This window comes from Salarias fasciatus, chromosome 15 (assembly GCF_902148845.1).
Source record: "Salarias fasciatus chromosome 15, fSalaFa1.1, whole genome shotgun sequence".
NCBI lineage: Eukaryota > Metazoa > Chordata > Actinopteri > Blenniiformes > Blenniidae > Salarias > Salarias fasciatus.
Window position 1 is genome coordinate 27278850 of NC_043759.1, and position 70968 is coordinate 27349817.

Consider the following 70968-nt stretch of genomic DNA (forward strand, 5'->3'; position numbering starts at 1 on the left):
TCCCGTTTGAATGATTGTATGATTCACATGGTTTGATTAAAATACCCGAATCTCATCCTATGAAGTGCGTGTAGTGGTCTATGTTGTACTTGCATAGGAACGACAGATCATATTGAAGGCATATTAAAATATACATAAATATACTGTTCAGGCTTGCCAAGGTTTTTTTCATGGGGAAAAAATCTATATACAATTTCAATTATATTACATATTTTTAATTACTGTTATTTTTTTGCATTTGAGAGTAACTTTTACGGATGAGATGAACCCTGCAACCTGACACCTGCAGGCTAGTGGGTGTGGCAAAATATTTGTATATAGTAGCAATTGCCTTTTAGTCGCTCGTTAGCGGTTGGTGAGGATGGACGCTCAACTGTACAGTGAGATATTAAACTACAAAACTCATCCAAAAAAAATCTCATCCAAATCGGTTGCTCCGTTTTTAAGTAACGTTTCATAGAGATTCGTGTACGCAGATCGTCATATAACCCCACCGTTCCTTAACAGAGTAATGGTGCATTCACACCGGACGCGTCGCAAGCGTCGTGAGCGGTGCTTTTCTATGCAAAGTCTATGGTGGACGAGCGTCGTGGAGCGGCGGGCGGCGGGGCGGCGCATCAGGAGCGTCATGAGCGTCGCTTTTCCAGCGTTTCGAGCGTCGACGCCCACGACGCTCGTCCCCGGCGTCAGGAGCGTCGTGAGCGTCGCTTTTTGAGAGTTGGGAAAACTGAACTTTCGACGCGCTGCCGCTGAGCGTCAACCAATCAGAGACGATCCCTCCGGTGCTACGTCACTACGAGTGATCCGAGCACCGATGCGGGCCAACCAGCCAGTGTTGCTAACTTGACGACTTTCTCGCTAAATCTGGCGACTTTCCAAAGCCTCTTGGCGACGTTTTTTTGTCAAAAGCAACTAGCGACAAATCTAGCAACCTTCTCTGGTGCTCTGGAGACGTGACAGGACGTCTCGTTGCTGTCGTCAATGAGCAGCGGGTGCTGCGTGAGCCCCTCCCCCGTCCCAAAGCGCTCACAAGCGGTCAGTCTCAGCAGCGCTCCCCGCTGCAGTCAGAGCAGAGAGGAGCAGAGCAGCCAATAGCGACTTTTCCGACGACGACGCGGTCTAGCTTTATTTAACAAATAAAGCCAAGCCGCTCTCCTGATGCGATCCGCCATAGCTGGAAACAGAAATCAGCCTCCAGCGCGCCAATTAACTGACGTGCATCAAGAGCGTCGCGAGCGTCGCGAGCTTTGTGACCACCCGGTGTCAAGCGTCGTGTTTAAAGCGTCACAAGCGTCAGCTTCGAGGCGTCCCGAGCGTCGACGACGCCCGCGACGCATCCGGTGTGAATGCCCCATAATAATGAAAGAACTCACAACAAATCATGTATGTAATAAGCTGTGGCTTGGAGAGAATGAGGGAAACATTTTTCTGGTAGGTTTTAATTTCTGGGTGTTTAGCGTGGCTGTTTACTGTTCTGCTTGTTGTTCTATCTTCATCTTGCTGTTCAGTCATCAGCATGCTTTCAGGAGTGAAGGTGCAGCTCCTTCTTTGACTCTACTGAGTGAAGCAGGACACTGAAGTCATTAGGAGTTTGTTCACTTTTTTAAACCAGGAAATTTCTGACATCATTGTTTTAACGTTCAAGCTTGGATAGTTGTTTAAATTTGAATAAAAACATCTTTCATTATGTGCGTGCGCACACCCCGCCCCTCCCCCCATTCAAATGCCCCACGTCAAATCCCTGATCCGACCCCTGATCTATAATATGGACATGGTTTGGCTTCAAAGTAACTTGACTTATGTTATTTAATAGTTTAAAAACTATTTCCTGCTTCCACGCTTTTACCATGTGCTATGGTCACTATTAAAAGCCCTAGGCTATTTTTACAATCTCTGAAATGTTTGCTGTCAGGCCCCCAATTGGGGGGCGCTTGGGCTTAAAGGGTTAAGAAACTGTTATGCCGTAATTTATATATCAAATTATTATATATAGTCTGCACTGTGTTTGTAACGGCTCAAGGAAATAAAGTGCATGGTACTAGTGTCCTGGCCCATGACATGAGGTGACACAACTGTTGTGCAAGGATCCTCTTTTAGTTTGAAAAATATTCATATCAATAGGTTTAAATCATTGTGAGGCTAGTTAACATCACTGATGGATCGCACATCAGTTCAGCATACTTTTTAAGAATATTGCCTTTTATTAAAAAAAAACCTCAGGGTTTGGCATGTAAGATGATTCATGTTATCATTTATCCTGTAGGTGGTGCACTGTATTACATCAAGGGATCCTCCAGTCAGGTGATTCTGACCATTAACCTGACCCCACATCTGGAGATGGGTCCCCGGGCGCTCCCCGCAGCTGCCCACTGCTCCATACGGAATGCCTCAGTGGCATCGATGGATGGGTTAAATGCAGAGAAACAAATTTCGTTGTACATTCACTGTATAATGACCAATAAAGTACCTTACCTTACCGTACCTTACTGGCAAAGAAATCAAAACAAAAGTGGTTTGTGGTGCAGAAGAAGCAAACACCATTTTTGTTGATTTTCACGCCAGCCCAACAGGAGCCCATTGTGGGCAGAAAATGACAAGGGATGCTATTTGCAAATGCTTTTTCTGGCCTGGGATGACCCGAGACATAGATAAATGGGTAAGAACAAGAAAGTTTATATTTGTGTTTTTGTAGTGTTTGGCCTCACAACCATATTCAGTTTGGCTTTGTGTTGAACATAGTGTTAGGTAAAATTAATTCAAGCATGTTTATTCAGTTTTAAGCAGAAAATTGCCCCATGTTTTCACTTTTAAAATGGTTAAAATATGTAATTTCTGTGTCTATTCTATTGATATTTTTTGTTCTGACTTGGTCTTTAATCCTACGTTTTTTTTTAATTTATTTGTTATATTGTATATAGTTTAAACAGGTTTTCACCACTAAGCAAATTTCTGCTTATGTTATTGATATATATTTTTCATGAAGAATAAAATTTGATGAAAACGGATGATTGCATTTTGGAGGAATGTATGTATATAACCAAACCATGTAAATTATATAAACATGGAACTTAAGAAACAAAACAGGGGATTCAAATCTCGGCAGTACTGAAACGCAGAACTTCCACTGTGCTACAGTGAAGAAATACATCGCTGAGCTGTATCTCGTAATAACGTTAGGTTACTCACGTAACCCCGGTTCTCTGATAACCGAGTGAGGTATCTCACTATGGGAAACGCCCCCTGGCGTGACCGATCATGGAAGCTCCAATGACACCACGTCTGTCATGTGACAGACCAATCATCTCAAGATGCATGGGGCAGCCTGCCCCCTTTATAAGCGGTCCCCGCGCTGCACCCACCATTCTCAAGCGTAATTCTTCCACCCCACTGATGCAAGTAGGGCAGTGTTGTGAGATACCTCACTCGGTTATCAGAGAACCGGGGTTACGTGAGTAACCTAACGTTCTCTTTCAAACCTCCCTCGGTATCTCACTATGGGAGATATAGCCCACTCCCGGATTTGCATGCTCCGAAGCCCACAAAGCCGCGACCCGCGATGGATTGACACCCTCAACCTTCCCCTAGGGCTAGCACGCATTTAAGATGTACCCACACTCAGGACTGAATGAGCCAGAGATGTCTCGGTCACGTCCAGCCTGTAATATCGGATGAATGTGTGTGGGGACGCCCAGCTGGCAGCGGCACAAATGTCCCTCACAGATGTGCCCTTAAAAAGGGCCCATGAGGTGGCCATGCCCCTGGTGGAGTGGGCCCGCAGCCTCTCCGGGGGCTGCAAACCACGACTTTCATATGCCAAGAATATAGCCTCCACCACCCAATGTGACAGGCGCTGGCGCGTCAGGGCCCTCCCCTTATGGGAGGGAGCCCACGATATGAAGAGCTGGTTGCTCCTCCGAAATCCCTTAGTCCTGTCCATGTAGATGCGTAACGCTCTCACAGGACAAAGGAAATTGAGCCGCCGCTCATCCTCCCCTGCAAACGGCGGTGGGTGAAAAGCGAGCAGCTCAAGCGTGGAACAGCTGTATGCAGAATCACTAACCTTAGGCACAAACGCCGGGTTAGGACGTAATGTAACCTTCCCATAATCTGGGGAGAATTGAAGGCAGGAGGCATGCACAGACAAAGCCTGTCACTCACCTATCCGTCTAGCTGACATTAAAGACAGCAGCAGGATAGTTTTAAGAGAGAGCACTCTTAAATCTGCACATTCTAACGGCTCAAAGGGCAATCCTGTGAGCGCCTCCAGAACCGTGGGTAAATCCCATGACGGGACCGGGAGTTTACGCACGGGACGTAGCCGACGCGCCCCCTTCATAAACCTCTTAATTAGAGGATGCTGCCCGACAGGTGCACCTCCAAAGCCCACGTGACACGCTGAAATAGCGGCCAAAGAGACCTTAATGGTGGAAAAAGCTTTATTACCGTCCAATAAGTCCTGCAGGAAGCACAACACATCCGGGACAGAACACTGAAACGGAATGATAACTTTATTCTCACACCATTTTTCAAACACGCGCCATTTAATGTCATATAATGATCGCGTGGCAGGTGCTCGTGCGCACTGAATAGTCTCAATCACCCTCGACGGGAGACCGGACTCCTGTAAATTCACCCTCTCACGAACCAAGCCCAGAGAGCCAGACGTTCGGGGTTCGGATGAAAAATCTGCCCGCACGCTTGCGACACCAAGTCCGTGCGTAACGGTAACGGCCATGGCTGGCCGTGTACGAGCTGTATCAGCTCCGCCATCCACGGCCTGCTGGGCCAGTAAGGAGCTATCAGGATTAATGAAAGCTGCTGCTCCTTCACTCTGACCAGCGTAGGAGTGATGAGATAGAGAGGGGGAAAAGCATACAGCAGCGCGTTTGGCCACGGGTGCGCAAACGCGTCCGCCCCCAGCGGCGCGTCCCTGTCTCGAAATGAGAAGAATAGGGGACACTGCGCGTTTTCGTGCGATGCGAAGAGATCTACAGACGCTCGGCCGAATCTCTCCCACACCCGGAGAAGCACCTCGGGGTTCAGTCTCCACTCTCCGTACAAGGGATTTCCCCTGGAGAGTAAATCTGCCCCGCTGTTCAGTGCACTCGGAAGATGCGCTGCGCGCAGCGATAACAGGTGTTCGCTGCTCCATAATAACAGACTCTGAGCCAGTCTGTGTAATTTTACGGAGCGAGTGCCTCCTTCCCTGTTTATGTAGGCCACTGCTGTCGTGTTGTCCGCTCTGACCAGCACATGACACTTTCCCAGGAGGGGCAGAAAATGTCTGAGGGCTAGGAACACAGCCAACAGCTCCAAATAGTTTATATGAGCCTGACGGAGCGTCGGGGGCCAGGTCCCGTTCACTGACCTCCCCCCGAAAACCGCTCCCCACCCCGTTAACGAGGCATCGGTTGTAACTGTCTTCCTCATCACAACCGCTCCCAATGGGACGCCGGTTAAGAATATCTCCGGGTCCCTCCAGTGACGGAGAGCCAGGAGGCATTCCGGGGAAACCCTCACCATACGCCTAAGGTGACGTCGTGCGTCCAGACGCAGGGAAGATATCCAGCGCTGAAAATCCTTCATTTTCAGCAGCCCGTGCGGAATGACAGATATTGATGACGCCATCAGCCCTGACAGCTGGAGACAGTCCCGCAACGACACTGAACGTCCTCTCCGAAATAAAGCCAGTTGTTGGCGAAATTTCTCCACTCGAGCATGGGACAGAAAACCCCGAAATGAAACAGAGTCTATTTCGAGGCCCAAATACTCGATCCTCTGAGTGGGAGACAAACAGCTCTTTACGGGGTTTATATTGAACCCCAAGCTGTACAGCCTGTCCATCAGCTTCCGCGTATCCCTCTCCGATTTCCCTTTGCTGGATGCACAGAGGAGAAAATCGTCCAGATACGCGAACACTCTGAGGCCCGATGCTCGCATAGGGTTCAGGGCTGCTTCCACACACTTGCTGAAAACTCTCGGGGCGAGTGACAGCCCAAAAGGCAGGGTCTGATACTCGTAAGCTGTTCCCTTGAACGCAAACCTGAGATATTTCCTGTGTGCGGGATATATGCTTATATGAAAATAAGCGTCCTGCAGATCCACTGAAGTGAACCAGTCGCCTGGACGAATGGATCGAAACAGAACCTTGTGCGTGAGCATTTTGAATTTGTACTTTCGGAGGTGTAGATTGAGGAACCGTAGATCCAGGATCGGACGCAATGAACCTCCTTTCTTTGGAATGAGGAAATACCGGGAATAAAACCCCTGATTTCTCTCTCCCTCCGGTACAAGGCGAATTGCCCCGCGGCTTAATAGAGAAGATATTTCGCTCTCTAAAGCCTCCGCGGCTTCCCCTGCAGCTTCTGACGTCAGCACACCGTTGAAGCGGGGCGGCCTCACAGCGAACTGCAGCCTGTAACCCCTGGCAACTGTTGTAAACACCCACGGGTTCACTGCGCATGCGCGCCACTCCTCTGCTTTGACAGCCAGAGGGCCCGGTGGCCTGAAGCTCAACAATGGAGCAGCTGCGCCCTCTGGGGGAGACAGACTGTCCTGCACTTCTTGATTTTTCTTTTTGTTTTGTGTTCGCTGCGCCCTCGGCTTTATGACTGAGCCTGGCTGCGACAGCTTGTTTTTTATTGAAAAACCAGGAGAAGTGCTTGGTGTGAACATTGCGCTTCTTTCCACTTCCCTTAGAACTGTCCCCATGGGGTGATGAAGGGGGGAAACGAAACTGTGCACTGGGGGAACGAGTGCATAATTCAGTCTGTGAACGGGAAGACCAAACGGGGCCGTTACACAGCGCTGAGCGGAACATTGGTCCAGAACATCCATCCTCCGTTTCTTGGGAGGAGAGGGAAACATGTGACCTGTTCTGGAGGGGCTCAGAGCAGGGATCTCTGCAAGTGCTGACTGCTGAGCCTCTGTGTCTGCGAACCACGACACCTAGGCCGACCGTTTTTTCTTCCCGTCCGGGGGGGCGGGACGGGCGGGTCGGACCGGTGCCTGGAGCGGCAGCTGCAGCGGCAAAGGACTTCCTGGGCCAGTGTTTCTGCTGCTGAGCGTCGCGCTGGTGAGACGCTGGCTGCTCAGACGTGCGCGGTCGGGGTTCCTTATAGCCGCTGCTGTGTGCTCTCGCCGCAGCCGCGAATCCCTGGCAGGGTGGTGGGGTGGGGCGAGAGGCAACCTTGCGAGGAAGGCAGAGATCAAAGGCTTCTCCCTGCTTCTTCCTCAGGTCACTGGTCTGCTGCATGGCCGTGACAGCCTCGCCAAACAAGCCCTTAGCCCTTGACGGGTCGAAGGGAGCATCAATAATGACCTGTTTTTCCTGGTCCGACAGGCTGGAGAGATTCAGCCAGAGCGCTCTCTCTCCTGCCACTGCGAGCCCCATAACACGGCCGCAGCCCTGGACCGCACCCCTGGAGACACGGAGGATGAGGTCCGTGACCACACACATCTCCTCCCATATTTTGGGACTTGGGGAGCCTTTATCCAGGAGGACCCCCATCTCCTGGAAAAGTTCAGCCTGGTAGGCTGTCAGCAGGGTGACAACATTTAAGTTGTTCACTGATTGGGCTGCTGATTTGTACATCTTTTGAAACATGGAGGCGGAGAAGCGCTCCATTTTCCCGGGGAGGGTGGGGCCCGCCGCGGTGAGCGCGGACCGGTGGCTGGGGTGGAGGTGAGAAGCCACCGCCTGCTCCACTACCGGGGGATCTCCGAAGCCCCACTCCCCGCTGTTAGCCACTTCCAGGCCGGAGTAACCCTTGACGGGGACTCTGTGGCGAAACGGTTTATCCCAAAACCGCTTCAACTCCTTCATGCACGCTGGGATGACGGGCATGACCTGCTTCTTCGACACCGGGCGAGACGGCAGAATTTTGCCGTCGTATAAATCCCTCTCCCCGCCCTTGTCATCCTGTGACGTGGGCTAGTCTATACCCAGCCGTGATGCCACTTGTTTACACACCTCATGCAGGTCGACCTCCGAGGGTGAAGAGGGGGGTTGGATTCCTCCGCTAACGGAGCTGCTGGGTCGGGATGCCGGAGTCGGCGGGAGGATTGCGTCCTCGTCATCCTCCTCGTTGTCGTCGTTAAGGAGGTCCAGGTTATCGTCCTCCTCTTCGTGCCCCCCTCCGTGTTCGTCCTCCGAGTCGAGGAGCTGGTCGAACAGCGGAGGGAAGTCCTCAACCGGGGGGTTAGCCCAGTCTAAGTTAGCAATAGCCCGCTTCGGCTTGGCGGCGCTTTCGGAGAGGCTGGGGTCGGCCTTTGAACTGGCCGAGACCCTGAGGCGCCTCTCCAGGATCCTGGTCGGCATAGTGCTGCAATGCTGGCAGCACTCGGAGTCCGCGAGTGAAGCCTGGGCATGCTGCACTCCCATACAGGTGATGCAGAGAGGATGTGGATCTCTCCCTGAAATGGCGAAACCGCAAGAGGCCGGGCAGGGACAGGACTCGACGTCCTTTCCCATGCCGCTAGCCGAGGAAGCGGTAGCCATAGCCGACCTCGACGGTCAAACTAATGACACCGAAACGCACACTCTCGCGCGACGAAAGTAGTGAAGCGAATCCTGAGTCGGAAATTTCACGCTCGGTGACTACCTTGACGGCGCGTCGGAAGAGCAGTTAAATGAAAATCCAAAATCAGGACCGCTGAGGAGCCAAGTGATGATCTTCACGTCGAAGAAAGCGAGAATGGTGGGTGCAGCGCGGGGACCGCTTATAAAGGGGGCGGGCTGCCCCATGCATCTCGAGATGATTGGTCTGTCACATGACAGACGTGGTGTCATTGGAGCTTCCATGATCGGTCACACCAGGGGGCGTTTCCCATAGTGAGATACCGAGGGAGGTTTGAAAGAGAACGAGGTAGTTTAGAGAAATAAATTTCTCTGGAATCTTTCGGTGTCTTTAGAATTATAAAAAGCCTCAGCATGGATCCAGCTTCTCAGAGCAGCAGCGGTGCATTCCTCCGCAGGCTGGAGAGCAGGGTGAGAGTTAGAGTTAGCGATTTGGGTATTTTAATCAAACCATGTGAATCATACAAACGGGACTTATTTGGTAAAAAAAAAACAAAACAAAAAAAAAAAACAGAGACTTAACGTGTCCTGCCAAATAATTATCTTTTAATCAAACCATGTGAATGATATAAACGTGAAATAAAGTATCCAAGCTTTCATTTAGCATCTTTTTTTTATTATTATCAAGAAGTACTGTGCCGTAGAAAACAGATTGGCGTCTCATAGTTTCCGCGTTAGCGCAGCGGGCGCCGGGCGCGCTCCCGCGACCAGGGGATGCAGATCTCGGCAGGCATGCATAACTCGGCACGACACCGGTCGGGAAGGAAGCCGCGCTCGCACCCCGATCTGGTACCAAGTAAGTGGTTTCATGTGATAAATATGCATTCTCCAAAGTAAATATTAGCCAACAGAGTAAGCCTGTATGTGTTAGTATTCTCTGTATAGCGCTATAAGAAGTTAGACTGGTGTTTTTTGTTGTTTGTGAGAGAAAAAAAAAAAGTAACTCGTGTTCAGATACTGCATTTTTACCCTGAGTGCGCCAAAGTTGCAAGCCTGTTTACTTTCTTTTGTACTGCATTAGAAATATTTTTTATGTTTTTGCACAGGTAGTAACAAAAGCTATATAGAGCTGGGCAACTGCTGGATCCATGTTTTTAGCTTTGCAGATAATGAATCAAATATTTTTCAATGGAGCTTTGAGAATAAGGCTTTGGTCACTTTTTCCCCCAATGCTAATGTAGCAGGAGGAGGCCCTCTCCTGGCTTGTAATAATTAACCAATCCCGCCAGGGGGAGCTGTGTATAAAAGAGGGCCATTCTCACTGGTGCAGCCTCTGCCGCTGAGTCTGGAGTAGACCCCGCCCCTGGGCTTTCTCACTTCCTGGTGTGAGCCGTGCGAGCTGTGCTTACCTGTTGGGCCGCGTTTGGGGATCAATTCCCCCTTCATCTGGGTGTCAACTTGCTGCTAGATGAGTGAGTACAGCTCTCCCTCTGGAGACACAGCCCTACTGTCATGATCAGCTGGCAGTAATCAGCTGTTTGTGTTTAGGTGGCTGTAGGGAGGTCGCAGACTCCCCACCTCTCCTACTGGGCGTGTCAGTTAAATGTTTGTTTGCCAGGTACGCAGTCTAGACACCCTCATATTCTTAGCTGGTTCATGCAGGTGTATGACTGCCCTTTTTATTGCTTGTTAGGAGCGGCTAATCTGCCGTGGAGCCCGCCAGCTGTTTTGTCCTTCCGTGTGGCTTCGAAGTCCAGTGTTGGCACCCATAAATACGCCTGGACTGCCTCTGCTCCTTGGAAGTCCGCCGTCTGCAGGTTGCTGCACCCCTGTCGACCTGCTGGCCTCCTGACCGAGCTGATTACACGCTTGTGGGACGCCAGGAATACACAGAAGCGATCCGCTTACTTTATCTTTTCTTTTGATTAAGTGTATTTGGGTTAGGTGTTGGTATATTTTGTTGTTCTTTTGGGTTATTGTTTCCTTATTTAATTGTGTGTTCATTCTTTGTTATTTTCCATTTACCTTTGTTTTTGTTTGGGGTGTGGCAGTTACTGGTTTGCATTTATTTATTTTACTTGTGAGTTGTGGCTGCCCTCCCACTTGTGTTCAGTTCATTCAGTTAATTCTTTTTTTGTTTGAATGCATGAATGCGAGGGAAAAACCCTTTTTAACTCCCCTTGTCTTTTTCCCTCCCTTCCAGAAGCTGAGCACGACGGTGGCGGCATCGGTGTCCCTGGGTGGTGGGTCTCCCTCCCGTGTGATGTGCTGCGCACCCCTTTTTGTTTGAGTGTGTTCACCTTTATTTTCAGTGAGTGAGAGTGTCCACGTGTGTCTGGGGTGATCCTTCCGAGGCCTTCATTCCCTTTACTACCCGTGTCCCACCGGTAAGCCTCAGCTCCTGTTTGGGCTCCCCCTCTTCCCCGTCTTTTAAAGAGAGTGAATGTGTTTTTGAAATTTGATATTTAATAAAGATATTTTCTGTTGGCCAGAACCCACGTCTCCTGCTTCTTAAGCCACGAACCTGAGTGTCCTCACCAATCATTACTTTTTAGTTATTTCCTTGGGTGCAAGTCCCAAGGTGGCGTTGTCTGGCTTCCTTTTACCTGATTCATCTCGCCACACTAATACAAACCATTCCTGTTAGTCCACATTTTTTATCCTGTTTTTTGCATTTCTGTCCATTATATTGAACAGTTCATAGTAGTTTTTAGTAATTACTTTTTTTTTTTATTTTCTAATATTGGATCTATTGCACAATTCAAATGTTATGTCTTTTTTTTTTTTTTCAATTTTAGAGGGAATTCTGGAGAGAGCTGATCCAGCCAGGTGCTGCACAGTGGCTCCAGGCTTCAGGGCCATGTGTCTGGAGGCAGCAGGTCAGAGGAGAATCCTGATCTCAGGAGGTCGGCACGTGTGCCAAAACCACAGCGGCGGCTGATAGAAGAGCAGGGTGACGGTGATGGTGAGGAGAATGAAGCTCGATGTGAAGAAGCCAGTTCACCAGCATCTTCCCAGTAAGTCCACTCGAAATAATATAAAACCACATCAGCTGCACTATGTGTTTGCATTTTTTTCTAAGCTTGTTATTGTAATTATTTTTGTCTAAATTATGTGGTATTTTGTTTCCTCTAGGAGTCCATCTCCTGAGCAGCTTCGCGGCCGTCCCAGGAGAAGGGCAGGCAGATCACGGGGTGTCACCGCCCGAAGCAGGTCACCTCACAGTCTGGGTGCACGGAGGTCTGTAGAGGATCCTGATGTGGCTCCACCACAACTAAGGTTTGCCCCGAGGCGAACACCAGGGGTGCAACCCCCTCTGAACACTGGGTCACCCACACCGCTCAGTATTTTCTCCAACTTTTTTGATTCGGAGATTTTGCGTCTTTTGTGCCGTAACACCAACCTGAATGCTGTGAAAGGGACAGTGAAAGCAGTGAAAGGGGGGGGTGTCATTGCGAGTGGTACCATCCAATTTGTACAGTGTACATAGATCATCTGTTCATTTACTGGAATCCAAAATATTTATGAATCTAATGTGAATAAAGTGTAATCTAATTTGTGAATGAAATTCTGTGAATTGTATGTAAATATCTAAATATGCAAATGTATGTAAATCTTTTTCAATTTCTTACCTTCCTCAGGTGAAGGATCCACCTGTTGTTTCTCAGTGTGCGTGTGGGCAGAGGGGAGGCATTCAGCTGTGGATCCTCTGCCCTCTCTTTGTTTGCCTTCTTTTTGTTGGAGTCACTGTGTTATTGAATATGCATTTTCTCTGAATAATGTTATGTTGTGTGTAAGAATTGCCATAGCTGCTGCTGGGCCCGAGTTAAAAAGGTGTTTGTTCTTTATCAAATGAGGCAAATTTAAGGTATTAGCACTTCAGTTTTTTATCTTATAGGCATTCCAAATCATAATCATATTTTGCCTCAAAAACGCCAGATATTTTCTTTACAAAGAAGACTGTAAAAGGCAAACAAATTGTCCATTGTCCATTATGTTTTGTACATGTGTTCATTATTGTTCAAATTTGAAATGTATTGTGCTTTTGAGCTGCTCAGGCTGCTTTTATTTTGTTTTACTACAGTAAAAAGAGCTAAAACGCATTTTCGTTTCATTATTTTCCTGTTGTTTAAGCTGGTCTTCACCTTTATAATTTGTAGCACTGAGAAAAGAAAGCTACATTTAAGAAGAAGAGTCAGTTTTGTGAAAAGGAGTACAATTTCATGTTGATATCTCTTAAAATATGTTGTTAATGGCTTAAGAAAAAAAAATGGTTAGGCGAATTATGATTATAAATACTATCCTTAGCCTATTGGTTTAATTCACAATAGAAGTGAAGCAAATCTGTATAGTTTACTAAAAAGTCTGCAACTCATTAATATCATTTTAATCCAGAAGCTCAGAGGATTTTCTCACAAATGTAGAACGGCTCATTTTTCCCCACGGAATATTGACATTTCCTAAAATCTTTTATTTATTTAAACAATATTAACACAATAAAAACACAGTTTATACTGAAAAACTTCAGCTTTTATACTGAAATGCTTCTTATTTTACACCGAAATGTTTCTGGCTCTTCCTCTTCTCATGTTGAGTAAACAACAGGAAACGCCCTCCTCCCCTCCTGTTTCCTCCTCTGGGAGTCAGAGCTGAAAACACTGCAGATCAGAGAGGAGGACAGAGAGGAACACAGAGCAGCTTCTTCTCTCCTCCAGTTTCCTCACATGGAAAAGAGTCTGAAGAAGATGTGAAGAGAGTTCAGGTGAGAATCTGTCAGCTCTTTAGAAGCTTCCACAACGGAGCAGGAGACTTTTTAACTTCTCTTTTTCTCTTTCATTCTCACCATCACAAACCTGACAGCTGCTTTCTTCTCATTCACCTGCTGGAAAAACATTTCAACCAACTTTTAACTCTTTCTTTGCTCTTTTGCTTTGGCTGAATTCTGTTTTTAAACAAATAAAGTGTTCATACTTTCGGTTTCTACAGTGGGCGGGGCTTCAGTCCTCCTTCACTCTGATTGGCTCACGATGATGTCAGTCTTCATTACACAGAACAAGAAACAACATGCCCACACTCACGCACACACACAAGGTGTGAGTAGGTCACACTCTCTGTACTGAGACCTTTGTTCACACACTTTGTGTAGAAATGGACTAGATATTAATCTTCCTGGTGATTTCCTGCTGGAATCAGGAGTTGGAGGCTTGTGGACGTTCAGAGTTTGTGTTGGAGTGAAGTTTGACATCAGAGTCAGAATTCACTGATTGTCACTGTGAACAAAGCTCAATGGAATCTGAAATAGAAGCAGCTCTTGAAAACAGGACAACATGAAAAAAGAGGAAACAGTGTCGACATAAAGATTTAGAGATTGTACAAAGGCCAAAACAACTACGGAAGGAGGGACATCCTGGTATTTACAAGGTAAAGATGAAAACAGAATGAGAAATGCAACAAATGTTGCTACAATGTTGCACTTGAGTTTTTGTGCTTTGTGTTTTGACAGAGTTCCTGCAAAGTGAAGGTTGAGGATCGTCAGCTGTTTGGTTTGGAACGTTAGCAGCGTTCAGGGCAACAACAGCTTCAGAGTAAAAGCTGTTTATAGTCAGTTTTTTCTCCTTTATGGCCCTGAAGTGCCTCCCTGAGGGTCAGAGTTCAAAAGGTGGAGACCGGGTTGTGAGGAGTCCCTGCTGAGGCAGCAGGTGTGGTAGATCTCCTCCAGAGAAGGGAGAGGCAGCTGCTCAGGGTCTGGCAGTGTTTCTGAGCCTCTGGAGCTGCTTCCTCTTCAGGATCAGGGTGGAGCCAGCAGTCCAGGTCAGGTCTTTACTGATGGAGGAGACCAGGAAGCTGAAGTCTGGCTCCATCTCCACCCTGTCCCCATTGATTGTTCTGAGCTGAAGGTCCGGTTTGCTCCTGATGATCAGTTCCTTCAGCTTGGAGATGTTCAGGATGAGGTTGTTGATGGAGCACCAGACCCACAGTCGCTCCACCTCCACCCTGGAAGCAGCCTCACCTCCTGAGATGAGCCCCACCACAGAGGGGATGATGGAGTTTCTTGGGTGGGTGGGGGTGCAGTCGTGGGTGTAGAGGAGGGGACTCAGCACAGCCCTGTGGAGAGCCGGTGGTCCTCCATGCTGAGGACAGCTGGGGTCCTACTCTCACCCTCTGGGAGCGGCCGGTCAAAAACCCTGAATCCATTTCCAGATGTGAGAGAGACCCAGGTCCCTCTGACTGCTCAGTCTGCTCACAGTGATGGTGTTGAAGCAGCAGCCTGGTGGAGCTCCCTCTCTGCTCCACAGGGTGGAGGTGATGGAGTCCTTCATCAACTGGTGACCTGTCCACTGTGACGGAGTGAACTCAGTGTTTCATGGAGCCAAGTCCTGCTGAGGTGAACGTCTCCAGATCCTGGAGGAAGAAAATGTCCTGAGCTCATTTAAACAGAGTCCAGGGCCGTTCCTGACTCATTTGGCACCCTGGGGGAGACGGGAGACCCCCCGACCCCCCCCCCCCCCCCCCCCCCCCCCCCCCCCCGCCCCCCAACGCCCCCTGCCCAAAAAAAGATATAGAAAAATACACAGAAACTAACTGTAAGCATTTTTCACTTTATTGAACATAAATTAAACACTTAAAAAAAACACACACACTTTGAATAGCTTAAATAAATATTGAAATAAATTTTAAAAGTGCGTACAAATAAAAAAGTTGAACACAAGGCTGTAAATTAATTACACACTCCAAAAAAAAAAAACACACACACAACATTACCTCTTTGAAGAGGCATCACTGGGGTGGGGATAGAGAAAGCTGTACCTATTTCACTGACAGGTTCGTCTGATGTAGAGGGGACTGTGGGTCGACTTTCACTGCTTCCAGGCTGGGTGTCAGAGAGCCCTGAATCACTGGGTACCACGGTGGATGCAGCGGCTGCTGTTGTTCTGGTATTGCAGGAGGAGAAGACAAATATTTCAGAAGTAAATCTATAGAGATAGCAGGTAATTGATTAACTGGTGTTTACATGGGAAGCGAAATGCATGGTAACACCTGACATATTAACATCTCTGACCGGACACCTGTTCTAATTAAATGTGATATTCTGGTAATGACTTGTCTGATAAAGACGATGTCATCCCCTCCAGTTGTATGGCTGCGTCTGGGATGCATGGAGTCATGTTTCCATTCATATAAATATGAAAATATTCTGAAACTTGTGTTTAAGTTGATCATTTATTTTAATGGCTTAAAATAAATTGAAGCCAGTTAGTGAGGTTCAGTGACGGTAGCATCTCCTACACTGAGGGAACTGTACGAGTCTGTCAGAGCGTCGGAGCACAAACTTTAAAAGAAGAAACAATTTCCATCAACAGTGTCATCACTACGTGCATTTCTTAAATCACTGTCTTTGCTACTTTCTTCGACACAGAAGTAAGTTTATCATATTAAAAGTGAGCTAACGAAGCAGCACTAACAATACTGTCACTGTGAGGGCTAACGTTAGCCAATTAGCTTAACGAGCTAGCCTACACGCCAGAACATACGTTCAGTTCTGTTCATGCAGGATCCAGCAAAATATTTAATGACACCATACCTCGACTTCTTTCTTGCTTCTCCAACTTCTTTACGCTTTTTCCTGAAATGAGCTCCAGAGGGCTTTTGTCTCTTCATTCTGGAAGTTCGCTGTATGCGTCACTGTCGCAGTACAACACCTGCAGTACCGCCCCCCTGGCGCCCCGAGCATTTTACTGTCCTGCCTAGTCGGCCGCACGGCCCTGACTCTGGGTCATCTTCCCTCACATTCTTGTGCTTCGGCTCCATGTTTTCATGGAGGAAGATGAGCACATCGACTGGAAGAAGGCTTGAGCGCTGTCGGGTGATCGAGTGACAGAAACAACAACCTACGACTTGCTGACTCCTCTAAATTTATGTCGACTTGTGCGACGGGAGTCGACGAGTCCACATTTCTATTAATGCCCCAACACGCACACACACACACACACACACACACACACACACACACACACACACACACACACACAAATGTGTTTTCATCACATTGTTGGGACTCTTTCTTTTGGGGACAGAAATCAGGTCTCCTTCAGAAACATCATTCAGCAGTAGTTTGAAGATCAGACAGGTCTTCAAAATGGTCATATTTAACTGTGTTTGCATGTGTGTAGGTGTGTGTTCTGCCATGGATCAGTGTGAGGACAGAGAGGAGGGAGTCCCTCCCTCTAAAAGGACTCTGTGTGGAGAACATGAGAACCAGACCACAGCTCAGAGGTGAGACTCCATCTTTACCTGTCCACCAGTCTTCTTCACATCATCTTACTGTGTGTGTGTGTGTGTGTGTGTGTGTGTGTGTGTGTGTGTGTGTGTGTGTGTGTGTGTGTGTTCTTGTATTTCTATCCTTGTCGGGGCCAAATGTCCCCACAAGGATAGCAAAACGTGAAACGACGTGCCTTGTGGGGACCTTTTTCCGGTCCTAAGTAGTAGAAACAGTGTTTTCTTGACCATGTTGTTGTTACTGAAAAAAGTAAAAGTGCAAAACATTTCTTTAGGGTTAGGCTTTGTTGTGGTGTGGGTTAGGGTTAGGGGCCAGACATGAATGGGAGTCAATGGACGGTCCCCACAAGGATAGAAATACAAGACTGTGTGTGTGTGTGTGTGTGTGTGTGTGTGTGTGTGTGTGTGTGTGTGTGTGTGTGTGTGAGTGTGTATGTCTAATACCGCTGTGTCTTTGTATCAGGTCAGAGCCTGAAGTTGAACCCAGCTGTGTGTCCCTGAAGAGTGACCGGTCCAAGGACTTCCTGATAAACTTCAGAGGACAGTGAGTTTTATTTGCTGTCATTCTCTGAATATTGTGTCTTCATTTAGAAAATGATTCAGACACATGTTATTGAAAGCAGAATCCTGCTAGTTTCTAACTGTTCAATAGTTTTCAGTCAGAGAATCATCAGAGTCTGAAACTCTCACTTCTTCCCTTTATCCTCCAGTCTTCCTCCTTTTTTCCACTCAGTCTGTTCCTGATGTTGTTTGTTTTCAGCTCTGACTCTGAGTTTCCATCCAGCTGTGTGTCCCTGAAGAGTGACCGGTCCATGTTTAAACCCATTGACTTTAAATGTGGAGCAGGAGGAGCTGATGAGGGGTGAGAATCAGTGTTTGTGTCAGGATTCATCATCATAACAGCAGCTTGAACAAAGTCAACATGTTTCTGCAGCGTCAGCCAGCAGAGCTCCCAGGCTCTCCGTGGAGGCTCCGCCCCTCAGCATCAAACACATCTGGACTCCATCTTTATGGTGAGAACAAGTCTCCATTCAACACTTTACTGTCACATCAGTGAGACAGAAGAAGTCGTGGAGACTTCCAGCTGAAACATGAAGCAGACTCTCAGCTTCTTAGATCCATTCAGGTCCAGAGTGAAACAGTCCAACCTTCATCCAGCTTCCAGCCTTCACTGATGCTGAAGCTGTTTCTGCTGGAGATCCACATGAAGAGTGACTCGGCTTCACATGTTGTCATCCTGGATTTACACTCACATCTCCATCTGTCTCACTCCAGATGTTTCTCTGTTCCAGCTGCTGGAGGACAACATGGTGGCTTTCATGAAGGAGGAGCTGAAGAAGATGAAGAAGCTCCTGAGTCCAGATTACCCAGCATGCTCAGAGAGTGAGAGAGAGGATGAGGATGAAGAGCAGAGGAGCAGCAGAGAGTCATTAGTGAGGATGACTCTGGACTTCCTGAGGAGGATGAAGCAGGAGGAGCTGGCTGAGCGTCTGTGGAGCAGTAAGAGGATTTGATCTCATTTCACAGGATGGAGATGAAACAGAGAAATGTTTTCAGGTCCAACAGTGACTGGAGAGCAGAGAGCAGGAACAGAGTCCAAACCAGAGGTCAGAGGTCATTTCCAGGTCAGACACAGAAACTGTGAAACAGACAGAAGCAGAAAAGGAACCGACACAAGACTCTGAGTCTGAAACCAGGAGGAGTGAACAAAATGAAAAATATTTGAGAAATGAAAGAATCCACACATTTTCATTTTCCATCCAGAAGAACCAGATGTCAGTTTGGTGTTGGTGCTAAAGCCAGTGTTGGTTCAAACCTGGCCCCTCCTGAGAACTGGTTGTGGCCTGCAGCTGTCAATTCTTCTTGAGGTAATTTATTCTGTCAAACACTTTCCCGATTCAGCGGGAGGTAGACGGAGCGACCCACAATGTGCCACAGAACAAATAACGTCTCTGGAGGTTTGGATCGAGTTCTAATGATAACTGGACCTACGTCGACCCGGTACTCTAGTGGAGTGAAAACCACCAAGACTGAATCCAGGCGAGTGGAGTAGAGCTAGAACTGTGTAGTGGACAAGCACCACAGTGCAGGAAGCTCTGGGTCTCATCCTCAGTCCACTGCTGTTTTATTTTAGCATCCATGCTGAGACAGTTTAAAATATATCTTCCCTCAAGGCTGTTATAAAACTGGTGGTTCTGTGTTTCCACCAGTCTGGTTGGTCACAATAATTGCTCTCTCTGACGTACTCTGTGCTTGGCTCTGGCCCACCAAGGAGTTGGTGCTTGTTGAACACCAGTTTTGAGGGTCTGGACTTGGTGCTGCTGGAAACAAAGAACTGGTGCTAAGTTAGTCTCTGACTCTGAATGAGTCCTGAAAGCAGCTGAGTGGAAAAGGAGAAGCTGAGAGCTGAAGAGCTCCACTCAGAGCAGCTGATACCAACCAGTACAGGGAGCACAGGAAACAGGAAGGGAGGCCAGCTCCCACAAGTCCACATCCCCAATCATCAAACATGGAGACAACAATGGTCTCATGTCTCTTCCTGAGCTCTGCTGTTCATATCATGCAAACATCTCCATCAGATCAGAGGCTGTTTGGTCTCTACTGAAGAGCTGGATGATCTGATGGAGGAGAAACATCAACAACACACTTTCATCTTCACTTTCAGTGTCTAATACACTCAACCCTTTATTTATTATTATTTCCAGGAACTTCTGCTGGAGTCTGCCAAAAGAAGCTGAAATGTGGGCTGAAGAAGAGGTTCCAGTGTGTGTTTGAAGGAGTCTCTAAAGCAGGAGAGTCCACCTTCCTGAACCAGATCTACACAGAGCTCCACATCACAGAGGGAGGGGCTGCAGAGGTCAATGAGGAACATGAGGTCAGACAGATTGAAACAGCATCCAGGACAGCAGACAGAGCAGAAACAAGCATCAGACCAGGAGACATCTTTAAAGCCTCACCTGGAAGATCTCAACCAATCAGAGCAGTGCTGACAAAGGGAGTGGCTGGCATTGGGAAAACAGTCCTGACTCAGAAGTTCACTCTGGACTGGGCTGAAGACAAAGACAACCAGGACGTCCTCTTCACATTTCCATTCACCTTCAGAGAGCTGAATGTGCTGAAGGAGAAGAAGTTCAGCTTGGTGGGACTTGTTCATCACTTCTTCACTGAAACCAAAGAAGCAGGAATCTGCAGCTTTGAAGACTCCCAGGTGGTCTTCATCTTGGACGGTCTGGATGAGTGTCGACTCCCTCTGGACTTCCAGCACACTGAGTTCCTGACTGAAGTTACAGAGTCCACCTCAGTGGATGTTCTGCTGACAAACCTCATCAGGGGGAAACTGCTTCCCTCTGCTCGCCTCTGGATCACCACACGACCTGCAGCAGCCAATCAGATCCCTGCTGACTGTGTGGACAGGGTGACAGAGGTCCGAGGGTTCACCGACCCCCAGAAGGAGGAGTACTTCAGGAGGAGGTTCAGAGAGGAGGAGCAGGCCAGCAGGATCATCTCCCACATCAAGACCTCCCAAAGCCTCCACATCATGTGCCACATCCCGGTCTTCTGCTGGATCACTGCTACAGTTCTGGAGAAGGTGTTGAAGAGCAGAGAGGGAGGAGAGCTGCCCGAGACCCTGACTCAGATGTACATCCACCACCTGGTGGTCCAGGCCAAAGTCAAGACGGTCAAGTATGATGGAGGAGCTGCCACAGATCCACACTGGAGTCCAGAGAGCAGGAAGATGATGAGGTTTCTGGGAAAACTGGCTTTTGAGGAGCTGCAGAAAGGAAACCTGATCTTCTATGAACCCGACCTGACAGAGTGTGGCATCGATCTCAGAGCAGCCTCAGTGTACTCAGGAATGTTGACCCAGATCTTCAGAGAGGAGAGCGGCCTGTACCAGGACAAGGTGTTCTGCTTCATCCATCTGAGCCTTCAGGAGTTTCTGGCTGCTCTTCATGTCCATCAGACCTTCATCAAGTCTGGAATCAACCTGCTGGATGAACAACAGAAAACCTCCTGGTGGTCAAATATTTGGAAACCTGATCTCCACCTTCTCCATCAGAGAGCAGTGGACGAGGCCCTGAAGAGTCCAAATGGACACCTGGACTTGTTCCTCCGCTTCCTTCTGGGTCTTTCACTGCCGACCAATCAGAGTCTCCTTCGAGGTCTGCTGACACAGACAGGAAGTAGCTCACAGACCAATCAGAAAACAGTGCAGTACATCAAGGAGAAGCTGAGTGAGAGTCTGTCTGCAGAGAGAAGCATCAATCTGTTCCACTGTCTGAATGAACTGAATGATGGTTCTCTGGTGGAGGAGATCCAACAGTCCCTGAGATCAGGACGTCTGTCCACAGAGGAACTGTCTCCTGCTCAGTGGTCAGCTCTGGTCTTCATCTTACTGTCATCAGAAGAAGATCTGAAGGAGTTTGACCTGAAGAAATACTCTGCTTCAGAGGAGGCTCTTCTGAAGCTGCTGCCAGTGGTCAAAGCCTCCAGCAAAGCTCTGTACGTGGTTTAAGAACAAATCTGTAGAACTGAGTCCAGGAGAAACACTGATCTGGTTTTCATTGTTGGTTCTTCTCCAGGTTGAGCAGCTGTGGTCTGTCAGAGAGAAGCTGTGGAGCTCTGTCCTCAGTTCTCAGCTCTCAGTCCTCCAGTCTGACACATCTGGACCTGAGTAACAACGAGCTGCAGGACTCAGGAGTGAAGCTACTGTCTTCTGGACTGGAGAGTCCTCACTGTAAACTGGAAGCTCTCAGGTCAGGATCCAGCTGCTGCTTGATCATGTGGAGGATCTTCCTTCTTCCTGTTTTTTTTTTTTTTCATATTTTATTTATTGCTTTTTCAGTTTTAGATACACACAAAACAACACACACATAACACACATCAGATGCCAGTTCAACAAAACAAAAACGAAAAAGGCAGTAATAATAATAACTATAACATACACACACATACACGCGCATACATATACACATGCATACATGCACATGCACACGAGCAAATATAGATATCCACACATGTAAAACATTCAAAATAGATACCAAAGCCAGTCAGTTCAAGCCATATTGAGAGAGAGCAGAAGTCTACACCAGGAGACCCCTGTGACTATACGAGCAAGAACGGCATGGGAATAGAATCAAAACAAGATAATCAATTTCTGATTTGTGCAATGAGGGGACCCCAGATCTTATAAAACACAGGCTGGGCTCCAGCCAAACAGTAGCGTACTTCCTCAAGATAAATGCAGGAAACCATATCATTTAACCACGTTTTGAAACAGGCGGGTGAGGGCGACTTCCACTCTCGCAATATGACACGTTTAGCAATAACCAGACCAAATGCAAGGGCCTTTTGTGATGCTCTTGGAAAAGACAGGGTATGCTTAGAATGACCGAGAATCACCAGTAAACCATCAGGGAGCAGTTTTCTGTCGAATACCTTGCTGTAAAAATTGAAAACACTATCCCAAAAAATCCTAAGCGCAGGGCAGGCCCAGAAAAGATGACCAAGCGTCCCATTGGCAGACTTGCATCTGTCACAGGTCGGAGATATGGTGGGAAAAATGCTATTTAGCTTAGTCTTAGAGAAGTGGTTGACTTGATGCCATGTTTGTGCCTCCAGTCTGTCAGGGTGTCTGGTCTCAGAGGAAGGCTGTGCTTCTCTGGTCTCAGCTGTGAGCTCCAGGTCCTCCCATCTGAGAGAGCTGGACCTGAGCTACAACCATCCAGGAGCCTCAGGAGTGGAGAAGCTGTTTGCTGCAGTGGAGGATCCACAGTGCAGTCTGGACACTCTCAGGTATGGACACACAGCAGGAGCTCCTCATGGACACTGAGACTGTCCACAGCAGTGGTCCTCAATAGGTGGACTGTGGTCCAGGTCTGAACCAAGACGCTGTCCCATACAGACCCTCAGTGGTGGACAAAGTCCTCAGCTCCATGACTGGAGTGAAAGTTCTGATCCTCCTGGTCACATATTACTCCAATACAAGAGAAAGTTGTTAGGTCAGATTGTTTCAGTTAAAGTACTGGAGTACCTGATTTAGAAAATACTTCAGTAATAAAAGTACATTTTCATCTGAATGTCAAACATTATTGCATCATTACCACAATGAATGAACTCAACCAAACCACTGAAACAATCTACTGAATGCATCGACCTGCTGATTAAAGCTGTGGAATAAAAACTGGTAGAATCTGCTGCTGATCCTGGAGAGATTCCTGCTGAAACACAACTGAATTAACAAAAGGACAATTATTATGTTCATTTTAATTTGTTTCTATTTGTTCACAACCAAACATAAAATTCAAACACTGAAGATTAACTCCCACCAACTCCAAGAGAACATCAGGTTTGTACCATTATCAGGCTTTACAGCAGATCAAACAGTGGGAGAAATACTGAGTTAAAAAGAGTAAAGAAATAAAGTTACTCAGTCTGTCAGGATTACTGCTGCTGGAAAACCTTCTCTAACTGGTCAAGTATTGTAGTTAACTTGGTTTGTTCACTATCTAGTTAACTAAGTGATGAATCCACACAGGACTGGCCCCAGTGGGACAAAGTAGAGGATCAAATATCATTTCACTGACCTTGACATCAAACTGCAGTTCCTCAGAGTCCAGGAGGCTTCATTTAAAATACTGATCTGGAATGAAACAGATGTTGACTCGTCATCTCACCTCCACTGGCTTTCTCCAGCTGGACAGGGAGTTTAGTAGGAGGTGATCAGGGATGGGAGGGTTGCTTCAAACATGGAGTCTGGGACAATTACAAGTTACTTGTCATCAAATGTCATCAGTAACTTACTCTAACTTCGTCAATAAAAAAAATAATGTGTCAGGTTACTCTTGGTTTTTTTCAGATTACTTCACCAGGACACATAAATATAAATGCAATGACAAATTCAGTGTGTCGTCCTCTCAGTTTATTGTAACTCTTACACACAGCAAACACACACTGCTCTGAGGATTACCAATACATGTTGACCTCTGACCTCTGACCCCATCAATACCAACAACATGGTGTCTTCTAAACCTGCTGACAGTCTGACTCAGGATCAGCTCCATCAGTCCAGACTGTGTTCCTCTAGTAGTTCTACAGTCCAGCAGCAGCAGGAGCCGGACTGACAGTGTTAACACACATTTCTGTTCTATCCTCAGTCTGCTGTGTGGCTGTACTGCTGCAGTGAGGAGCAGGGTTTGTCTTCAGGTCGGCCATGCTCAGTGTCTTTTCAAGAGGTCAGAGGTCATTCATTCCTCAGTGACAGAAGGAAACACGCAGTCTCCAGTAAATCCTCCATCCAGGCTGAAGATATTATTGCCTCCATCAGATGTTCCTGAGTTCAGCCTGGTGAGGCTGCAGTTCTCAGCAGCAGGTTACTGACAGGTTAGCAGGTTACTGACAGGTTAACAGGTTACTGACAGGTTAGCAGGTTACTGACAGGTTAGCAGGTTACTGACAGGTTAGCAGGTTCAGAGGTGGGGCGTGCCAACAGGTAAACCAGGCATTTTCCCGGGGCCCCCTGGGAGACTGGGTGCCCCAAGTGCTAATACATGTACTGCACAGAAACCACAATGTAGGAAATCCCCTTGGGGGGCCCCGCACGGCCCTATCTGTCTCCAGAGCTGTCCACGTCAATCAGTGTGAGCCGCAAGGTTTTTTGTATAATATAATTATTGATAAGCCAGGGTTTTCAAGGACTTCTGTTGGTCCCTGGACCTCACTTTGAGAACCTCTAATCTCTTCTTTTGGATTAGGGGTTCTCAAAGTTTTCCACTGTACATATCAAATGTCCCAGAAATTGTGTTCAAAACAACATTTTTTTTCGGAGTGCACGGATGGGGTGGGGCCCGATGAATTTCTTGCTTGGAGACCCCAAGGACCCTTGACCCCCCACTGAGCAGGTTACTGACAGGTTAACAGGTTACTGACAGGTTAGCAGGTTACTGACCGGTTAGCAGGTTACTGACAGGTTAACAGGTTACTGACAGGTTAGCAGGTTACTGACAGGTTAGCAGGCTAACAACACTTTAGCTTCACTGAGTTCAGGTTTGTTTCATACCTGTAGATGTGTCTTCAGCTTTGACGTTGAGTCTCTGGATGTTGAAGCATTTTCACAGCTGGAGGCAGAATTCTCATTGTTCAGAGAAGTTGTGGACCTTCTCTGATTAAATATCAATCGATGTCTCAGTTTCCATCCAGAGAAAGAGTTTCTCTCCGGAGCAGCCATGACCCCAGCAGCAGGAGGTAAAATCCTCGGCAACGCCGGTTGTTTCATTCATTGTTAGACATATAACAGTGGAGTGGAGATGCTCCAACATGGTGGTCGATGTGGCGTCTATTCTTCATATATCTATGGCGTCTATTGTTTATACATCTATGGTCGTGTTGTGGTTTGTGCCGTAAAGTTTCTCATTGTTAATGGATGGTGCATCTGTCTGTTGTTATTCTAGATTATTCTGCCTGCACTGCAAAAACTGAAATCTAAGTAAGATTAAATATCTTATATTTCGGTAATAATTTCTTGTTTTTTGTCTGATAAGATAATTCTTCTTACTAAGTAGTTTTTATGTTAGCATTTTTGACCTGTTTTAAGCATTTTGGTCCTGAATTATCTCAATAAGATTATACAGCTTGTAACTGAGATTTTATAACCTATTCTGAGTAACATACGCTTGAAACTAGAATATCAACAGTTACAAAGCCATTTCAGCAACACCCAGGAGTATAAAAATGCCTTTTCAAAGTAAAAAAAAATCTTATTTCAAGCATAAAATAAGAAATCATGACTTTTACACACTTATCTCTTCACATAAAACACGACAGCAAATGGAATTCACTGTTTTATTTTCAATGAAACAATAGAAAATATGTATTTACAATGTACAGTTGATACAGTAGTCTACTTTCAATGGACACTTCATATTGAAACATTTAACAAGTAACATTTCAAACAAATTCAAACAGAAATAGCTCTTTGTATTCACATAAGTTTTCATAGGTGATATAGCCAAAATATGATATTACGGTTTTTAAAATATCGATTTTATAAAAATTACTTGTTTACATTTTTCATACTAATTTGCAAGTTTCTGAGGAGCACAACCAAACAATTTCCTCATGTAAAACAGCCCTAAAAGCTAAAATAAAACAGACAATTTGATTCTGATAAAGTGCATGCTGAACCCCTTGTTTTTGACTGTTTTGATGAGAATCATATCTTTTGCAAGGTAAAAAGTCAGTCACAGGAAATGCATTTATATCGAGACCTGATATTATATACAATGATTTATTTAATGCCTAAATAGTGAGTGTATGTGCAAGTCATAGCCTAGATTTTTGAGTTTTAATCCAACATTAATCATTTAGCTAATAATGGTTTCCTATTGTGAGACGTTTGATAAAGTTTATAGATGTAACGTCACATGACAGCTCAGAAGAAAGAGAGAAATGACAGCAAATTGTGCATCAAGTGAGTTGATCAAAGAAAAATACATCTTCTGCAAAAAACCTTTCCCAGATCTGAAGTGTGGCGATCAAATACCATCACATTGTCCAATCCTATTTTCATACTATGACAGTTTTTGATTGATCTTCATTATTGACAAGTTCAAAGGCTGCTTTAACTGCATGCCATGTGATGTCTGGGGAGCACCGAGTTATTTTTAACTGTTGTATAATTCTATTACATCCCCAAGATGGTATTTTACTAGCACAAAGGTTTGGCTCTTGCTGCTGAATGTGTAAAAAGAGGTAAAATCCACCAGCTTCTCTGCATCCACTAATTCAGTGGCCTGTGCAAGATGTGGAACCTCAACTTGATAGGCCATCACATTTCGATCAAAGCGTATTGTTTGAAAAGGTTGGTATTCCAAACAATAAAGCACAGAATCAACAACATATATGTCTTTGACCAGTCCAAATTCAGGCATATTACCATTCACAACTTTGGCAAGGATCATTGACTTCTGAATTATGTATTTATTGCCATTTATCACAAGCCATTTGACTGATACTGCGTGGCTTACTTCATCATATCCGAGGAAGTCTCTCAGTTTTCCTTGTAAATACTGTAGATCTTTAACCTCAGAAACAGGTCCCATCTCCCTTTCATTTGAAAAGATTGGATGTATTGAAGGATCAACGTTTTGGCAGCTTTCATATATTTGGTTCTGATTAACCAAAGACTTGCAAGCATTCTTAAAATTGAGCTTTGAAGCCCATTGTTTAAAGAGGCAATGTTTAGATTCAAACCGCATGCACATATGCCTAACCACTGGACCCAATGATTTAATCTGTGATGGCAAATGTAACAGATAATGCTGTTTAGGTGTAATATTATGTTCTGGGAAAAGTTCCTTCCAATGCTTCAAATGATTTTCAATGAGTGACTTCAATCGATCAACAGTTGCAATGGTAAGAACAGGTGCAAGCACTATCTGCACAATCTCTATTAACTCATGTATCAGATGCACATATACATTGTCTTCCAAACTCTCCAAAACAAATGGTAATATCCTTAGCAGGACAAGAATTTGCCCAGACGACTGCTTCAATTTTCCATCACTTGACATTAATGTACTCAGTGAAATTGGGGATGGCCGATCTCTAACATCCAGAGGGGAATAAGGAAAACCCAGAATAGCAGAATTCACAGAATTCAGATCTATCAGTCCTGACTGAACAAGATGATGCAACACACCCTTGATTTCCAATGGAGCTGTACCCTCCAGAATGACATGCATAATGTCTTGTGGAGTTTGTTGTATAATGTCAAAAGTAGGGAATTCTATTAATTTGCTCCTTTGATTGATTCCATACGTTGTTCTCAGGCTATTGCGAAGCTTATCTGTATCTGCCTTTTCAATTTCATTAGTCTGTCTGATATGTCTTATCAAAGTCCTTCTAGTAAATGCATCCTCGTTGAAGTGTGACTGCATTTGCTCAAAAGAACACTCACAGTGTCTGCATTTACTGTAGGCAAAGCCAACACCCTCCTTGAACCCTGCCAGTTCATGCTGTGCCAGAGTGTCACCACAGACAGAGACCAGGGCACCATACATAGTTTTCTGTCCATTACTAGTTTGCATTTCGACACCATTGTACAGTGCATCCATATCTTCTTTAATTCTGCTCAATATTATATTTACACCACATTGACGGATGTCTACAGATCGAGCCATAGCAAGTAACCTAATAGCAGGAAGTTTAGACCGGTATTTTGGATTTATGTTTGCTATGGTGTAATACACCATCAGCAGCTTATTTTTCGATGCAAAGGATCCTAGTGGATTACAGATCTCAATTTCATCTGTGTACAGAACAATCTGTAATGCATTTGGTCTCTCAGAAAATAAGGGATGTGATTTTAAAATGGAGCCATCAACAATGTCCTGAAAAAAACCCTCCCTGCACCTCTGTGGACCCTTTTCAATCATAGAGAATATCTTTGGGTGTGATAAGAATTGCTCAAGACTTTTGACCAATGGAATGTAATGAAAGACTTTGTCTTTAATGAAAAAGTCTTTTGATGCTCCATGTTTCCTCTTGCATATAGTTTTAGAAATCAGTATTTCCTCTGCATCCAAAATGTTGAACTGCTTCCTCATAACACTGTTCTGTCTAAAGGTTGTTGCAACACTCACAAATGGGTCAACAAAACTGTCAAATACATCCATTACTTCTTTTTCAAGGTGTCCTGATGTGCATTCCAAATGCTTCTGAAGAACCTGCTCCATCTGGCTCCTGAGCTTTGTCACCAGTGATGCCTGATACTGCTGCACACCAGCAACAATGTCATTCATGCCTTTCCGAAAATGACACACACAAAAAAAACACAACACAACTTCATGATATTTGCGTGCGACTGTCATGAACTGGACAACAAGGAAGGAAGATTGACCATAAAGCATAACTGGTTCAACACACTATGTGTAACTGTAAATGTGCAAGTACAATGCTGTGGTATGTTTTGAAAAAAACACAACAAAGAAATCTTACCTGTGAGAGACGGTGCTTGGCCCGGGTATTTATAACAAAGGCAGTAGCCTGTGTTTTCAGATCCTAAAACAGTGGAAATTCTATTTAGCATTCTGATATAAAGTAGCACGTAAAGTACAATGTTTATCACAGATGGAATAATCTTTATAAATAGTCATTTGAATGTTAAATCATCTTTGCTCACTACACCTGGTATGTTTTAGCTTGAATATACCATTTTGTCTTATTCATACATGAGGTGTTAAGTCACACATTACTGTACTGTACATCAAATTCAGTAGATTGTCACCAGTTAACGTACTGTTTGTGCTGTGACAGCTCGGTCCTGGTTAATGTCAGTTTGCCTTTCTTCAGTGTCAGCTGTACAAAGCTGATGACTGGTGATGCTGGAATCCTGAGGAGGCTGATCAGGTTGGATGTTGTGCTGTCACATAAAAGAAAAAAAAAATTACCTTACATTTTATTTATATTTGCAGACATATTGCATTCATGTTAGATTAATTTGTTTTTATACAAACCAAGCTGCATTTGCATACAAGTCCAACTGATTTAAAATCAATAAGTTAACATCCTATTAACTTTAGGACCCGACTGAAGGACAGCATGTGAAGCTACAGTTATGTGGACAAAGACATAATTACTGATCATAGTTTTTTTCTGTTATTTTTTATTTGGGAATTTACATCATGCTCTGTGCATTTTACTTCCAGTGCAGACTTTTTTTACGCTGCTGCCATCAATCGTCACCGTCATATACAATATCAGTAAATTTCAAAATAAAACACAAAACCTCCAATGGTAAATCATCATTTTGTCAACATCAGTGCTGGCATAAGCAACGGGTCATCTGTCAGTCAGAGGGTCCTACAGCTTAAAGCTCGTGTCCGGAGTTTTGAAAGAGAAAGGTTTTTTTTTAATCCAACGTCTCAGGTTCCGCCCTCCCTCTGCTTTCATGAGCGACCAAGCCACGCCCCCTTAATTGTGCACGCTATTATCCGTCGGGTGAAAATGAGAGCCTCCGAGTCCTACAGCATCCTACATGTTTAGCTGTTTACGGTGGATGTTCAGCAGACCGTGGATATATCCGAGGTGAGCGCGGCGGCTTCTGTGGAGCTAACTCTCCTCTGCTGGGCGAGCGGCCGTGCTCTCTGGCTGCTCCACACTTTGATTGACAACACGAGAATGCGGAAGCTCGAAATCTATTGGCTGACGCTGACCGGCGCTTTTTCGGATAACATGGGGGTCTGTGAGACGAAGGCGGGGCTCATAAATAAATTTTTATATTGCTTTATGCTAATGTTATTGTAGTATCGAACCAGACTGAACCAGACAAGCTCTGTTGAAAAATGATACATATGTTGGAAACGAACAGAAACTCCGGACACGAGCTTTAAAGGACATCATGCATGAAAAAAACAGGATTAATTCTAGCAAAGTTACTCACTTGTTGCTGCAGTGGTCCTTGACTCTCCTGTGGCTGTTCGCCATCTGGTGTGGTCCTTTCAACAAGATGCTGGGAATGTCTCCTCTTCACATGATGATAGAATGAGTTGTACACTCGATATTCCTCTGTACACCCGTCAATACCACAGAGCAACCTGAAGTCAGGACTGCGGCTGTGCATTCGATTGATGTGGCTCAGTAAAAGTTTCATTGAAAAAGTGACGAAAATGAGGCAGATGACGCAGCGCCAAATCATTTTGAAAATTTCAAAAATTAAATCCAAAGCTTAAACAAGTCGAAATGTTCCTGGAGCATCTGAGAGCGGGAAAAAAACAATCTCGCTGAAGCGTTTAAATACGGGCTGTTCCATTGTCCGTCAGTGCAGGGGAGATTTATGAATTAAGTTCTTTTTTATTATTATATATAACGTAAGGAGGAGCTAGTTGCAGTGATACATTTTTAAATATCCTTCATGAATTTCAAAATTTCACTCCATAAGTTAATAAAAGTCTCCCTTCCTACAATATTTACAACATATACGTCAACCCAGAACGTCACATGGGACGTTCCAAGTGCGCCAAAGCGACAGTGACGGAGCAGTGGCGGTCAGTTGCGGCGGACCTGTGCTGTTTGAATTTGAGCGCTGGGAATCCTCATAAACGGACAACGACATGGAAGACGATGGAAGTGCTTTTTCGGGGATGGATACCACAACAGTTGCAGTACTGAAAGGTAACCTAAATTTGCTTTTGACAGTCTTTAAGGTCATTGTGGGCTCACGTGGTGCTCACATGGCGCTCATGCAGTGCGCCATGCATGCACAAGCTTTTCTGTTGCTACAGAATACTGTTTATCTTCTCTTTTGTTACAGATTTATAAAAATTGAAGCACATACATTTTCAGTCTATTATCATTTAGTATTAAAGTTTATTTAGCCTTTTTTTCTGTTTCTGAATTACTGGGGCAGCAAGTGATTAGATACTTTAATTTCTGTCAGCAGACCTTGTAATCCTCCAGACCCTCCATACAGAGTCTGCTCTCTCCATGCATGGGATTTTCACTATTTGGGTGTCTTTGTAAATTGAGCTACAGCCTGATAGCTTCACAGAGTCACTTTTCAAAGTTAGCATGATAGCATCTGTCATGGTTTGTTTGCTGTGGCGCTCTGGCGCATGCGTATCCTGGCTCGTGCGCGAGCTGCACGGGCTCACAGGGCTGTGCGCAGACCCTAGCAGACAAGCAACTTACAAAACAGCGCAAGTTCAGCGTTGCAGTACACACACTGAACGATATTTTCAGCACTTCAAAGTGTGAAGTGGTCCCAGGCGCCAGACCTTTTCAGTCTTTTTCGCCCATCTTCCGTCACCTCTCTCTCTCTCTCTCTCTCTCTCTCTCTCTCTCTCTCTCACACCTCATTGCCACATGAGGTTAATGAAAGGAAGCCTGGAGGTATAAGACTTTGTCTCGATCATTTTTTGTATTTGAGTTACTCGAGTAATAGTTGCAGCCTGAGTAAATGCAGTAGCTAGGTGACAATGGCGGGAGGGTGTGGAACTAACGCAGCTGGCGCTGAGCTGTGTGTCAAGTTACCACATACGCAATGAATGGGTTTGCCACAGGTCTGTACTTTGCACGTTTGGTGTGAAACCGGCTTGAGTTCAGCATAAGATGGGACATAGTGGGTGTCCATACTAACTTTAACGTATGAAAAACACTACCTGATATGCCAAAACCATTTGTGATTTTATTAGAAATTGCATGCAGGCTTAAATTAAATGTAAATTCATATACCTGCTTCAGAAGTTCTTCTCTGCTACTGCCATCAGCACATTCTCACCCTTTCAAATAGGATTGTGACTTATGTACCAGGTAACAAAATAACACATATTCACAGTGTGTTTGTATGTGTCTTCCAGCTGCTAATGTCAGCACAGACATGCTTTCCAGTCTCTCCAAGGAGGACTTGCGAGACCTCTTTCCAGGGCCTGAGCACTTTATCCGAAGGATGGCCATTTGGAGGACCATACATGGTGGAAATGAGGTGATATTAGATTTAAAATTGTGTAGTTAGTACCGTTACTATGCTGTGTTGTAACATCAGGGAAACAATTACTTTTTGGTGTTGTCTCTAGTGTTTTACTATTCACTTAAAGTTTATGTGAGATAAATGCTTGTCTTTTTCAGTATGAACAATTAGCCTACAACAACCAGCCTCACCCAGGCACCTCTGGATGTGATGCCACCTCTATTCCCACTACCCCAACCCCATCCACCCCTCCATCCATCCCCGCACCAGGAGACAGTGCCAGCAGAACTGTACAGCTTGTATGTCCACAGTTTGTTGTTTACACAGACACAGAGTTGGAGCAGTCGAGAACCGCCTATTTTGAAAAGCAACGTGCTGGACAAGAAGGCGACTATACACTCTCCAAAGAGCTTCGCTGCCGCTTAATAAGGAATACAGTAACAAGCATGCTTGCCATTAAGACAGCTGCTGAGGATGACTTCCAATATCCATGCTGCAGAGAGCTATCTGCGATGGCTAAGCGTCTCATTGAGTACTACCCGATGCTGCGGGACAGAACTGCAGCCAGTGGAGATGAGTGGGTAAGAGGATGTGCTTTATTCAGGATCACTGGTTTTATGGCTTGATTTAAATTTCATTAATGTGATTCTTTGTTTGTTTTATTTTCAGAAATCTGTCAAGAAGCAGCTTTTGAAAAGGGTCCAGAACGTGACACCCCCAAAAAAGAGACAGGGAGCAACTCCCTCAAGAAAGAGGCAACGAGCCATCATCAATGAGAGCAGCAGCAAGGAGTCATCCACTGATGACAGTGGGTCCACTGCTTCAACTTTGATCTTGGAAAGATCACCACAGTCTGGAGGCAGTTCCCCAGAGGCTGAACAGTTGGATGGTAAGAGCACATATCAAACAATCAATCAATCAATCTTTATTTGTAAAAGCACTTTTCATATTCATGATAAAGAACGCAAAGTACTGAACAGTAAAATCAGTCATAAAAACAAGAACAAAAACCACACTGTCAGTATGCATGCGCACGCACGCACACACACACACACACACACACACACACACCCAGGTGTACATGCACACATACATACAGACATACTCCCATTTTGTGTCACACAAAAGAGGAGACATGACATATTGAGACTGTGTTTTTGTATTACAACTACTACCAGTATTGACAAGCAGGAATGCCTTTATTTTTAATTTTGTAAATGTAACAATTTCAACATCTCTTAAAACCTTACTTTACAACTACAAGATTTATCATAACCGTGCCACTTCATACATTTGTGATCAGTAAACGTTTAGTGACAAGACTAAAATGTACTATTTCACATGGGCTAATGTCTATAACTCACTAAAATATTGATTCAGGTACATTCTATTTGACCTGTATTTTAAATAAATATTGATTTTTGTCCCAGTACCAGCTTCAGGTTCTGGTCCTGGTGGTTCATCTGGAAAGAGGAGACAGAGAGAGGACACTCCTGTTGACTTAACACTTCAGACTAATTCATCTGAAAGTAAGTAACTTTGAATATTTTCATGTTTCTTGTAACTGTAATGGCAGAAACAGTGATTGTAGTTTCATTTCAACAATAGGGCCTGAAACTTCTGACAGCCTTCAGAACCAGGCCAGACACTACGGAGTTCTGCAGGAGCTGTACAAATCCAGGCCCAGACCCAACAAGAAGGATGTTGCCCAACTGTTGGACCTGGAATACCAAGCAAGACGGGCTTACATCAACTCTGATGTGATGAGGGAACAGGACAAACCGACCAAGATACTTCAAGCATATCCCTGCTTCAGAGAAGTGGATCATGTAAGCAAATCAAATCATTCTCACTGATTTATATTTAATATGAAGTAGTAAGGCATTAGTTTGCACATTGTATAATGTTAGCCATTTCTTCCATTTTTAATATAAACTGAGCAGATATTCCCAGTTCTGTTTTGCACAAATTGTTTCATAATTCATAAAGCAGATTAGTCCATAGTTTCCTCTTCCATATAGGTCCAGAAATGTTTTACTTGCTATATTTGAGTGGAATGCATCTTTTAAAGATATTTTTCTATCTGTCTGTTCTCCTGTGGTAGATAATGGATGAACTGCAGCGGATCCTCGATCAAGGAAACTCTCACTTCATACCTGATCTGAAGAAGCGCTGGGGGACCTTTTGTACGAAGATCCAGTTTTATGGAGTTTTCAAAAAAGTCATGAGACCTCCAGTGGCGGATGAAGGTAATGACACACTTGATAGAGAATTCATAGACTGGCCACAGTAGTTGGTGCTTCTTATGCTACCCAGGTTCAGACATCCACCCAGTGCTCACCATTTACATAACTTGTCAACTGTCATCATCACCTTACCATGTCCACTTTCATCCACATATAACTCACTGTTCTTTACTGTCTCTCCCAACCACATTTACTGCCTCTTGTCATGTTGCTCTCCTATCTTTGTTTTTATGTTTTTTGAATAAGTGATTTTTTTTTCTCCCCACAGTTAAGCAAGCCATTGCCACAATGAAAGCTTTGCCTGACATCTTTCCATCACCTTTTGCTCCACCCAAGAAGTTAGGGCATGCGAGTGAGGCTATGCTTCACATCCTCAAGGTAAGAAATTCATACATGTATGACAGTTTTTCATGCACTTTACAGTATACAGTTTATCAAATGTTACTACTTGACTCGAGTAACTAAACGGTGATTTGTTATGGTGATTATATTTGTATTTGTGTTTCAGTCTGCAGAAGATGCCAACACCTTTCTTCAAACCAGACCACTCTCCAGCCCTGTGGTGATTGTCACTGAGACCAACTGCATTCTGGCCATCGGTACCATTCCTGTGCTGACCTTCCCAAAGGAGGACATCTCTGACAGTGTGATGTACATCATGGCATGCTACTACACCTTTCACCTCACATACCCAAAGTGCTTGGCCACACTCCTGTCTGTACTCCAGACTGAAGTCCTCATGGATGCCATTCATGACAAAGACATGACGTCTTCATACAAAAAAGCCATGGCTGAGTGGAGGAAGTTCATCACTGAGTAGGCTTGTACACTGAGCTCCAGTTCCAGGAAAAGTTTTGTGGTTTGTTTAGTGCGAGAGCAAGGCACTTTCTCGTGTCAAATGTTTATTTTAGTTTATTATTCAGTTTACACATCTGTCCATTCATTTTTTTCAACGGCTGTTGTAGCTGCATGAATGGTCGTGTTGACAGTATCGATGTGTTTTATTTTCTGAAACCTTTTGGATAATCATTGTGATAAGTAATTATCATGGTTTGTTCTGTTCATGTGCACCATGAATATAATAAAGAGGGGAAAAGAAATTAGAATCATGTCTTCATTTAGGCAAATGACATTTCCTGTCAGGATCACTGATTATTAAGCATTCATATTTATAATTTCCACAGCTTTTTGCTCATTTCAAGAATTTTAAGAAAATGATTCTACATATTGAGAAAAATATTCTAAAATGTTATCTTTCTATCAAGAAATAGTTTTTAGTACAACATTGCTGGTTTCAAGAATTGTAATGCCTGGTGTATAGCATTATGTCAAGGTGGTGGCACTAGCATTTACTTGATTTAAGAAAAGTTTCCAATATATTAAGAAAAAAAGTATCATATATTTTGTCTGTATCAACAAAGCTGTACTTGTTATGAGTGAAATTCACAAATTTTAAGATATCTCCAGTTCACTAGGGTTAGATATATTTACTTGTTTTTTAGAATCTTGACAAGTCTAATTTTCTTGTTCCATTGGCAGATAATTTTGCTTATTTTAAGTAATATTACCCCAATTTTTGTATATTTTTTTCTTGTTTTTCAAAGCTGACTTTTTGCAGTGTGATTTTAAAAAGTAATCCCGCTCAGTAATCCCTGCTTTTATCAGAAAAACCTGGACCCAGATTACACTTTTTTTAATGTACTGTAACGGATTAAAGTTACTTTTTTTGGAACCTAATTACGTGACGCCGTTACATGGAATCCATTCCTCCCCAACCCTGGTGGAGATGAAGTTTCAGCGTGGCAACATTTAAAACAATACAAATCATTCTTCATTTCAAAGAACTCCAACATGGACTCGAGGTTTGTTCTCCTGTGTTAAACTGTAGTTTGTGTCGCTGTCGCCATTTTTACCACGACCAACTTTCCAACATTTGCTCTGCGCTTCCTGTCTTTTACCACAACTCCACCTGGACGAATCAGAAAATAACTTTTATCCTCTGACTTCAAATCTATTCTTAAAAGTAACGAGCAGTGAGGCTCTTCATAGAAATGTAGTGGAGTTTTTCATTTGTCTTTCAAATGTTTTGGAGTGAAAGTCATAAGTTTTCCCAAAACAATAACACTCCAGTAAAGTACAGATCCTTAAAGAATGTGCTTCAGAGCAGTACTCGAGTAAATCTCCTGGGTTCCTGTCCAGCCCTACAGACGCGGCACTGACAGCTAAAACAGCAGGTTCTGATTTCAAAGCTGACGGAGCTTCTTTTTGAAGCAGCTCAGCTTTTACAGTCTTTATGGTCGTGATTCAGTGGAGGAGGAAACACACACACCAGCTGTGTGTGAGTGAAGCGTCACATGAAACCAGGCAGACCATCAAGTCTGAGTGTTTCAGGGTGAAACATGAAGGTTCTGCAGCTCAGACAGACGTGAGAGTTCATGCTGGAAATGAGAAGAGTGGAGAGAAAGAGGAAGTCCACTGAGACAGAGAAAGCTGAGGAACAATAGTTACCAAATGGAACTCAAAAGAAAAGCTGACAGTGAAAACAGAACATTTCATCCAGAATGAAGAGTTTTTCTTCCTCCTTCCCTCTGGACCATGTTTGGCTCCAACACAGCTGAGAGGCAGCTTTCTCCAGCAGGAAACTAAACTCCACCTGGTTCCAGGCTCACCAATGAGCAGCTCCACCTGAGTCTGAGAAAGACTCTGACTCCACTGAAGTCCAGCTGGAACATCTTGGCAGGTCAAGCAAGAGCTCCGATTTCTCCCTGAGGAGGAAAGAGAGCATTTCTCCAGGAGTTAACCTGTCTTTACACTGATGATCTGTCAGATCTGGTTTATTGTTCTGAAGTCCAGCACTGCTGCTGAACATTTGATTAGTTTGTCTTATTTTGAAAATGAACCTGACTTTTATTTAGTAAATGACAGAACATTATATTGACAGTCAAACATTTATTTCCAGTTCCATGTTTCATTACAGTAAATATTAACAAACACTTTGTGAATTTCACTGAATTAATTAGATTTGACACTCAGGTGTTGATTACATACAGATGTTGACAGAACTTTAAATATATATCACACTAAATAGTTCAACGTTCTGATCTTCTGGACCTTTACTTCAAGAAATATCATCAAACTGAACCTCTTAACATTTTAGTTAAAGACTCCTGGTCTACAAAATGTCTCCACTGATTGTTAACAGTGATTTTTATGACACAAGGACCAAGAAAAGCTGAACCCTGATGATAGAAATGAGAGTTTGAAGCCTCTGTGATGTGGTTCAGACATCTGGACCTGGAGTTTGAAACATTTGATCAAACTGATGCTTTTCTCTTCACTCTTAAAATCCTGATGAGAATTCATCCACTTTCCATTCCAACATGATCTTCAGGGTTTTCTGTGTGTTTTGGCTGAATGGAGACTTTTCTCCATGTGTGTGTTGGAGCTGGTTGATGAAGAGAAACAGAACTTCTCTTCTTCTCTGTCAGACGGAGTCTTTCAGTGAAAACTCCAGAAGTGTGAAGGATCCTTTGAAAGCTCCTTTTCCAGCTGTCTTTAGGAGGAGAGGAGCAGAAACATGCCGACAGGTTTCATCTTCATCACACTGATCCAAAGCAGCAGAAACACTTTCAGCCTCCAAACGTCTCCACAGAGACTTTGAACCAAGTCTGAACCTTTGAAATGAGTCAGTGTGAGATGAAACATCAGAGGAGGCTTCATTCATCACTTCATCTTCTTCATCCATCCATCCAGAGCTGACTGCTGTCCTGAGTGAAACAGTCCCAGAGTGTGGACTCAGAGCTCTTTCAGCCTGTTTCTGAGGAGCTCTGCTTCATGTTGAGCAGCAGTTAGGACTCCTGTTGGAGAGAAAACCCTTCTGACTGTCTTTCTTCCTGCAGGGTGGACCATGGTGGAGAGCAGAGGTTAAAACCTGGTCCCAGGAAGTGTAAGTTGGACTGATGAGGACCAAACAGTGTCTGTTTGTCTTTCAATCAAAGGTTTTGATTCATTCAAACATTACTGACAAGAGAAGTCTGACAACAAGTTTCCTCATGAAACTTTCTCTGAATGAACAACATGTCAGGAAGTCCAGAGAGAAGAAATCCATCACATGTGTCAGAGGATGACTTTTCTCTCTTTCTCTCCATCAGATTTCTCTCAACTTGAACTGGACACAAACTCAATGAACAGATTCCTCAAACTGTCCAACAACAACAGGAAGGTGACACGTGTGGAGGAAGAGCAGCCGTATCCTGATCATCCAGACAGATTTGAAGACTGGACTCAGCTGCTGTGTAGAAATGATCTGAGTGGTCGATGTTACTGGGAGGTCGAGTGGAGCGGAAGTGTTTATATATCAGTGAGTTACAGAGGAATCAGGAGGAGAGGAGGCGTGAAGGAGAGTGTGTTTGGATGGAATGATCAGTCCTGGAGTCTGAACTGCTCTGGTCTGGGTTACTCTGTCTGGCATAATGACAGAGAAGCATCCATCTCCTCCTCCTCCTCCTCCTCCTCCTCCTCCTCCTCCTCCTCCTCCTCCTCCTCTGGTAGAGTAGCAGTGTATGTGGACTGTCCTGCTGGCTCTCTGTCCTTCTTCAGAGTCTCCTCTGACTCTCTGATCCACCTCTACACCTGCAACACCACATTCTCTCAACCTCTCTATGCTGGATTTAGACTCTGGTCCTCTGGTTCTTCAGTGAGTCTGTGTCCTCTGTAGGAAGGACGGTCTCTGTCTCTGACAGCAGTCCTGTCAGCACCAATCAGAGATCAGAGAACATCAGTGGAGTTCAGCAGGGTTCACAGACGGAGCCTCCAACACTTTGTAAATATGTGGTCAGTTTAAGTTTAAGGACGTTTTCTAACCTCCTCAAGTCTTTGTCAGCAACAGTGGAGACGATGAGGACAGGACTCTTCTGATCACAGTTTGACGTTTGAGTTGTTGATGTTGGATTGTAAATGTGAACTGAATCAGTGTTCTTCTGCAAGTTACCAAAAATCAATCCTTGATTTCATTTCCTTTAGGAGTTCCTGAAGTTAAAACTCAACAAGTTCTTTGATCTCTTTCTTTGTAATGTCATGGTGTGGCGTCCACTGTGGGAGAAGACACTCGTCTGTCTCCTCCTTGACCACTTCCACATTATTTTCTTTTAACTTATATCCAGTTATCCTGTTAAAATGTGGTGAAGGTTCATTTTCTGTGTTTCAAACAGTCCTTGTGTTTTGGTTCAGCCCAGCCGGTCCTGATTGGACCAGTCTGGTCTCAGCTGGACTGATTGAAGGAGAGTCTGACTGAGAGTCTGAGTCTGTCAGTCTGCTGACAGGCTGGAAGTGAAGCTCTTTTTAACACTGATGGACAAATGAAGCTTTCTGAAGCTCTGATGCTGGATGGAAGCTTTTCTACACCGTCCTCTTTGGCGCCACCTGGTGGCCAAAAGTCTGAAGAGCAGCTTGAATGAACTGCTCCATGATGGTTCCCAGAGTTCAGTTCACTGCTTCAGGAAGTAGATTAAATCCTCTGCTCTCAGAATGGAAGGTCACTCAAGGTCATCTGACTTTAAACCAATAAAAACACACGACTCAAACCCAAACACAGCATTTAACAAATATAGTTTCTTAAAAAGTCTGCAGCTCATTAATATTCTTTGAGTCCAGAAGCTCAGAGAAAGATTAAATAAATGTAGCTCATTTGCCTCAGTGGAATATTGACATTTTCTGAAATCTTTTATTTTCTCTAAACACCATTAACACAGTAAAGCAAAATTTCCCCACAAAATTAAAAGATTGCATGTAAAGTAAACTCTGTGCAATGGAATGATTATCGGAAACATTTTGAACATTGACACATTTCTGAGGTTGATTTCACACATTTTTAACACTTCATTAAAGGAGAATTCCACCTGTTTTGGCTCCTTTTTAAAGAGTTGTGAGTTCCTGGAAAGATCAGCCAGAAAATAAACAATGAGAGGTTTTGAATTCCTGAAATCGACGGCGCTTCCCTTTAACTGTCACTAACAGAAAGGTGGAGGAACATGAGACTCTGGTGAATCAACACAACAATACATTCCTTTAGTGGAGTCAGCAGATTAACATTCAGCTAAAGACGGAATTTGGAGTTGAGCAGCAGATCAGAACTTATAAAACTCTTTAAAAATCAACGTTTCCAAAACTTTTATCTGCAGCCAATATTCTTAACCACGTCTTTTTAAACATTTCAATACAACAACTCGGCTAAAATAGATGAATTAAATCTGAAATGGTGCACAACCGTAAACATTTAAATTAAAGATGCTACAATTTTGATGATATTTTAATGATTTTAAAATTTAACTCATATTTTAATCCCTGGTTCAAACTCCTCTAATATCTTAATTTATAATGAACAACAAAGGCAGATTTGGTCTGAACTTTGTGATTAATTCAGAAATTCTTAAAGGAAAATGTATTTTACAGATAAAGAGGTGTAGTCACAAATTAAACAAGTCATAAAAAACTAATCCTGACTATCCAGCCTCCTTTTGTCTAAAATACATAAATTTAAACAGGAAATGTTTTTATCTGACAGTGTTTGTTCATTTTTTCTGAACTCAATCTGTGGCGATCACAGTAAATTCTTTAAAGCAGAACTTTGCAACTTTTTTACCTCAATAAATGTGTTTCAGAATCCCTGTGGGGGTAAACAAAGACTTGTCACAGTGATTCGCCTGTCCCTTCACTCCCCCCGGGGTCTGAGTCCTGAAAACAGCGCTTGCAATTTCAGAGGAGCGGACCCGATTACATCTCACTAGAACAAACTTGCTTTACGGCGCTCATACGGGATTACAAGTAAAAGTGACGTTTACGACAGTGAGCTTTCACAGGAGACCAGCAGGTGGAGTGCTAAAGCAAATCTTGCATAGTTCTGCTTTAAATAAGAAAACTGAACTGAAGGCTGGAAGAGACTAAAGAGCTTTGCTTTCATAACCTCTGAGATTTACGTGCTCACAGCTTTTCTAGAGATGTCTGGAGCAGAAAGCAGTTTGATACTCCAGGAACTTTGTGTCTGTGATGGGTGCGTTTGAATAATGGCGTCCATTAGAGAGACAAGACTGTGTTTAGAGTTTGCCTCCAAGCTGCCTCCAAGTTTCGACTGTGGTTCCCATCAGGCTTTGAGACCTGGTCACATGAGGAAACTACCTCTGCTTGCGTGTAGATAAGCTCGTCAGTTCAAACAAAAAGGCAAACATGAAGCTCCAGACAGATTCTCCACCTCCAGCCTCTCAGTCATCAGAATCACACAATCTGTTTCTGCGATCACAGCCCGTCCTCCAGTCTCCCCACCAGGGGGCGCAGTGCGCGGCTGCACAGCCCAGCCAGCGGCAATCGTATGTGTCTGCAGAGCCGGAGGCAGCACTTTCAGGACCGCACTGTGAGGGCCGCGCTGCGCCCCCTATCGAGCCATAGTTGAATAAACAGAACTGCACCGTCAGGACCGCACTGCGCCCCCTATTGAGCCATAACTGGGCACGTTTACATGGACCATGTATAAGCGGATTGTACGTGGAGCGGATTGTAAAATGTGTCATGTAAATGACGAGTGGATCCGCTTCACTCGAAGCGGATTGTAATTTGGAGCCGATTGTATGAGGTGGTCTACGCCGATCTACAATCCACTCCGTGTCCCTTAGCACAGTGTTTTTCAACCTTTTTTGAGCCAAGGCACATTTCTTCCATTGAAAAAATCCTGCGGCACACCACCAGCTGAAAATGTGAAAAGCTTATATTAACAATATAAGTGTTACAGTATTTTATAATCTTTCATATTTATACTCACTCAGTGTGAAACCTGGGCCTGTTTGGATGAACACAGAGCTGATATCCTGGCAGGAATTGATGAAAGACACACCCGAAGCTCTTCCTCCACAGCTCTCAGTCTTTCTCTGTTTTTAGTTTTTACAGCAGTCAGGCTTGAAAAGCTCACCTCACACAGATATGTTGTGGAAAATGGGAGCAATGTCAAAATAGCTTTGTTGGCCAGCAGAGGGAACTCCTTGGCAGCTGCCAACCAAAAACTGTCCAAAGGTAGATCAGCAAAACTTAGCTTGAAACCACGATCTTGTCTCAGTTCAGTTAGTTCCTCCTGCTCCTGTAAAGTCATGTCCTTTCCAACAGCTGATGCTGAGCTGAATGGGTCCCTGATCCAGTCAAGGCACTCCATGGAGACTGAGGAGAAATAAAATGAAATCTTCTCCTCAAGAATTTTCAAATGTTTAACTATGGTGAGTGGGAACATTTCAAGATTGCCACTTTCCACATGTTGCTGCCAGAGTTGCACCTTTGCACGGAATCCATTTATTTTATCTGTACATGTGAGCAGGTTTTCATTTCGGCCTTGCATTCGTGTGTTCAGTTCATTCAGATGATGAAAAATATCTGCCAGGTATGCCAGCCTTGCACACCACTCATCACTCGCAAGCAGCTTTGCGTGATCGGACCCCTCATTTGTCAGAAACACCTTAAGTTCCTCTCGCAGCTCATACACACGGGCCAGCACCTTGCCCCGCGACAGCCATCGGACCTCCGTATGAAACAGCAAGACTTTATGCTCTGCTCCCATTTCCTCACACAAAGCTGCAAATATGCGACTTTTCACGGGTCGTGACTTCACAAAGTTCACCATGCGCACAACATCATCCAACACAGGAACGAGGTCTGCTGGTAAAGTCTTGGCTACGAGGGCTTCGCGGTGTAAAAAACAGTGCGTAATGATCACATCTGGGGTTTTTTCCTTCACTCTGTTTACAAAGCCTTTGGTGCGCCCTACCATGGCTGCAGCTCCATCAGTGCAGACACTCGTGCAGTTTTCCCACTTCAGTCCTCCTTTTTCCAGATATTCTGATGTGACCCGAAAAATTTCCTCTCCTGTTGTTTTTTCTGGCAAAGTACGGAGCCCCTAAAGGGACATGGAGGGAAAAAAATATTGGTGGGTGAAAAAAAAAAAAAGGATGAACTTTTGCGAGATCTCGCAAAACAATTGCGATCTCGCAATTGTTTTGCGAGATCTCGCATTTATTTTTGCGAGATCTCGCAAAGATTGTTTTTTTTTTTAAGTAGCGTCAATGAACCGGAAGTAAAACAGACACACAAAGATGGAGGAATACACACATCATCCGTGGGAGAAGTTTATTGATTTTTATTTTGGTATTGGCCTCACATACAAAGATATTAAATCAGTTCTTGGCCGGAGACATGGCTTTGACATAAGTGAGAGACATCTGAAAAGATTACTCAGCGCGAGGGGACTTTCTCGTCGTAAAGAGTACTGTGATCTTGCAGTCCTGGTTGAATTCATCAGCAACCAACTACAGTACTCTGGCCAGCTTCACGGGTACCGGTGGATGTACGCAAAGTGTCGAGAACATGGACTACGGGTAAAGAAGGAGGATGTGCGGTTGGTGTTGAAGGAGCTGGATCCCAGAGGAGTGTCGCTAAGGCAAGCAGGACGTTTACGACGACGGCGCTACTTCTCGAGAGGTCCTAACTTCATTTGGCACATTGACTCGTATGATAAACTGAAGCCATATGGATTTTGTATCAACGGAAGCATCGACGGGTTTTTCTAGGAAAATAATCTGGCTTAATGCCTACACCACGAATAGTGACCCAAAGTTGATCGGAGGTTACTACGTTGAAGCAGTGCAACGTTTAGGAGGCTGTCCAAGGATTGTGAGAGGCGATCTCGGGACCGAAAACGGCCATGTTCGACGCTTTCAGCGGTTCCTCGTCCCCATTCATCCAGACGGCACTTTTGACAGCTATTTGGAGGGAGCTAGCACCGCCAATCAACGGATCGAATATTGGTGGGGTGTTCTCCGCAACCAGTGTGTGGAGTTCTGGTTGTCCTTGTTTGCAGACATCAGAGACAACGGGTTTTTTGACGGCGGGTTTCTGGACAAGGCCATCCTTCAATTTTGTTGCATGGGACTCATCCAGGTGAGAGAGAGAGAGGTAGAGTGAGTGTGTGTGTGTGTGTGTGTGTGTGTGTGTGTGTGTGTGTGTGTGAGAGAGAGAGAGAGAGAGAGAGAGAGAGAGAGAGAGAGATAGGGAGGAGGAAAGAGACAGGAAGGATGGAGGGAGGAGAGAGAGACTGAGGGAGGAGAGAGACAGGAGGTGAGGAAAGAGACAGGAAGGATGGAGAGAGGAGGAGGGAGGAGAGAGAGACTGAGGGAGGAGAGAGACAGGAGGTGAGGAAAGAGACAGGAAAGATGGAGGGAGGAGAGAGAGACTGAGGGAGGATAGAGACAGGAAGTGAGGAAAGAGACAGGAAGGATGGAGGGAGGAGGAGGGAGGAGAGACTGAGGGAGGAGAGAGACAGGAGGTGAGGAAAGAGACAGGAAAGATAGAGGGAGGAGGAGGGAGGAGAGAGAGACTGAGGGAGGAGAGAGACAGGAGGTGAGGAAAGAGACAGGAAAGATGGAGGGAGGAGGAGGGAGGAGAGAGACAGGAGGTGAGGAAAGAGACAGGAAAGATGGAGGGAGGAGGAGGGAGGAGAGAGAGAGGAGGTGAGGAAAGAGACAGGAAAGATAGAGGGAGGAGGAGGGAGGAGAGAGAGACTGAGGGAGGAAAGAGACAGGAGGTGAGGAAAGAGACAAGAAAGATGGAGGGAGGAGGAGGGAGGAGAGAGACAGGAGGTGAGGAAAGAGACAGGAAAGATGGAGGGAGGAGGAGGGAGGAGAGAGAGACTGAGGGAGGAAAGAGACAGGAGGTGAGGAAAGAGACAAGAAGGATGGAGGGAGGAGGAGGGAGGAGAGAGACAGGAGGTGAGGAAAGAGACAGGAAAGATGGAGGGAGGAGGAGGGAGGAGAGAGAGACTGAGGGAGGATAGAGACAGGAGGTGAGGAAAGAGACAGGAAGGATGGAGGGAGGAGGAGAGACAGAATTGTGGATACATTTTTTTTTTTTTGGCACAATTTAAGTGTACATGTATGTACAGTTCTTCCTAATTGTATTTTGTATATTCTTTTTAACAGGATGAGTTGGATGACACTGCACAGGTTTGGAATGCACACACCATCAGACCATCAAATAACATCCCCAGTGGTCGGCCCAATGTGATGTATGCATTACCTCAACTCTATGGGACCAGAGACTTCCTTTCCCCTGTTGAAGATGAATATCTTCAGCTGTGCAAAGAAGAATGCGTCTTTCGCCGGGCGATACCATGTGATTCAGATGTGAATGAACTCTGCAACATCTTAATGGCAGAGTCTCATCTGACTCTGCCAAGAGATCCCTACCAAGCTGTGAACTTATATTTTCACTTAAGAGAAGCCATCACTTCATCTCTGTAAGTCAGGGATATTTCATTGTGCCCTGTCGCGGCCATTGTGTTGAGTAGGGAGGTGTGCTACTATGATGTAAATGTCCACATCACTCCTCACTTCTGTCATTGTATTTGTTTTACAACTGGAAGATGGGAAAATTTTTCCTCTTTTCTCTGTTTTATGTTATATAAAAGTGATTCTTTTGAGATTTTTTGACAAAACAAGACATTTAAAGATGTCATCTTAAAACTCTGATATTTTTCTGTCTAAATGATTATTGATGATGAAGAGAATCATTAGTTGCAGCCCTAATCAAGTGATATGTAACTGACAGTGAAGATATCTGTGGATGAATGAACTTTATAGCCAAGTACTGCAATGTCAGAGTGGAACAGAAACTTTATTCATTAATCTGTATGAACAGTGAAAAACGTGAAATCTGCAACCCTGAATAAAGGTAAATTTTGCTTAATCTGACTGGTTTGTCAATTAAAAGCAATTGATAGAAATGTTTACAATACTTACAGGTCACTTCACAGCAAAATGCTCTCACATTCAATAAAAATATGTGATGGCAAGTTCTAGCAGTAAATTCAAGTAATATAATGGAAAAATTACAATCATTCTGAAGGCCATCTCACACAGGCAAAATCTGCTTATACATTTTCTAAACAGGACTGCTCATTAGTATCTCAACATTGAGTTTCAAACTGTCTCTGAATGAGCAACCAACTGGCATTACTTTAACATCAACAATGAACAATTCTACCAGTGATGGACAACTGTGAATTACAGAATATTACACTAATATTCTTTTTAAGAACAAGTTCAGCATTAAAGCTGGGTTAAACTCAAACTGATGGAAATGAATGCTGCAGTCATTTTCAAAGTATAATTCGAAACACAAAATCCATGTAAAAGTATGGAGGTGTACTATTACACCAATAAAAAAACAGAACTGCAGGCTGAATATAAAATGAGATGAAAGACTGCTCACTACAATGTTCAGTGCATCAGATGTTCAAATGACAACAAAAACAGACATAAAAAATAAATAAAATACACTCAGCCATACAATGAGGCCTGTTACTATTTGGCCTGATCAAGATTGCTCTCATGTTCAAATGATGTCCATTTCTAAGTAGTTGCTGGACAGGATGTTATCAAACTCCGTGCGAAATTCTGGGTAAGAACTGTATGTACTCGGCACTTCGAGTGTAGCTCCACAGGTGTGAGCAACAGGCCTTCTGTTGAGCCCAGTTTCAACATTAAAGCAAACCATAATTTTGTCAACACATATGACAGAGGAACCTGTGCAGAAGCGCAGGATTTTTTCAGCTTTGGCTTGATCAGCATTTTTCACATAACGTTGGAGATGGTTAAAGGTTGCTTGTTCTGTTTGGGACAGCACCACATTTGTTGTTTCAAACAGCTGCATCACTCTTTTGCCTGTGGCTTTCTTTAATGCATACAGACTCAACACACTTTCCTTATCTGGTAGTTTCAACTTTACAAGCGACATGGGGGTGGAGAAGCAATCAGCTATATACTTTGGCTCTTGGAGAATGGCTTTGTGAGCCATTGTTTCTATGGCAGACTTCATGCTGTTCTTTGGAGGTAGAAAATGGGAACCCATCCGTGTGAAAAGGTCAAGCAAGTCCTCTTGATCACTTTCCTCCATTGTGCCCTGGAGAGCCTTCTCAACAGCTGATCTCTCGGTGGGAAGTAGGTAGTTGAGAAACGATGACATCAAGATGTCTGTATCAACAGAGTCAATTCCATTGATGCATGCTAAAATGAAAGCCACCGATAGCTTCACTGGCATGACACCATGGTCAACAAATCCTTTCACCCAAATGCGTCCAACTGCTTGCCATTCAGCCTCAGAGAAATCTGGCCTGAGCCTTGGAACTCGTTCTGTTTCCCCTTCACACTCTTCAAGAAATTGCTCCCAGAAGGCTGTGTACACCTCCCTGGACACTCCGGCATCATCGATAGCTTTTTCATTAACAAAGTTCATCTTTAAAGTCATATTCATGATGTCGCTGTCCATAAATACAGCCAAAAGATCATCAACAACCTTAACCCTGCAAATTGAAGCACGTCGTGTGGTCTGTGGATTTCCGTTGCTGGCTAATGTTGATGATGAAAACTGGCTGCTTGAATCTGAGGGCAAATCGAAATTCAGCTCACTGTCCTGCTAGAAGAACAAAAGACACACATAAATCAACAAAGTGGTCAATGAATAAAGCCGAGGCAAAGTATTCTAGCTTTTGGCAAGTTTGTGCCCAGATTAAAATAGTTTGAGTCCTATGTTTCTCGTGAAACAACTCTCAACTCAAGCATCTTTTCATAAGCCCCTGTTACAAACTTCAATCCTCTTCAAAATGCTTTCTATTCAAAATTTGTGATCTCGTACCCCAATACAAGTTAACCCATGACAACAGAGTTGCTTGAAGTGGTGTGTCTTACCTGGGCAGTTTGCACTGCCTCCTCATGTATGGACTGCTGCTCATCCAGTGTAGGCAGGCCATCATGTGAAGGCAATAGGAGTTGTATATCCTGGATCGGTGCTGCACTCACCTCAGCGCTCTGAAGAATACAATAAATGACAGCAGACACATTAACCCTAAAATCTATGATGTCATTGCGGACTATTATTTGTAAAAATCTTTCTAAATGGATCCTCTACATCAGTGTAACTTCTAGTCCAAACCAGGCACACTTCAGATATAGCATGTAAAAAAGTCCCCATAGGTAATGAGAAAAGAAAGAGGCAAATGTCTTAAATTTCAGAGACACAACAGTACAATAAAGTCATAAGTTCAGAGTTACAATTGCTGTACAATCCCAGGAATTAGGTCAAAAGGACTCAACTACAAGTTGTGCATGATACACAACTAAACACTGGAAATGAAAGTTCAAGAAAAATATTTTCATACAGAAATTTTAAATAAAGCATTACCTGTGTGACATCCTCATCCTCCTCAACATAATTCCATTTTATAACCACCACCTCGTCTCCACCACGGTCATCCTCTGGATCCCATAGCAGTGTATCTGCCTCATCAAATGAGTCCAGTAAACTATCCTCACTTGTCTTTGCATCCTGCCTTTGGCCAATGTGACTGTTTTGAATCTCTGTTGGGGTCGACCGAAAGGGATGTGATGGACCTGGACCTTGTTCTGTCTCAGTCTCGGATATTGCCCTTCTCTTTTTTGATCTTGGTTGCATCTGAAAACAAATCAAAGACAGAAGGTTTTAATGTTGTCAGCAGTAACAGCAGAACAATGCTCCACATTTAATATTAAATGCTGTGTAAAAATACATATCAAAACACAAAGTCTATTAAAGGGATGGCTGAACATGCTGGCAAATTGGCATATTGCAAATATGAGTAGGTCTATTCCCTTTATTTATCAGTGCCTGTTGTTTTGAGAGCCATGAAGCAGAGATGCACGCTGCTCAGTGAACACAATGGAGATGAACGAATGCTGCATTCCTCAAAACCAACCCAATACACCATCCAACAACTCCAAAACATTGTTAAGGGACAAGTTGTGACCTGCACATTCACCATACTATGAAATAATAATGAACATTATGGGACAGTTGTTTTAATAACAAATGCATAGCAGGAACTACATTCCAGCCATACTGTTGTGCGGAGTGATTTCAAACAGCGCATGTTTAGTGCACCTCCATTGTGTTCACTGAGCAGCACGCACCTGTCTCACAGCTCTAAAAAAAGAGGCGCTGAATTTAAATGGAATGTACCTACTCATATGACTATAAGAATTACAGTAATAGGTGAATTTGCCAAAATGTTGAACTATCCCTTAAGAATAAAGAACAACTTGGCCATCATTTTTATATTGTCTTGCATCTTGTCTCAGTCTCCATGATGCACTGGTAGCAAACATGTGTACAGGTGATATATTGCGAGAAAGGTGTGTAACACAGTCAGTCAAAGTGTTAAAAAACACACACACACACACACACTCTCTCTCTCTCTCTCTCTGTCTCTCCAGGGTTGCAGGTATTTGTAGAAAGAAAGTTGTAATAAAGTTATTGACTAAAGAGTAATCTTTGAGCAAATTCTGTAAATCTCTCCTTATAAGTATCATTATTTTATTTGTCACAAATATATTTCCACAAACCTGGGTGCTTCTGTCTCTTTGAGATGAATGTGAACCATCCTGCAGATCTCTGATGGAATCATCTGAGTCAATGTGAGATCCATCTTCAAGCAGCTCATTTTCTTCAGATGAGGAGTGATCTGTCGAAGCTCCTTCTTTTGTGCAAATGTAAAATCTGAGTAGCTTCAGTTTGGTTTGTTCATACATTTGGCCAACAGTGGTATCCAAGGGAATCTTGTTTCTTTTAAAATCGCAGATGTCAAATGTGAAGTCATCAGCTGGCCCTTTTGTGGACTGCCCATCAGGAAAAAATAGGTCCTTCCCTACATCCATGACCTGAGCAACAGTTGTTGTTTTTGCCAATGTAGCATGTCTTGTGCCTCCACCATGGCTGGTCCGAACTTGATTGTATCCTTTACTGCCAAAATGAAGCCATCCAATTTCAACCTTCCTTCAAGTCTTCTCTCCTGCAGTATTTCTTTGTCTGGCCATGGTATTTTGGGGTTCATCTGGGGTACCACTCAGCATTCCTCTTGTCTTTGATTTCATTTTCCGTGCCCCTATTTTAGCTTTTAATCTCTGCAAAAGAATCTCTTTTTTGGTGCTGCACTGTGTCTGTTCACAGAAAGATAGGACAGCTACTCGGTCACCATATGATGTTATATATTTCGTCATTTGCTCATCAGTCATGATGCGCAGCACTGCCTTGTCAACCTGCAAACAGGACACAGAGGGGAAGAGAGAGAGAGAGAGAGAGAGAGAGAGAGAGAGAGAGAGAGAGAGAGAGAGAGAGAGAGAGAGAAAATAGTGTTAGTGCAGTGTTTCAGTGGTAACCAGCCACTGGACATAGCTGGTCTTATGGTATGTACAAATTGTACATAGAGATGCCAGATAGAAAGCTGGCCTACTTCCCAGAAATTATGTCTATTTCTATGGGAGATGGGTACTGACAGGTTAATGGACATTGTTACTGCCTCCGTGAAGCAGCTGCCCCAGATGCTTAAAATCATCTGGCGGGTCAGACATTATCATTTTGGCCCGCGGGCCGCCAGTTGCCGACCACTGGTTTACAGTATGCGCAACCAGCCATGGCGTCCAAAGTTACCATGGCAACCAGTTTTGTTCTTTATTCATTCATTCATCAGTTTCATTATACCAGGTCATCTCTGTTATTAGGCTATCAACTTTAGCGCATCTCAAAGCGGCCCCTATTCGGGCCGCTGAACCTCGATAGCATATCATTTACGCTAATGTAGCGTGGCACAATACGAAGTTGTACTCCATTACACATTTAATTTTAATTTCTGTTATTTTGATGCTGTAAAGAGCAAAAAGATGTGTTTTAACACCACAGTTCACATTCAGTGACATCCGTGGGTGTTCCCGTTCTCGGGGTGTAATCACGCGAGAGTATCCCTATCCATGAACACACTGTGTAGCGAACGCGCCCTCTCCTGGTCAGAGTTAGGTACTGCCCCACAAAACAACAGTTCTCAGTTGACTAATGGTTCTAAATGCCACACTAACTTTGTTAGCTTCAAATGCTCTGTGTTGTGGCAGTAACGTATTTTTTTAATTAATGAATTTTATGCCCACCTTGTCTTTCTTCATCTGCGCAATGTCCTCTTTTGGGACCTCTCTTGAGAGCAAGAACCGCTCCAAATCGTCCTCCATCGTCCGCAACTCAAAAAACTCTCCCACGGGTTATTTGGTGTGCGCCATTGTTGTGTCTGTTTTGTTTGCTTGCTTGCTTCCTTCTTTTTCTTCTTCACCTTCACCTTCACTTTCTACTCCTTCTCCTCCTCCTTCTCCTGTCGTCGCCGTCTCCGTCTTCTTCTTCTGTTGTTTTATGGCAGTTGGCACGCAACTTTTAGGCGCATTACCGCCACCTTCTAGAATGGAGTGTGGGGCAGGATGGCCTGTTTTACTTCCGGTTCATTGACGCTACTTAAAAAAAAAAAACAATCTTTGCGAGATCTCGCAATTGTTTTGCGAGATCTCGCAATTATTTTGCGAGATCTCGCAAAAGTTCATCCTTTTTTTTTTTTTTCACCCACCAAAATTTTTTTCCCTCCATGTCCCTTTAGGGGCTCCGTAATTTTCTAATATTGGATCTATTGCACAAGTCAAATGTTATGTCTTTTTTTTTTTTTCTTCAATTTTAGAGGGAATTCTGGAGAGAGCTGATCCAGCCAGGTGCTGCACAGTGGCTCCAGGCTTCAGGGCCATGTGTCTGGAGGCAGCAGGTCAGAGGAGAATCCTGATCTCAGGAGGTCGGCACGTGTGCCAAAACCACAGCGGCGGCTGATAGAAGAGCGGGGTGACGGTGATGGTGAGGAGGAGAATGAAGCTCGGTGTGAAGAAGCCAGTTCACCAGCATCTTCCCAGTAAGTCCACTCGAAATAATATAAAACCACATCAGCTGCACTATGTGTTTGCATTTTTTTCTAAGCTTGTTATTGTAATTATTTTTGTCTAAATTATGTGGTATTTTGTTTCCTCTAGGAGTCCATCTCCTGAGCAGCTTCGCGGCCGTCCCAGGAGAAGGGCAGGCGGGTCACCCACACCGCTCAGTATTTTCTCCAACTTTTTTGATTCAGAGATTTTGCGTCTTTTGTGCCGTAACACCAACCTGAATGCTGTGAAAGGGACAGTGAAAGCAGTGAAAGGGGGGGTGTCATTGCGAGTGGTACCATCCAATTTGTACAGTGTACATAGATCATCTGTTCATTTACTGGAATCCAAAATATTTATGAATCTAATGTGAATAAAGTGTAATCTAATTTGTGAATGAAATTCTGTGAATTGTATGTAAATATCTAAATATGCAAATGTATGTAAATCTTTTTCAATTTCTTACCTTCCTCAGGTGAAGGATCCACCTGTTGTTTCTCAGTGTGCGTGTCACAGAGGGGAGGCATTCAGCTGTGGATCCTCTGCCCTCTCTTTGTTTGCCTTCTTTTTGTTGGAGTCACTGTGTTATTGAATATGCATTTTCTCTGAATAATGTTATGTTGTGTGTAAGAATTGCCATAGCTGCTGCTGGGCCCGAGTTAAAAAGGTGTTTGTTCTTTATCAAATGAGGCAAATTTAAGGTATTAGCACTTCAGTTTTTTATCTTATAGGCATTCCAAATCATAATCATAATCATAATCATATTTTGCCTCAAAAACGCCAGATATTTTCTTTACAAAGAAGACTGTAAAAGGCAAACAAATTGTCCATTGTCCATTGTTTTTTGTACATGTGTTCATTATTGTTCAAATTTGAAATGTATTGTGCTTTTGAGCTGCTCAGGCTGCTTTTATTTTGTTTTACTACAGTAAAAAGAGCTAAAACGCATTTTCGTTTCATTATTTTCCTGTTGTTTAAGCTGGTCTTTCACCTTTATAATTTGTAGCACTGAGAAAAGAAAGCTACATTTAAGAAGAAGAGTCAGTTTTGTGAAAAGGAGTACAATTTCATGTTGATATCTCTTAAAATATGTTGTTAATGGCTTAAGAAAAAAAAATGGTTAGGCGAATTATGATTATAAATACTATCCTTAGCCTATTGGTTTAATTCACAATAGAAGTGAAGCAAATCTGTATAGTTTACTAAAAAGTCTGCAACTCATTAATATCATTTGAGTCCAGAAGCTCAGAGGATTTTCTCACAAATGTAGAACGGCTCATTTTTCCCCACGGAATATTGACATTTCCTAAAATCTTTTATTTATTTAAACAATATTAACACAATAAAAACACAGTTTATACTGAAAAACTTCAGCTTTTATACTGAAATGCTTCTTATTTTACACCGAAATGTTTCTGGCTCTTCCTCTTCTCATGTTGAGGAAACAACTGCAACACGTGATTCCAGGAAATGGCCTCCTCCCCTCCTGTTTCCTCCTCTGGGAGTCAGAGCTGAAAACACTGCAGATCAGAGAGGAGGACTGAGAGGGACACAGAGCAGCTTCTTCTGTCCTCCAGTTTCCTCACATGGAAAAGAGTCTGAAGAAGATGTGAAGAGAGTTCAGGTGAGAATCTGTCAGCTCTTTAGAAGCTTCCACAACGGAGCAGGAGACTTTTTAACTTCTCTTTTTCTCTTTCATTCTCACCATCACAAACCTGACAGCTGCTTTCTTCTCATTCACCTGCTGGAAAAACATTTAAACCAACTTTTAACTCTTTCTTTGCTCTTTTGCTTTGGCTGAATTCTGTTTTTAAACAAATAAAGTGTTCATACTTTCGGTTTCTACAGTGGGCGGGGCTTCAGTCCTCCTTCACTCTGATTGGCTCACGATGATGTCAGTCTTCATTACACAGAACAAGAAACAACATGCCCACACTCACGCACACACACAAGGTGTGAGTAGGTCACACTCCTCTCTGTACTGAGACCTTTGTTCACACACTTTGTGTAGAAATGGACTAGATATTAATATTCCTGGTGATTTCCTGCTGGAATCAGGAGTTGGAGGCTTGTGGACGTTCAGAGTTTGTGTTGGAGTGAAGTTTGACATCAGAGTCAGAATTCACTGATTGTCACTGTGAACAAAGTTCAATGGAATCTGAAATAGAAGCAGCTCTTGAAAACAGGACAAGATGAAAAAAGAGTAGAAACAGTGTAGACATAAAGATTTAGATATTGTACAAAGGCCAAAACAACTACGGAAGGAGGGACATCCTGGTATTTACAAGGTAAAGATGAAAACAGAATGAGAAATGCAACAAATGTTGCTACAATGTTGCACTTGAGTTTTTGTTCTTTGTGTTTTGACAGAGTTCCTGCAAAGTGAAGGTTGAGGATCGTCAGCTGTTTGGTTTGGAACGTTAGCAGCGTTCAGGGCAACAACAGCTTCAGAGTAAAAGCTGTTTATAGTCAGTTTTTTCTCCTTTATGGCCCTGAAGTGCCTCCCTGAGGGTCAGAGTTCAAAAGGTGGAGACCGGGTTGTGAGGAGTCCCTGCTGAGGCAGCAGGTGTGGTAGATCTCCTCCAGAGAAGGGAGAGGCAGCTGCTCAGGGTCTGGCAGTGTTTCTGAGCCTCTGGAGCTGCTTCCTCTTCAGGATCAGGGTGGAGCCAGCAGTCCAGGTCAGGTCTTTACTGATGGAGGAGACCAGGAAGCTGAAGTCTGGCTCCATCTCCACCCTGTCCCCATTGATTGTTCTGAGCTGAAGGTCCGGTTTGCTCCTGATGATCAGTTCCTTCAGCTTGGAGATGTTCAGGATGAGGTTGTTGATGGAGCACCAGACCCACAGTCGCTCCACCTCCACCCTGGAAGCAGCCTCACCTCCTGAGATGAGCCCCACCACAGAGGGGGTGATGGAGTTTCTTGGGTGGGTGGGGGTGCAGTCGTGGGTGTAGAGGAGGGGACTCAGCACAGCCCTGTGGAGAGCCGGTGGTCCTCCATGCTGAGGACAGCTGGGGTCCTACTCTCACCCTCTGGGAGCGGCCGGTCAAAAACCCTGAATCCATTTCCAGATGTGAGAGAGACCCAGGTCCCTCTGACTGCTCAGTCTGCTCACAGTGATGGTGTTGAAGCAGCAGCCTGGTGGAGCTCCCTCTCTGCTCCACAGGGTGGAGGTGATGGAGTCCTTCATCAACTGGTGACCTGTCCACTGTGACGGAGTGAACTCAGTGTTTCATGGAGCCAAGTCCTGCTGAGGTGAACGTCTCCAGATCCTGGAGGAAGAAAATGTCCTGAGCTCATTTAAACAGAGTCCAGGGCCATTCCTGACTCATTTGGCACCCTGGGGGAGACGGGAGACGGGAGACCCCACCTCCCCCCCCCACACACACACACACACACACACACACACACACACGCACACACGCCCCTTGCCCAAAAAAAGATATTAAAAAAATACATAGAAACTAACTTTAAGCATTTTTCACTTTATTGAACATAAATTGAACACTTAAAAAAACACACACACTTTGAATAGCTTAAATAAATATTGAAATAAATTTTAAAAGTGCGTACAAATAAAAAAGTTGAACACAAGGCTGTAAATAAATTACACACTCCAAAAAAACACACACACACAACATTACCTCTTTGAAGAGGCAGCGCTGGGGTGGGGATAGAGAAAGGTGTACCTGTTTCACTGACAGGTTCGTCTGATGTAGAGGGGACTGTGGGTCGACTTTCACTGCTTCCAGGCTGGGTGTCAGAGAGCCCTGAATCACTGGGTACCACGGTGGATGCAGCGGCTGCTGTTGATCTGGTATTGCAGGAGTAGAAGACAAATATTTCAGAAGTAAATCTATAGAGATAGCAGGTAATTGATTAACTGGTGTTTACATGGGAAGCGAAATGCATGGTAACACCTGACATATTAACATCTCTGACCGAGGTCATCCTAATTACTGTTTGTGGAACAACGACTTCAGGACACCTGTTCTAATTAAATGTGATATTCTGGTAATGACTTGTCTGATAAAGACGATGTCATCCCCTCCAGTTGTATGGCTGCGTCTGGGATGCATGGAGTCATGTTTCCATTCATATAAATATGTAAATATTCTGAAACTTGTGTTTAAGTTGATCATTTTTTTTAATGGCTTAAAATAAATTGAAGCCAGTTAGTGAGGTTCAGTGACGGTAGCATCTCCTACACTGAGGCAACTGTACGAGTCTGTCAGAGCGTCGGAGCACAAACTTTTAAAGAAGAAACAATTTCCATCAACAGTGTCATCACTACGTGCATTTCTTAAATCACTGTCTTTGCTACTTTCTTCAACACAGAAGTAACTTTATCATATTAAAAGTGAGCTAACGAAGCAGCACTAACAGTACTGTCACTATGAGGGCTAACGTTAGCCAATTAGCATAACGAGCTAGCCTACACGCCAGAACATACGTTCAGTTCTGTTCATGCAGGATCCAGCAAAATATTTAATGACACCATACCTCGACTTCTTTCTTGCTTCTCCATCTTTACGCTTTTTCCTGAAATGAGCTCCAGAGGGCTTTTGTCTCTTCATTCTGGAAGTTCGCTGTATGCGTCACTGTCAAGACGAGAAGGAAAAAAAAAAGAACACCTGCAGTACCGCCCCCCTGGCGCCCCTAACATTTTACTGTTCTGCCGAGTCGGCCGCACGGCCCTGACTCTGGGTCATCTTCCCTCACGTTCTTGTGCTTCGGCTCCATGTTTTCATGGAGGAAGATGAGCACATCGACTGGAAGAAGGCTTGAGCGCTGTCGGGTGATCGGGTGAGAGAAACAACAACCTACGACTTGCTGACTCCTCTAAATTTATGTCGACTTGTGTGACGGGAGTCAACGTTTCTGTTAATGTCCCAACACACACACACACACACACACACACACACACACACACACACACACACACACACACACACACACACACATACACACACAAATGTGTTTTCATCACATTGTTGGGACTCTTTCTTTTGGGGACAGAAATCAGGTCTCCTTCAGAAACATCATTCAGCAGTAGTTTGAAGATCAGACAGGTCTTCAAAATGGTCATATTCAACTGTGTTTGCATGTGTGTGTAGGTGTGTGTTCTGCCATGGATCAGTGTGAGGACAGAGAGGAGGGAGTCCCTCCCTCTAAAAGGACTCTGTGTGGAGAACATGAGAACCAGACCACAGCTCAGAGGTGAGACTCCATCTTTACCTGTCCACCAGTCTTCTTCACATCATCTTACTGTGTGTGTGTGTGTGTGTGTGTGTGTGTGTGTGTGTGTGTGTGTGTGTGTGTGTGTGTGTGTGTGAGTGTGTATGTCTAATACCGCTGTGTCTTTGTATCAGGTCAGAGCCTGAAGTTGAACCCAGCTGTGTGTCCCTGAAGAGTGACCAGTCCAAGGACTTCCTGATAAATTTCAGAGGACAGTGAGTTTCATTTGCTATCATTCTCTGAATATTGTGTCTTCATTTAGAAAATGATTCAGACACATGTTATTGAAAGCAGAATCCTGCCAGTTTCTAACTGTTCAATAGTTTTCAGTCAGAGAATCATCAGAGTCTGAAACTCTCACTTCTTCCCTTTATCCTCCAGTCTTCCTCCATTTTTCCACTCAGTCTGTTCCTGATGTTGTTTGTTTTCAGCTCTGACTCTGAGTTTCCATCCAGCTGTGTGTCCCTGAAGAGTGACCGGTCCATGATTAAACCCATTGAGTTTAAATGTGGAGCAGGAGGAGCTGATGAGGGGTGAGAATCAGTGTTTGTGTCAGGATTCATCATCATAACAGCAGCTTGAACAAAGTCAACATGTTTCTGCAGCGTCAGCCAGCAGAGCTCCCAGGCTCTCCGTGGAGGCTCCGCCCCTCAGCATCAAACACATCTGGACTCCATCTTTATGGTGAGAACAAGTCTCCATTCAACACTTTACTGTCACATCAGTGAGACAGAAGAAGTTGTGGAGACTTCCAGCTGAAACATGAAGCAGACTCTCAGCTTCTTAGATCCATTCAGGTCCAGAGTGAAACAGTCCAACCTTCATCCAGCTTCCAGCCTTCACTGATGCTGAAGCTGTTTCTGCTGGAGATCCACATGAAGAGTGACTCGGCTTCACATGTTGTCATCCTGGATTTACACTCACATCTCCAGCTGTCTCACTCCAGATGTTTCTCTGTTCCAGCTGCTGGAGGACAACATGGTGGCTTTCATGAAGGAGGAGCTGAAGAAGATGAAGAAGCTCCTGAGTCCAGATTACCCAGCATGCTCAGAGAGAGAGAGAGAGGATGAGGATGAAGAGCAGAGGAGCAGCAGAGAGTCATTAGTGAGGATGACTCTGGACTTCCTGAGGAGGATGAAGCAGGAGGAGCTGGCTGAGCGTCTGAGGAGCAGTAAGAGGATTTGATCTCATTTCACAGGATGGAGATGAAACAGAGAAATGTTTTCAGGTCCAACAGTGACTGGAGAGCAGAGAGCAGAAACAGAGTCCAAACCAGAGGTCAGAGGTCATTTCCAGGTCAGACACAGAAACTGTGAAACAGACAGAAGCAGAAAAGAAACCGACACAAGACTCTGAGTCTGAAACCAGGAGGAGTGAACAAAATGAAAAATATTTGCCAAATGAAAGAATCCACACGTTTTCATTTTCCATGAAGAAGAGCCAGATGTCAGTTTGGTGTTGGTGCTAAAGCCAGTGTCAGTTCTAACCTGGCCCCTCCTGAGAACTGGTTGTAGGCTGCAGCTGTCAATTCTTCTTGAGTTAATTTATTCTGTCAAACACTTTCCCGATTCAGCGGGAGGTAGACGGAGTGACCCACAATGTGCCACAGAACAAATGACGTCTCGGGAGGTTTGGATCGAGCTGTAATGATAACTGGACCTACGCCGACCCGGTACTCTAGTGGAGTGAAAACCACCAAGACTGAATCCAGGCGAGTGGAGTAGTGCTAGAACTGTGTAGTGGACAAGCACCACAGTGCAGGAAGCTCTGGGTCTCATCCTCAGTCCACTGCTGCTTTATTTTAGCATCCATGCTGAGATAGTTTAAAATGTATCTTCACATGAAGCTGTTATAAAACTGGTGGTTCTGTGTTTCCACCAGTCTGGTTGGTCACAATAATTGCTCTCTCTGACGTACTCTGTGCTTGGCTCTGGCCCACCAAGGAGTTGGTGCTTGTTGAACACCAGTTTTGAGGGTCTGGACTTGGTGCTGATGGAAACAAAGAACTGGTGCTAAGTCAGTCTCTGACTCTGAATGAGTCCTGAAAGCAGCTCAGTGGAAAAGGAGAAGCTGAGAGCTGAAGAGCTCCACTCAGAGCAGCTGATACCAACCAGTACAGGGAGCACAGGAAACAGGAAGGGAGGCCAGCTCCCACAAGTCCACATCCCCAATCATCAAACATGGAGACAACAATGGTCTCATGTCTCTTCCTGAGCTCTGCTGTTCATATCATGCAAACATCTCCATCAGATCAGAGGCTGTTTGGTCTCTACTGAAGAGCTGGATGATCTGATGGAGGAGAAACATCAACAACACACTTTCATCTTCACTTCCAGTGTCTAATACACTCAACCCTTTATTTCTTTTTATTTCCAGGAACTTCTGCTCCAATCTGCCAACAGAAGCTGAAATGTGGGCTGAAGAAGAGGTTCCAGTGTGTGTTTGAAGGAGTCTCTAAAGCAGGAGAGTCCACCTTCCTGAACCAGATCTACACAGAGCTCCACATCACAGAGGGAGGGGCTGCAGAGGTCAATGAGGAACATGAGGTCAGACAGATTGAAGCAGCATCCAGGACAGCAGACAGAGCAGAAACAAGCATCAGACCAGGAGACATCTTTAAAGCCTCACCTGGAAGATCCCAACCAATCAGAGCAGTGCTGACAAAGGGAGTGGCTGGCATTGGGAAAACAGTCCTGACTCAGAAGTTCACTCTGGACTGGGCTGAAGACAAAGACAACCAGGACATCCACTTCACATTTCCATTCTCCTTCAGAGAGCTGAATGTGCTGAAGGAGAAGAAGTTCAGCTTGGTGGGACTTGTTCATCACTTCTTCACTGAAACCAAAGAAGCAGGACTCAGCAGCTTTGAAGACTTCCAGGTGGTCTTCATCTTGGACGGTCTGGATGAGTGTCGACTCCCTCTGGACTTCCAGCACACTGAGTTCCTGACTGATGTTACAGAGTCCACCTCAGTGGATGTTCTGCTGACAAACCTCATCAGGGGGAAACTGCTTCCCTCTGCTCGCCTCTGGATCACCACACGACCTGCAGCAGCCAATCAGATCCCTGCTGACTGTGTGGACAGGGTGACAGAGGTCCGAGGGTTCACCGACCCCCAGAAGGAGGAGTACTTCAGGAGGAGGTTCAGAGAGGAGGAGCAGGCCAGCAGGATCATCTCCCACATCAAGACCTCCCGAAGCCTCCACATCATGTGCCACATCCCGGTCTTCTGCTGGATCACTGCTACAGTTCTGGAGAAGGTGTTGAAGAGCAGAGAGGGAGGAGAGCTGCCCAAGACCCTGACTCAGATGTACATCCACCACCTGGTGGTCCAGGCCAAAGTCAAGACGGTCAAGTATGATGGAGGAGCTGCCACAGATCCACACTGGAGTCCAGAGAGCAGGGAGATGATGGAGTCTCTGGGAAAACTGGCTTTTGAGGAGCTGCAGAAAGGAAACCTGATCTTCTATGAACCCGACCTGACAGAGTGTGGCATCGATCTCAGAGCAGCCTCAGTGTACTCAGGAATGTTGACCCAGATCTTCAGAGAGGAGAGCAGCCTGTACCAGGACAAGGTGTTCTGCTTCATCCATCTGAGCCTTCAGGAGTTTCTGGCTGCTCTTCATGTCCATCAGACCTTCATGAAGTCTGGAATCAACCTGCTGGAAGAACAACAGAAAACCTCCTTGTGGTCAAAAGTGTTGAAGACAAAACCCACTCTCCACCTTCTCCATCAGAGAGCAGTGGACGAGGCCTTGAAGAGTCCAAATGGACACCTGGACTTGTTCCTCCGCTTCCTTCTGGGTCTTTCACTGCCGGCCAATCAGAGTCTCCTTCGAGGTCTGCTGACACAGACAGGAAGTAGCTCACAGACCAATCAGAAAACAGTGCAGTACATCAAGGAGAAGCTGAGTGAGAGTCTGTCTGCAGAGAGAAGCATCAATCTGTTCCACTGTCTGAATGAACTGAATGATGGTTCTCTGGTGGAGGAGATCCAACAGTCCCTGAGATCAGGACGTCTGTCCACAGAGGAACTGTCTCCTGCTCAGTGGTCAGCTCTGGTCTTCATCTTACTGTCATCAGAAGAAGATCTGAAGGAGTTTGACCTGAAGAAATACTCTGCTTCAGAGGAGGCTCTTCTGAAGCTGCTGCCAGTGGTCAAAGCCTCCAGCAAAGCTCTGTACGTGGTTTAAGAACAAATCTGGAGAACTGAGTCCAGGAGAAACATTGATCTGGTTTTCATTGTTGGTTCTTCTTCAGGTTGAGCAGCTGTGGTCTGTCAGAGAGAAGCTGTGGAGCTCTGTCCTCAGTTCTCAGCTCTCAGTCCTCCAGTCTGACACATCTGGACCTGAGTAACAACGACCTGCAGGACTCAGGAGTGAAGCTACTGTCTTCTGGACTGGAGAGTCCTCACTGTAAACTGGAAGCTCTCAGGTCAGGATCCAGCTGCTGCTTGATCATGTGGAGGATCTTCCTTCTTCCTGGTTGACTTGATGCCATGTTTGTGCCTCCAGTCTGTCAGGGTGTCTGGTCTCAGAGGAAGGCTGTGCTTCTCTGGTCTCAGCTGTGAGCTCCAAGTCCTCCCATCTGAGAGAGCTGGACCTGAGCTACAACCATCCAGGAGCCTCAGGAGTGGAGAAGCTGTTTGCTGCAGTGGAGGATCCACAGTGCAGTCTGGACACTCTCAGGTATGGACACACAGCAGGAGCTCCTCATGGACACTGAGACTGTCCACAGCAGTGGTCCTCAATAGGTGGACTGTGGTCCAGGTCTGAACCAAGACGCCGTCCCATACAGACCCTCAGTGGTGGACAAAGTCCTCAGCTCCATGACTGGAGTGAAAGTTCTGATCCTCCTGGTCAAATATTACTCCAATACAAGAGAAAGCTGTTAGGTCAGATTGTTTCAGTTAAAGTACTGGAGTACCTGATTTAGAAAATACTTCAGTAATAAAAGTACATTTTCATCTGAATGTCAAACTTTATTGCATCGTGACACAATGAATGAACTCAACCAAACCACTGAAACAATCTACTGAATGCATCGACCTGCTGATTGAAGCTGTGGAAAAAAACTGGTAGAATCTGCTGCTGATCCTGGAGAGATTCCTGCTGAAACACAACTGAATTAACAAAAGGACGATTATTCTGTTCATTTTAATTCGTTTCTATTTGTTCACAACCAAACATACAATTCAAACACTGAAGATTAACTCCCAGCAACTCCAAGAGAACATCAGGTTTGTACCATTATCAGGCTTTACAGCAGATCAAACAGTGGGAGAAATACTGAGTTAAAAAAAGTAAAGAAATAAAGTTACTCAGTCTATCAGGATTACTGCTGCTGGAAAACCTTCTCTAACTGGTCAAGTATTGTAGTTAACTTGGTTTGTTCACTATCTGGTTAACTAAGTGATGAATCCACACAGGACTGGCCCCAGTGGGACAAAGTAGAGGATCAAATATCATTTCACTGACCTTGACATCAAACTGCAGTTCCTCAGAGTCCAGGAGGCTTCATTTAAAATACTGATCTGGAATGAAACAGATGTTGACTCGTCATCTCACCTCCACAGGCTTTCTCCAGCTGGACAGGGAGTTTAGTAGGAGGTGATCAGGGATGGGAGGGTTGCTTCAAACATGGAGTCTGGGACAATTCCAAGTTACTTGTCAACAAATGTAATCAGTGACTTACTCTAACTTCGTCAATAAAAAAATAATGTGTCAGATTACACTTGGTTTTTTTCAGATTACTTCTCCAGGACACATAAATATAAATGCAATGACAAATTCAGTGTGTCGTCCTCTCAGTGTAGTGTAACTCTTACACACAGCAAACACACACTGCTCTGAAGATTATCAATACATGTTGACCTCTGACCTCTGACCCCATCAATCCCAACAACATGACGTCTTCTAAACCTGCTGACAGTCTGACTCAGGATCAGCTCCATCAGTCCAGACTGTGTTCCTCTAGTAGTTCTACAGTCCAGCAGCAGCAGGAGCCGGACTGACAGTGTTAACACACATTTCTGTTCTATCCTCAGTCTGCTGTGTGGCTGTACTGCTGCAGTGAGGAGCAGGGTTTGTCTTCAGGTCGGCCATGCTCAGTGTCTTTTCAAGAGGTCAGAGGTCATTCATTCCTCAGTGACAGAAGGAAACATGCAGTCTCCAGTAAATCCTCCATCCAGGCTGAAGATATTATTGCCTCCATCAGATGTTCCTGAGTTCAGCCTGGTGAGGCTGCAGTTCTCAGCAGCAGGTTACTGACAGGTTAGCAGGTTACTGACAGGTTAGCAGGTTCAGAGGTGGGGCATGCCAACAGGCAAACCAGGCATTTTCCCGGGGCCCCCGCTCGGGGGCCCCTGAGAGACTGGGTGCCCCAAGTGCTAATACATGTACTGCACAGAAACCACAATGTAGCAAATCCCCTTGGGGGGCCCCGCACGGCCCTATCTGTCTTCAGCGCTGTCCACGTCTATCAGTGTGAGCCGCAAGGTTTTTTGTATCATATAATTATTGATAAGCCAGGGTTTTCAAGGACCTCTGTTGGTCCCTGGACCTCACTTTGAGAACCTCTAATCTCTTCTTTTGGATTAGGGGTTCTCAAAGTTTTCCACTGTACATATCAAATGTCCCAGAAATTGTGTTCAAAACTACATTTTTTCTTGGAGTGCACGGATGGGGTGGGGCCCGATGAATTTCTTGCTTGGAGACCCCAAGGACCCTTGACCCACCACTGAGCAGGTTACTGACAGGTTAGCAGGTTACTGACAGGTTAGCAGGTTACTGACAGGTTAACAGGTTACTGACAGGTTAGCAGGTTACTGACAGGTTAGCAGTTACTGACAGATTAGCAGGTTACTGACAGGTTAACAGGTTACTGACAGGTTAGCAGGCTAACAACACTTTAGCTTCACTGAGTTCAGGTGTGTTTCATGCCTGTCGATGTGTCTTCAGCTTTGACGTTGAGTCTCTGGATGTTGAAGCATTTTCACAGCTGGAGGCAGAATTCTCATTGTTCAGAGAAGTTGTGGACCTTCTCTGATTAAATATCAATTGATGTCTCAGTTTCCATCCAGAGAAAGAGTTCAGGTGCGTTCACACCGGACGCGTTGCAAGCGTCACGGGCGTCGCTTTTACATTCAAAGTCTATGGTGGACGAGCTTCAACGCACCTAACGCGCATCAGGCGCTTTTCGAGCGTCGCTTTCCGAGCGTGTCGAGCGTTGGCGACGCGCGTCACGCGTTGCAGGCGTCAACGCCTGAAGTTGGGAAAATTGAACTTTGGAAGCGTCAACGCGCGCGTCATCCAATCACGGACGAGCACTCTGAGCGCTGACGCGGGCCAGAAGCTCGTCAAACTGGGCCTGGAAGAGACGGAGGCTCGCCGGCGGGCCCGCCGCTGGGGGGGCGCGCCGCACCGAGGCGGACCCCCGGGACCGACTCGGTGCGACGCCCGGAGCGGGCCCGCTCCGTAGGACCGCTGGGTGAGACGGCGCGTCTCGGTCCTGCTGCGGGTCGCCGGGGAGCCGGTCGGAGAGGCGGGGGCGGCCGACGGTGTGATCCGCGTCGCCCGCCGCCAAAGCCCGACCGAGCCTGGAGGCTGGGCTGCTGGGTCGGGGGAACAGCGCTGGGCGCCGTGCCGGGCGGGGGGCCCCGTGGTGGGTCCAGGGTTCGTGTGTGCTCTGCTTCTCTCCTGCTTCTCTGACACCTCCGTGCTGGAGCCGCTCACTGCGGCTGGCTCATATTTCGCCGAATTCGTCCGAACAAAATCATAAACAGTTGGTATTCAGACAAACAAACGACACAATCGGGCTCTAAACGACCACTTTGTCGCCTAATTTAAAAAAAAAAAACTATAAAGTTATACATTGTAAGAGTTTAGAGCGACAGTGATTTCTGCACCGATCCCGCCATTGTCAACATGAAGACAGGACACAAGCTCCTCCCACTCCCGCCAGTGAGCTGCCGCGCATCGCGAGTGTTGCAAGCGTCGAGTGTAATTTGAACACGCGTCGAATTCCACACTTTACACGCGTCAACTTTGAGGCGTCAGTGACGCCCGTGACGCTTGCAACGTGTCCGGTGATAACGCAGCTTTTCTCTCCGGAGCAGCCATGACCCCAGCAGCAGGAGGTAAAATCCTCGGCATCGCCGGTTGTTTCATTCATTGTTAGACATATAACAGTGGAGTGGAGATGCTCCAACATGGCGGTCGATGTGGCGTCTATTCTTCATATATCTATGGTGTCTATTGTTTATACATCTATGGTCGTGTTGTGGTTTGTGCCGGAAAGTTTCTCATTGTTAATGGATGGTGCATCTGTCTGTTGTTATTCTAGATTATTCTGCCTGATTTTCAAAAGTAATCCCGCTCAGTAATCCCTGTTTTTATCAGAACAACCTGGAACCAGATTATACTTTTTTTAATGTACTGTAACGGATTACAGTTACATTTTTTGGAACCTAATTACGTGACGCCATTACATGGAATCCATTCCTCCCCAACCCTGGTGGAGATGAAGTTTCAGCGTGGCAACATTTAAAACAATACAAATCATTCTTCATTTCAAAGAACTCCAACATGGACTCGAGGTTCGTTCTCCTGTGTTAAACTGTAGTTTGTGTCGCTGTTACCATTTTTACCACGACCAACTTTCCAACATTTGCTCTGCGCTTCCTGTTTTTTACCACAACTCCACCTGGACGAATCAGAAAATAACTTTTATCCTCTGACTTCAAATCTATTCTTAAAAGTAACGAGCAGTGAGGCTCTTCATAGAAATGTAGTGGAGTTTTTCATTTGTCTTTGAAATGTTTTGGAGTGAAAGTCATACGTTTTCCCAAAAAAATAACACTCAAGTAAAGTACAGATCCTTAAAGAATGTGCTTCAGAGCAGTACTCGAGTAAATCTCCTTGGTTCCTGTCCAGCCCTGCAGACGCAGCACTGACAGCTAAAACAGCAGGTTCTGATTTCAAAGCTGACGGAGCTTCTTTTTGAAGCAGCTCAGCTTTTACAGTCTTTATGGTCGTGATTCAGTGGAGGAGGAAACACACACACCAGCTGTGTGTGAGTGAAGCGTCACATGAAACCAGGCAGACCATCAAGTCTGAGTGTTTCAGGGTGAAACATGAAGGTTCTGCAGCTCAGACAGACGTGAGAGTTCATGCTGGAAATGAGAAGAGTGGAGAGAAAGAGGAAGTCCACTGAGACAGAGGAAGTTGAGGAACAATAGTTACCAAATGGAACTCAAAAGAAAAGCTGACAGTGAAAACAGAACATTTCATCCAGAATGAAGAGTTTTTCTTCCTCCTTCCCTCTGGACCATGTTTGGCTCCAACACAGCTGAGAGGCAGCTTTCTCCAGCAGGAAACTGAACTCCACCTGGTTCCAGGCTCACCAATGAGCAGCTCCACCTGAGTCTGAGAAAGACTCTGACTCCACTGAAGTCCAGCTGGAACATCTTGGCAGGTCAAGCAAGAGCTCCGATTTCTCCCTGAGGAGGAAAGAGAGCATTTCTCCAGGAGTTAACCTGTCTTTACACTGATGATCTGTCAGATCTGGTTTATTGTTCTGAAGTCCAGCACTGCTGCTGAACATTTGATTAGTTTGTCTTATTTTGAAAATGAGCCTGACTTTTATTTAGTAAATGACATAACATTATATTGACAGTCAAACATTTATTTTCAGTTCCATGTTTCATGACAATAAATACGAACAAACACTTTGTGAATTTCACTGAATGAATTAGATTTGACACTCAGGTGTTGATTACATACAGATGTTGACAGAACTTTAAATATATATCACACTAAATAGTTCAACATTCTGATCTTCTGGACCTTTACTTCAATAAATATCATCAAACTGAACCTCTTAACATTTTAGTTAAAGACTCCTGGTCTACAAAACGTCTCCACTGATTGTTAACAGTGATTTTTATGACACAAGGACCAAGAAAAGCTGAACCCTGATGATAGAAATGAGAGTTTGAAGCCTCTGTGATGTGGTTCAGACATCTGGACCTGGAGTTTGAATCCTTTGATCAAACTGCTGCTTTTCTCTTCACTCTTAAAATCCTGATGAGAATTCATCCACTTTCCATTCCAACATGATCTTCAGGGTTTTCTGTGTGTTTTGGCTGAATGGAGACTTTTCTCCATGTGTGTGTTGGAGCTGGTTGATGAAGAGAAACAGAACTTCTCTTCTTCTCTGTCAGACGGAGTCTTTCAGTGAAAACTCCAGAAGTGTGAAGGATCCTTTGAAAGCTCCTTTTCCAGCTGTCTTTAGGAGGAGAGGAGCAGAAACATGCCGACAGGTTTCATCTTCATCACACTGATCCAAAGCAGCAGAAACACTTTCAGCCTCCAAACGTCTCCACAGAGACTTTGAACCAAGTCTGAACCTTTGAAATGAGTCAGTGTGAGCTGAAACATCAGAGGAGGCTTCATTCATCACTTCATCTTCTTCATCCATCCATCCAGAGCTGACTGCTGTCCTGAGTGAAACAGTCCCAGAGTGTGGAGTCAGAGCTCTTTCAGCCTGTTTCTGAGGAGCTCTGCTTCATGTTGAGCAGCAGTTAGGACTCCTGTTGGAGAGAAAACCCTTCTGACTGTCTTTCTTCCTGCAGGGTGGACCATGGTGGAGAGCAGAGGTTAAAACCTGGTCCCAGGAAGTGTAAGTTGGACTGATGAGGACCAAACAGTGTCTGTTTGTCTTTCAATCAAAGGTTTTGATTCATTCAAACATTACTGACAAGAGAAGTCTGACAACAAGTTTCCTCATGAAACTTTCTCTGAATGAACAACATGTCAGGAAGTCCAGAGAGAAGAAATCCATCACATGTGTCAGAGGATGACTTTTCTCTCTTTCTCTCCATCAGATTTCTCTCAACTTGAACTGGACACAAACTCAATGAGCAGAAAACTCAAACTGTCCAACAACAACAGGAAGGTGACACGTGTGGCGGAGAAGCAGCCGTATCCTGATCATCCAGACAGATTTGAAGGCTGGACTGATCAGCTGCTGTGTAGAAATGATCTGAGTGGTCGATGTTACTGGGAGGTCGAGTGGAGCAGAAAGGTTTATATATCAGTGAGTTACAGAGGAATCAGGAGGAGAGGAGACATTGAGTGTTTGTTTGGACGGAATGATCAGTCCTGGAGTCTGATCTGCTCTGGTCTAGGTTACTGTGTCTGGCACAATGACAGAGAAGCATCCATCTCCTCCTCTTCCTCCTCCTCCTCCTCCTCCTCCTCCTCTTCCTCCTCCTCCTCCTCCTCCTCTGGTAGAGTAGCAGTGTATGTGGACTGTCCTGCTGGCTCTCTGTCCTTCTTCAGAGTCTCCTCTGACTCTCTGATCCACCTCTACACCTTCAACACCACATTCTCTCAACCTCTCTATGCTGGATTTACACTCTGGTCCTCTGGTTCTTCAGTGAGTCTGTGTCCTCTGTAGGAAGGACGGTCTCTGTCTCTGACAGCAGTCCTGTCAGCACCAATCAGAGATCAGAGAACATCAGTGGAGATCAGCAGGGCTCACAGACGGAGCCTCCAACACTTTGTAAATATGTGGTCAGTTTAAGTTTCAGGACGTTTTCTAACCTCCTCAAGTCTTTGTCAGCAACAGTGGAGACGATGAGGACAGGACTCTTCTGATCACAGTTTGACGTTTGAGTTGTTGATGTTGGATTGTAAATGTGAACTGAATCAGTGTTCTTGTGCAAGTTACCAAAAATCAATCCTTGATTTCATTTCCTTTAGGAGTTCCTGAAGTTAAAACTCAACAAGTTCTTTGATCTCTTTCTTTGTAATGTCATGGTGTGGCGTCCACTGTGGGAGAAGACACTCGTCTGTCTCCTCCTTGACGACTTCCACATTATTTTCTTTCAACTTATATCCAGTTATCCTGTTAAAATGTGGTGAAGGTTCATTTTCTGTGTTTCAAACAGTCCTTGTGTTTTGGTTCAGCCCAGCCGGTCCTGATTGGACCAGTCTGGTCTCAGCTGGACTGATTGAAGGAGAGTCTGACTGAGAGTTTGAGTCTGTCAGTCTGCTGACAGGCTGGAAGTGAAGCTCTTTTTAACACTGATGGACAAATGAAGCTTTCTGAAGCTCTGATGCTGGATGGAAGCTTTTCTACACCGTCCTCTTTGGCGCCACCTGGTGGCCAAAAGTCTGAAGAGCAGCTTGAATGAACTGCTCCATGATGGTTCCCAGAGTTCAGTTCACTGCTTCAGGAAGCAGATTAAATCCTCTGCTCTCAGAATGGAAGGTCACTCAAGGTCATCTGACTTTAAACCAATAAAAACACACGACTCAAACCCAAACACAGCATTTAACAAATATAGTTTCTTAAAAAGTCTGCAGCTCATTAATATTCTTTGAGTCCAGAAGCTCAGAGAAAGATTAAATAAATGTAGCTCATTTGCCTCAGTGGAATATTGACATTTTCTGAAATCTTTTATTTTCTCTAAACACCATTAACACAGTAACGCAAAATTTCCCCACAAAATTAAAAGATTGCATGTAAAGTAAACTCTGTGCAATGGAATGATTATCGGAAACATTTTGAACATCGACACATTTCTGAGGTTGATTTCACACATTTTTGACACTTCATTAAAGGAGAATTCCACTTGTTTTAGTTCTTTTTTTAAAAAGTTGTGAGTTCCTGCAAAGATCAGCCAGAAAATAAGCAATGAGAGGTTTTGAATTCCTGAAATCGACGGCGCTTCCCTTTATTATATCAATCCTGTGTTAATACAGGGAACTGAAATAATAACAGTTCATGAATTTAAATATCTCGGAGTAACTGTTGACGCCAAACTTGGTTTCAAACAACAGGTAAAGAAAACAGTGAACAAAATTAAATTTAATGTGTCTAACTTTAGATTTATCAGAGATAACCTAACAGCTGAATCAGCAAAGCTTTATTTCAATGCAATGATCATTTCACATATAACCTATTGTATGACAAGTTGGGCCTTGGCTTGTAAGACCACTCTGAAACCAGTTGAGACGGTATATAAACAAGCCCTAAAGATTCTGGACAGAAAGCCAAAGACTCACCATCATTGCAATATTTAAAAAAAAACATGAAATATTGAGCTGGGACAATATGATAAAATATGCGGACGTTATTCTTGTGTACAAAACATTAAATGGATTAGCCCCTACACCACTACAAGTATTTGTAAAAAAAAACGAAACAGATCAACGAGAGCAAGTCCAGAGGAGATTGCATCATCCCTTCCCGGAAAAGTGCATTCGGACAGGCCGTCTTTTCATATCGTGCTTCTCAAACTTGGAATATTATACCAGTGACTATAAGAGAGATGCCCACCCTCAGCTCATTTTCTAAACATCTCCGGTCATGGCTGTTGGCCAA

The 70968-nt window shown here is 44.6% G+C and overlaps 3 protein-coding genes and 1 long non-coding RNA gene across 4 annotated transcripts; 3 read left to right on the plus strand and 1 right to left on the minus strand.

Moving 5' to 3' along the window:
- Window positions 1-4629: 4629 nt before the first annotated feature.
- LOC115401518 (uncharacterized) lies at window positions 4630-8473 on the minus strand. The gene is made up of 3 exons (XM_030109767.1): window positions 7973-8473; window positions 7003-7921; window positions 4630-6536 (listed from the first exon to the last, which is right to left on the minus strand). The coding sequence occupies exons 1-3, from the start codon at window positions 8471-8473 to the stop codon at window positions 4630-4632; spliced, it is 3327 nt and encodes a 1108-aa protein (XP_029965627.1).
- Window positions 8474-9892: 1419 nt separating this feature from the next.
- Window positions 9893-12621, plus strand: LOC115401706 (uncharacterized). The gene is made up of 6 exons (XR_003932992.1): window positions 9893-9990; window positions 10067-10136; window positions 10212-10335; window positions 10722-10905; window positions 11317-11535; window positions 11654-12621. It is a non-coding gene; the product is annotated as an uncharacterized LOC115401706 (long non-coding RNA).
- A 17482-nt stretch (window positions 12622-30103) lies between these two features.
- Window positions 30104-35608, plus strand: LOC115401676 (uncharacterized). The gene is made up of 9 exons (XM_030109958.1): window positions 30104-30967; window positions 32152-32276; window positions 32420-32842; window positions 32931-33150; window positions 33692-33790; window positions 33870-34090; window positions 34366-34510; window positions 34776-34885; window positions 35016-35608. Exons 1-9 carry the CDS (start codon window positions 30907-30909, stop codon window positions 35325-35327), a joined length of 1716 nt encoding a protein of 571 aa, XP_029965818.1. The 5' UTR covers window positions 30104-30906; the 3' UTR covers window positions 35328-35608.
- A 22715-nt stretch (window positions 35609-58323) lies between these two features.
- Window positions 58324-63619, plus strand: LOC115401669 (NACHT, LRR and PYD domains-containing protein 12-like). The gene is made up of 4 exons (XM_030109949.1): window positions 58324-58747; window positions 59953-61756; window positions 61837-62010; window positions 62091-63619. Exons 1-4 carry the CDS (start codon window positions 58474-58476, stop codon window positions 62299-62301), a joined length of 2463 nt encoding a protein of 820 aa, XP_029965809.1. The 5' UTR covers window positions 58324-58473; the 3' UTR covers window positions 62302-63619.
- Window positions 63620-70968: the final 7349 nt, after the last annotated feature.

What these genes read in the sequence shown, in the direction of transcription:
- LOC115401518 (XM_030109767.1), bottom strand. Translation starts at nt 8,473, where the DNA reads ATGGGAAAGGACGTCGAGTCCTGTCCCTGCCCGGCCTCTTGCGGTTTC. An exon ending in CGGAGGTCGACCTGCATGAG is followed by an intron (nt 7,922 to 7,972) that starts GTGTGTAAACAA and finishes CCCACGTCACAG; the next exon opens with GATGACAAGGGCGGGGAGAG. An exon ending in AGCTGCCGCTCCAGGCACCG is followed by an intron (nt 6,537 to 7,002) that starts GTCCGACCCGCC and finishes TGTCTCCCCCAG; the next exon opens with AGGGCGCAGCTGCTCCATTG.
- LOC115401676 (XM_030109958.1), top strand. Translation starts at nt 30,907, where the DNA reads ATGGAAGACGATGGAAGTGCTTTTTCGGGGATGGATACCACAACAGTT. An exon ending in AACAGTTGCAGTACTGAAAG is followed by an intron (nt 30,968 to 32,151) that starts GTAACCTAAATT and finishes TGTGTCTTCCAG; the next exon opens with CTGCTAATGTCAGCACAGAC. An exon ending in TCAGACTAATTCATCTGAAA is followed by an intron (nt 33,791 to 33,869) that starts GTAAGTAACTTT and finishes TTTCAACAATAG; the next exon opens with GGCCTGAAACTTCTGACAGC.
- LOC115401669 (XM_030109949.1), top strand. Translation starts at nt 58,474, where the DNA reads ATGTTGTCATCCTGGATTTACACTCACATCTCCAGCTGTCTCACTCCA. An exon ending in AAAGCCTCCAGCAAAGCTCT is followed by an intron (nt 61,757 to 61,836) that starts GTACGTGGTTTA and finishes GTTCTTCTTCAG; the next exon opens with GTTGAGCAGCTGTGGTCTGT. An exon ending in TGTAAACTGGAAGCTCTCAG is followed by an intron (nt 62,011 to 62,090) that starts GTCAGGATCCAG and finishes TTGTGCCTCCAG; the next exon opens with TCTGTCAGGGTGTCTGGTCT.